We start from the raw sequence: 60,948 nt of genomic DNA on the forward strand, positions 1-60,948 counted from the left end.
CAGAATGTAATTTTTAAAATCTGTTAAATTGAGGTAAATGCGTGTAAATAAAAAAAAAATCAGAAAACATTTATTAAAATGTGTCATGAGTCCTATAAAAACAACAAAAGGTGTAATTTCTGATTGAATATACTGAGTAATGCTTGTTTATTGGTACTCTGTTGTCAGCTGGGAGTGGGTGATGTAAATACAACAAATACAAAATACAAAAATACAACCTCATGATAATTCAAGACATTTTTATAATACATGATATACATGTGAGATTCATCAACATAATTTTTATTTTTTCTAAGGTTTGATACGTTGGAACAGACAAAAGTCAGGCCAGACTAAACACATACCATGATAAACTATGAGTACATTGATTTATATTTAATGTTTTACACATTACAGAGCATTAACAAAAATAAACATCTACAGAAAATTCCAATAAACGGGTCTAATTTTACTCTCTTTGTTATGAATCTTGCAACTGGTCAGTGCTCTTTAAGTACTGACAATATCTACAGTAAGCTCAGAAAAGCATAATGTGATGTAAGTTATCACAATAACAATAAAATATCATCATATTGCCCACCCCCACTGGGGGCAACTAAAAACTAACAGATATGAGGCAAGATAGCTAATCAGTCAATCTGACCTCTTTAGGCTTATACTGCATACAGTGCATACAGTGAAAAAAAAGAAATTAAATTGCTAATTTTTATTCTGCAAAGCATCGGTTAAAATCTCTTGATGGTGACAGGCCTAGTCGCTAGCCGAGTAGAGTTGCATGAGAGCTGGAATAGGAAGAGATGGTTGCATGGTATGCTACTGGAACGCTATTGTTATAGAGCCAGGTCTTTGTCTTAGTCCTAGAGAATGAATCATGTAATTTGTTTCACTTTTGAAGTAGAAACAGCCCCAGTATGATTCAGACGACCAGTCACTTGGCCTTTGAAGAAAGATTCTTTGAAGAATGTGGGTTGACCAGCTCAGGATGAAATTAGGTGACCCCAAAGAAGCATTGATTTCAGGCCAAGCATTTCAAAATTCAACCATGCCCACACAGCAATCCTAAAAACAATAATTAGAGAATTTCAGAGGGTTTAGTATGAGGCTGCAGTGGTACAGTCACAACGCGCGCTGCCTCTGTACACACAAAACTGAAATCCCTAAATGGCGCGCTAAAGAAAAGAGATTAAACGAGAGATACCTGCAAGTTCTACTACCTTTATTTTCAGTTTTCTGCTCTTTGAACCAAAAGCACCAGTCTACAATTTGTGATGTCATGGAAATGTTCCACTTGCAAGTTGCGTTTTACTGAATACTGTGATAGAAAGAACTACTTTTTGGAGAACTGCTATAAAAGGATTTTAAAAGGTTTCTCAGATGGGCTCTTGTGAAACACACTGAATAATTCTGAAATCGCCCTGTGTGCAGTGTAAGTAGGCAGAGATGTGCATCAGCAGTAGAGTGAGAGAGATCCAGACAAGTGCACATGTGCAGACGCACATAGGCAGGCCGGCAGACAGCTTCAGACATCCAAAACCACAGAAGAAGAGCAGGATAGGTGTGTTTTTGTGGGGTTCTGCTTAAACGTGTCCCCACCCATCATACCCACAGCCTGTGCCAGTCTCGATTGAACCAAAGCCTGAGAGATCTCTGCGTGTTAGCCTCCCAGCTGTGTGTCTGAGCACATTTAACGCAATGTCACCTCAAATTTACGCAGTTTCTCCTTTAATCTAAATGCCGTTAATCAGTAAAGACTTGTTTGGTGTCCGAAGTTTGCTTCTTTAGTTTTACACTGTACCTACGAGACTAATGTAGCTAAGTAATGGAAGCTTATGTTGAGCAAACCATGTTTAGCAGTGTGCACACTGCAGGCATAAATCATGATGCACCTGCCTCAAGCCATGATGAGCTGTTCAGTCTCAAGTAGCCTTGCTTATATGTTTTTTAACACTATATGACTTATTACTATATCAGTCAATGACATTTGTGTCCAAGTCTAAAATAATTTAATAAATACATCACACAAATCACGTTATTATACGATACCTCATTTATGGGAATACATTTTCAGGTACATGCATGTACCATACATGTCTTGTGGTGCGACCGTCCAACCATATACACAGATTAAGTGAACTATATAAAATTGTGTGTGGGATAATTTTGTTTGAAACATTTAAAATAAAAAATCAACTAACTGCAAAATGTTTTCCGAAAATTCTAGTTTCTGTAAATGTTACGTGGCACAACCAATATCCAAGGACTTTTATTCTGGCATGCTTTTAAGAAATAGTGAGCAGGTATTGCATCATAAAGAGAACCCTAGGCGACCTTTATTGTGCTAAGCCAGCAGTCCTCTCAAAGATATGGAAAATCATTTTTGAGTTATGGTTAGGCTGGTTTAGTTTAACAAGTCAGACAGTGTGACCCCTGGAAAACCATGAAACTGTGTTATTATAATAATGCTAATTTATTTGAAAAATTACATATATATAACCTTGAGATCAAGGACAAAGGTTTATGCAGAGGTCAAAGTCCAAAGACTAGTTTATACACATTTTGATAGTCATTAATAACATTAAATAAAAAAGTTACGGGGGGGTCCCGGCCTTCAAGCTCCTGACAGAAGCTGCCAAGAAATCCCATTTCTTCTTTTTACCCCTACCCCTTGTTTTCGAGTGTCACCCTAACCCTTTGGAACTTACAAGGGGTTACAAGGGGTAGTGGTTGAAATCTTGCCCTACAAAATGAGACCCTCTAATAAACAACAACAACAACAACAAAAAAATGTTGCTTCATTAACAGGCTACTAACGGTGCTCTGTGGGCAACCGGGCCCATCTTAGCAGAGAAGGGTAAAGATCAGCTCCTCACTGCTGGGCTTTAGTTACATTTAGGCCATCCTATGCTTTCAAATAGGGGGTATAAGACAATTATTTATTATCGCCCACTGCTGATTCTTTGGTGATATGAAGCTGAAGTCAGATATTCACCAGCTTCTTGTTCGAATTTTCCTGTTCCACCTTAAATAGTGCAGCAGTTACATTCTGGCGCTTCAGGCGTCAGAACTGCTGGACTATTTAAGGTGAAAGGGGAAAGCTAGCTAGCTAGCTACCGAGACATTAGCATGCTATTAGCGATTTTTTATGCTTGTTATGAAGAAAATGACCATAATACACTGAAACGACATTAAACTAAAATAATACAGTGGTTATTGTGATTTTTTAACAGAGAAAATTCTCACATTTGTGGGTTTCTCTGGTCGCTCATGCAGCCATCTTGCCGGTTTTTCTTTTTTTCTCATAACACTCTGTTTGGAGTCTCTGAAAAACCTCCGTTTGGAGGGCGATGTAGCCCCAACACTTCGCCCTACCCCTCTATCTCAACAAAAATTGGGACACCTCAACCCTAGACGTGAACGCGCAAAACAGAGGGCTAAGGGCTAAGTGGTAGGGGCAAGGGGTGAAATGGGACTGGGCCTTAGAGTTTTTCCCCCCTCAGCCCTCCCCTCATACTACCACCACATGTCAAAGGCATGGTCCAAACTCACAAAAACAGTACTAGCCATTTTTTTCCGTACAGTGTCAGAAACCACACAGTGTGTGGAAATTTAGTGTGTGGCAGTTTGCACAGTGCTAATTAGTCAGGTATAAGCGTCCATTACTTATTAGCTTGTTAACCTAATCGATCCAGTACAAAACCCAAGAAGTGAACTTGACACACCAAACATGTCTTGGCTAATTGACTAAGAAGGGAAAAATAGTGTAAATTTGACTTTTTTTTTGCCAAATTATCATTTTTACAACTTCTCTTCAACTGCAGTGTTGACTGAAAGACAGTTTTCCAGCGCTTTGTCAATTGTTAAAAGCATTTGCAGGAGTTAGTAGGAATCAGGCTTCTGGAGCGAAGGCTCAGACTGAGAATCGATGGTGGGGTCTTGTGGTTAGAGGTTAGCGTTTGAGACATGGGTGTGGTTGTGAGTAGGGGTGTGTATGTGTGTGGGATGTTAGTGAGCATACATGATTTTCCAAAGCACTTTCTCTTTGCCGATAGCGTGTAACAGTCGGCTGAGTGAAACCACCATTTCCTGATTTCTGACACATGTTCAGTGTCAGACAATTCAGCTATTTCTGTACCAATGATGTTTTTTACCTCTAGACATACTGACATACCATACTCACATCTACATGAGCTCTGAAGGTATGCAGATATACAGAGAGTCAGAAAAAAGCTTTAATCAGGCCTGTAGAAGTCAAGATGGAACCCTTATGATGGCAAACAGTGTTTGTGTGTGTGAGACAAGTGAATGAGAAAATCCCACTTCATGGTCTAACAGACATATTAAGTGGAGGTTTATCCATTTAAAAATATCTGCATAATTACATTGTTAAGATGTAAACAAAGTCATTCAAAATGGTTTGATGTCAAATGTGAGAGACTTACCAAGGCAGAACTATTAAGAGCAATAGTGATAGGAACCAGATGTCCGAAGAGTTTAATGTCTCTAAAAGTTCCCTCACAGAATGTTATCGAACACTGATATCCTGATAACCTGAGTCACTGTTTTATGATAGTGTTAAGATCAGCTTTTGGTCTAAAACACCCTTTATAAAATCCACTTGTGGAGAAGAGATACATTATATGGCCAAAAGTATGTTGATACCCCTCCTAATGATTGAGGTCAGGTGTTTCATCTGTATTCGTTGCTAACAAATGTACAATATCAAGCACATAGTAATGTAGTCTCCACAGATAAACACTGGCAGTAGAACAGGTCATACTGAAGAGCTCAGTGACTTTAAACATGACACTGTCATTAGATGCCACCTTTGTCCGCCCTGCTAGATCTGCCCCAGCCAACTACAAGTGCTATAATTGTAAAATGGAAAACTCTAGGAGCAGCAACAGCTCAGCCACGGGGCTACCAAGTGTTAAAGCACATAGTGCATAAAATGGCTTATCCTCTGTTGCATTACTCACTGCAGAGTTCCTCTGGAAGCAACATTAGCACAAGAACTGTGCATTAAGAGCTTCATAAAATAGGCCTCTATGGTCGAAGATCACTATGTGCAATGTCAAACATCAGCTGGAGAGGTGTAAAGCTCAATTCTAGCAAGACTGAGCTGCTATCCATCGCTGGAACTACAGGCCCTCACCAACATCTTGCCATCTTATTCGAGAACTACATCCCTTTCGAGAAAACCTTGGTCGTTCTATCTGAAGATGCAAGAAGCTATGGTGTGATTCTGGATGACTAGTTATTGTTCTTAGCTCATACTGCAGTTTCTTGTAGGTTCATGCAGGTTTCTCCTCTACAACATCCAGAGGATTTAACCCCATGTCTGTTGGGAGGCCAGCCAGGTGCTGTTCAGGCTTGTCATTGCAGGGCTTGACTACTGCAACTCTTGGCTGGTCTTCCTATGCGGACCATTAGGCACTTGCAGCTGATCCAGAATGTCAATCTTCATAAGTTCAATCAAGTCTCCCTTCACTGACTTCCTGTAGCTACACACATCAGATTTAAAACCTTGATGTTTGCCTACAAAGCCAAAAATGGACCGGCCTATCCCTAACCTATGGCAACAGGCAGAACGTGACCTGCACCTCAAACCCTTCGAGCTTTAAGTACAGCTTGGCTTGACCCACCATTCTTCAGGATGCATGGAAGACAAGCATTAAGACTCTTCTCTCTCCTGACGCCCAGGTGGTGGAACGAGCTCCCATTGGCTGACTCTTTGTGAAGCACTGAAGTGAGCATTAATCTAAGTTCTTATTGAAATGCATTGTATTGCACTTATGCTATGTTTAATTCTGTATCTTTCTAGGTATCAGTACTGGCTTTTGTTTCTGGCAATGTCTTAACTAAAGGATAGTTTGGACTCTAACCTATTTGTGCTAACTAGGATACATTCTCTGAGTGGACCTCTGGAAAAGAGTGTCTGCTGAATGCTGTAAATGTGTAAATCATGTTGCCTCTGGACTCTGGAGCAGTGCAAACGTGTTCTCTGGAGTGATGATTCATGGTTCACTATCTGACAGTCTGATGTTTGAATCTGGGTTTAGCGGATGCCAGATGAATGCTGCCTACCAGACTGCACAGTGCCAATAATAATATTAGGTGGAGGCAGGATAACGATCTGGGCCTGTTTATCAGGGTTTGGGCTAGTCTCCTCAGTCCCAGTGAAGGGTAACATCAATGCTACAGCATAGAAAAACATTGGACAATTAAAAGCTTCCAAATTTGTTTCCCCAAACTGTGCCAGCATGACTGTGCCCCTGTGCACAAAGCAAGGTCCATTAAGACATGGTTTGATGATGTTGGTGTGGAGGAAGTCCAGTTGCCTGCTGAGAGCTCTGACCTCAACCCTATTAAACACTTTTGGGATGAATTGGAACAACAATTGTGAGCCAGGCCTTCTTGTTCTTCTCGCCTGACGTAACAAACGCTCTTTTGACTGAATGGGCACAAATTCCCAGAAACACACTCCAAATTCTTGTGGAAAGCCTTCCCAGAAGAGTGTGGGGTCTCCATATTACCGCCAGTGTTTTTGGAATGGGATGTCTAGCAAGCTCGTATAGGTGTGATGGTCAATTGTCCACACGCTTTTGGCCATATATTGCACTTGCAAGGTGTTTTAAGGCCACATAGTCACTGGAGACAACATATATTTTTAGATTTATTACTATTTCATCACAATCATCATTACATATAAACACTTAGAAGACACATGTAGGTTTTGTGGTCATTTTGGATAGTAGGTTAAATAGCTATATATTGTGTTATAAACACTGAGACCCCAGGTTCCTGTTGCCACCACTGTAAAGAAATCTAAGTCAGTTAGTTTCATCACAATGGACCATTTCACATCAAACTATAGGTGGGCAATATTACAATATTGTAACGTTATTGTGACAAATTGTATGATAAACAATATACTTTTCAATGCATATTGTGGATATAATCAGTGCTTAAACAACACTGAACACCTGCATGTTTAATTACAAAAAGGTGAATTATTTCTGCTTAACTGGAGACAGTACAGCAAATTTTATATTAAAATCATTAAAAATGTCTTTTAACATCATGATTATTTAACATCTTAACATTTGTGCTATATCACCTACATTAAATCACTCTGAATGACTGTATTTACTTGTGCAGAGGTTTGTGAAAATCTGAGACAGCGTTGAAAGGATCTAGGATGCTGTTAGAAGGAAAGGCTGAAGCCCTTGCTGATATTTTTCTACACAAATGTTTCTAGCACACTAAAAATGGAGAGAATACAAAATGTTTTAACTTCTGAATATTTGAAACAGCTAAAAATAGGCCTTTAAACTGTGAGGAATAGCACTCGCTGTAATATTAAAGTATGCTGGAGTTTAGAGAAAAAGCAGTTCATTTAAGTGTTTGTCCAGATATTTGGAGGCCACTGTAATTAATTAATAGTAAATTAATATAAAATTTAAAAATGACTCATAAAACTTCCTCTCTCAGGACTGTTGACATGCTTTTTTAACTACATGATGCGCGTCTCACTTCATATGTTAGTAGTGCCACCTAGTGGAAAGAGGACTAAATTACTGTTTAGTCTCATATCAGTGCTGCTGTGTAGTATTTTCGTCATGAAAAGTGCAAACACTTCTCAAGCGACTAAAACTAGCTCTAATTCAGAATTTCTCCATCGCATCCAAAGTATCAAAGTCCTACCCAAGTGTTTTCAGAAAAAAATTATATTTTAATTTCTCCTACTTACCAATATCCATCATGCTACATATTACACAAACACAAACTGAACTCTGTTTAAATAAAACTCAAATAATAAGTTAACAATACATATACAAAAGATTCTGTTATTTGGTGAATCAAAGTGAATTTAAATCAACATAATAGAGAAAGTAAAGGAACACTCCATCCAAAATTAAAAACTCAATCATCTAACGTTACGTCTGGTAGAAACACGCTTAATAGCATCCTACAGCAGGGCCACAGGCTCTGGAGTGAGATTTTAACTATCACTATATTGCCAAAATTTGTGAGGTCAGACACTGATGTTGGACGAGAAGGCCTGGCTTGCAATCTCTACTCTAATTCATCCCAAAGGTGTTCTATTGGGTTGAGGTCAGGACTCTGTGCAGGCCAGTCAAGTTCTTCCACACCAAACTCGCTCATCCATGTCTTTATGGACCTTGCTTTGTGCACTGGTGTGCAGTCATGTTGGAACAGGAAGGGGCCGTCCCCAAACTGTTCCCACAAAGTTGGGGGCATGAAATTGTCCAAAATCTCTTAGTCTGCTGAAGCATTAAGAGTTCCTTTCACTGGAACTAAGAGGCCGAGCCCAACTCCTGAAAAACAACCCCACACCGTAATCCCCCCTCCACCAAACGTTACAGCTGGCACAATGCAGTCAAACAAGTACCGTCTCCTGGCAACCGCCAAACCCAGACGGTTAAGTGTGATTGGTCACTCCAGAGAACACGTCTTCACTGCTCTAGAATCCAGTGGCGGCGCTTTACACCACTGCATTCGATGCTTTGCACTGCACTTGGTGATGTAAGGCTTGGATGCGGCTGCTCAGCCATGGAAACCAATTCCCTGAAGCTCTCAAGGCTGTTCTTGAGCTGATCTGAAGGCCACATGAAGTTTGGAGGTCTGTAGCGATTGACTCTGCAGAAACTTGGCAACCTCTGCGCACTATGCGCCTCAGCATCCGCTGACCCCGCTCTGTCATTTTATGTGGCCGACCACTCCGTGGCTGAGTTGCTGTCGTTCCCAATCGCTTTCACTTTGTTATAATACCACTGACAGTTGACTGTGGAATATTTAGTAGTGAGGAAATTTCACGACTGGACTTGTTGCACAGGTGGCATCCTATCACGGTACCACACTGGAATTCACTGAGCTCCTGAGAGGGACCCATTCTTTCACAAATGCTTGTAGAAGCAGTCTGCAGTCCTAGGTGCTTGGTTTTATACACCTGTGGCCATGGAAGTGATTGGAACACCTGAATTCAATGATTTGGATGAGCGAGTGAATACTTTTGGCAATATTGTATATGTCTCAGCCCATGTTGTGTTTTGGATGCTGGTGTGCTGGTCAACCAGCTTGGGTGTTACACCAGCACCAGACAAGCATAAACCAGTATGTAATGTGTGCTGGTCTGTCCTGTTTTTTCAGCAGGGATGATTTACACAAATGACAGAAATAACTCGTCAGATGAGGAGGACAACAAGCTGAAATCTACAGTTAACAACCTGGCCGTCTTGATACCTTATCAGAGAAGAGGTGAGGGGAAGAGCATTACCACTCAGTGATGTCTTTCAGGATGGTCAAACGCTAGAGGGCGCTGCCGAGCGAGTCAAAAATGAATGGGTAAAGCATTTGAGCAACATCATAGTTTATAAGCACTTAAACATTTTTATATAGAATAATGCGCTCATTTTCTGAACAAAGAACTACACAATACATTTTAAAACCGCTGTTAAATATTTTCAATACTTTTAAACTCCAGTTATAAAGACTTTATGACCGGCGAGCTTTTGGCTAACAGCTCACTGTAGCATTAGATCACATCTGCACTCTCTCACTTCCAGCACTGACTGACACAGTTCTTCCTGTCCTAACACATAAACACAGCTATGGGCTATAAATAAATATGTTTATCATTTGTCATACACTTTTATTATACATATTTATATACACAGCTATGGGCTAGCCCCGCCTTCACAATAAGAGTCCTTGTCAAATTAACTCAGAATATATGCTGTAGAACACATAAACCTAAAACGTACGTTTCTCTAACATGCTATAATGTAGTATATTTTTAGAAAAATGTTTATTATTTGTTATAATTTTTATTATAAATGTTTATATATGCAGCATTTATTCTAGGTATAATTCAACAAGGACTCTTATTGTGAAAGCAAGGCTAGCCCGTAGCTGCGTATATAAACATTTCTCAAACATGCTACAATGTAGTATATTTTTAGAAAAATGTTTATTATTTGTTATACCTTTTTATTATAAATGTTTATATACGCAGCTACGGGCCAGCCCTGCCTTCACAATAAGAGTCCTTGTTGAATATACCTAAAATAAATGCTGCAGAACACGTTAACCCAATACATACAGTTCTCAGACACTGTACAATATATTACATTTTTAAATTATATTTATAATTTGTTATTCGTTTTTATTATAAATGTTTATATACGCAGCATTTATTCTAGGTATAATTCAACAAGGACTCTTATTGTGAAAGCAGGGCTAGCCCGTAGCTGCGTATATAAACATTTCTCAAACATGCTATAACGTATTACATTTTTAAATTATGTTTATTATTTGTTATACGTTTTATTATAAATATTTATATACACAGCTACGGGCCAGCCCTGCCTTCACAATAAGAGTCCTTGTTGAATATACCTAGAATAAATGCTGCAGAACACATTAACCCAACACATACATTTCTCAAACAGGGTACAATATATTACATTTTTACATTTTTAAATTATGTTTATTATTTGTTATACGTTTTTATTATAAATATTTATATACACAGCTATGGGCTAGCCCCACCTTCACAATAAGAGTCCTTGTAGAATAAACCTAAAATAAGTGCTGCAGAACACATTAACCCAAAACGTACATTTCTCAAACAGGGTACAATCTATTAGATATTTAAACTATATTTATTATTTGTAATACGTTTTCATCATAAATATTTAAACGTTATAAAATAATATATTTTAGAAATTGTGCCTTATCACTTTATTTTGAATTCTGACTTCGTTTGTTTGTGGATCGTTTTGTGCGCAGCCTCGTTTTCCCCTCCTCTGCGCTCATATCCTCCTCGGCGATGACGCGCGTGAACGCTCCCCGCATCCTGCTCGCTACGCCACCGTCAGCGGGAAGGTGAGGAAATAAGATCCCGCAGTAACGTTACAGCGAACGGGCAGGCTATTTCGGATGAGCGCTACGTGGGAATAAAGAACAGAAAGTAAGAACTGTTCGCTTGTGTGGAAACGAGTGCTCTGATAGCTGAATCTGCTGCTGGAACCGAGCTGGCAAGTTCAGGTTTCATTCAGCGATTAAATGAGACGTGGCTTCAGCTGCTGAGCTCGCTGACTCCTTATCTTGTTAGGATTCTTGTCAGGAACTGGCTCTCCTCCTCTTAGCCGTTCGGCTGGGGGTATTTTTAATAATATTGCTTTATGACCGTCTTTTTTCACCCTAAATGCACAGCGCAGCTGGTTTAGCGGTGTGTCATATGGAGTGAGTGAGCTGCGGGGTGTGATGTGACTGTATTGTCTTTGGAAAACCAGCTGTAGCTTTAGAGGCTTTGCTGGTCTGTTACAAAGTGTCTTTCCTCTGTGAACACATCCAATTTACCACTGTATGCGGTTGTTTTTGATGGTCAAATTAGCCGAAGCAGCCTAAAAAGAAAACGTAGGGCTTTGTTTCTTTGTCCATTTGCTGTTTACAGAAGCCCCGGAGTGACCTGAAACGGCTCTCTATCTAATGGTGCTGGATGTTGGCTCTCCTCAGCAGAACACTGGCTTTGGTGAATCATGTATAGGACAGCAGTGCAGTGGTCAACCAAGCCAACAGCTGTTAGCCTTTTGGCAGCCTTCTACAGCCATGAAGGGCAATTTCACCAATTTTTCAAAATTTCTGAAGAATTCGGCCTGTAAGATGTAAAAATATTCAGTCACTCATTTGGTGTGGTTTGATGTGAAATGGCTTATCATAGAGAAACCCACAGACTCTGATTTCTTTACAGTGGTGATGGTAAGAACCAGAGGTCACGATGTCTATGCTGCAAATATGGGCATTTTATTTACTATCCAAACCACCAGTGAACCTACATGTGTCTTCTGAGCTCTTCTATGTAATGTTCATAATGATAAAGTCGTCACAAATCTGAAAATAATACGTTTTCTTTAGGGACTATTTTGCCTTACAACACCCTGCGTGTACCCCTCCACCATGAATAGATTAAAAATAAATGGATTCAAATACATTTTAAGCCCAAACTGTCACAAAACTATCATAAAACAATGTGTCAGACGTCAGGCAGCATATATCCAACCATGTTATGTAAGAACTTTCTGTGGGTTAGCGTTTATTGGTGGATGTCTGGTTCCTATCACCACCACTGTGAACAGTTCTGACTCTGCAGGTTTCTCTAGAATGGAGAATTTCACACCAAACCACTCTGAATGACTTTGTTTATATCTGATCCATTTAATTATGATGAATTTTTGAGAAATTGGTGGCGTTCTCCTTTAAGACAAAGATAACTTGCCTTGACATTCAAGATTATTTTTATACAGAGCACCGTTTCTCTCCTCCGGTCCACCTGTACTGCACTGTTTTGTGTTTTTCCAGCTCTAATACACCTGATTCAGCTCAAGGACTTTATCTGGTGATGTGACTCAGACCAAGAACATAGAAAACTGCAGTGCAGGTGGACAAGACTCACAGGCTACCTCGTATCAAAATAGTAATCCAGAAAGTTTAGTGTGTCAAAAATCATATTATTCATCAAACCTGGATAAAAAGTACCTGGATTCTGTACTACCTGCAGTCAAAATCTGCACTGAACTCTCCAGTGGCTCCCTTCTCCCTACTATGTAGGTCTTGAAGGCCAATGCAATGACTTTTGCACAAAACCTTACATAGTATATCAACAAAGGGGTCATTTGTGATTCAGCCTCATATGAACAATTGTTCGATTGATATTTAGTGTACCATTTTGGGTAAAAAAAGGCAAAACTTTGTATTTTTTATCCTGTGTATGTATACAGAGCAGTGAGCCATTTAAGATTCAGCCTGGGCCCAATTCAATCCCATAATCCCAGCACTACAGAGGGGCGTGGTCAGTGGCTGTTAGAGGATTTGAGAAGATTGCGGATTGTTAATAACAGAACGTTGCTGCTGTTGGAAGAAAACCTTGTATCTCCATTTTTGTCGTGTTTCAGTTTTTGAATAATTTGAAAATACCTGTTGTCCTTTACATTGTGTGTAAATTTCATGAAGAATGGGCCAAAAGAAATGACCCAAAATGACTTGTGTCTGGTTCCATTGACTTACATTAAAAGTAAAGTAGGTTTTTTCCTTCTCCTGTAAAGTTACCATTTTGGAGATACAAGGTTTTCTTCCAACAACAGTGATATGCTTACATACATGCATGTCACAAACTTATACTTACTTAAAATGTATTAAATTGCATACATTTTTGTACATGACGAGCCAAAATACAAGATATTCGCTGCATATCTGTCATCAGAAGTTCAAAGTTAAAGGTGGTAGGGATGACAAACTGGGATAAGTGTGGATAATTGTCTATATACATGTATATACATAAGGCGCTGATGAGTAGATTAAGCCCACCTGAGATCTGACCACAAGCTTCAGTAGAAGGAATAAAACTAAAAAAAATATAGTATAAGGCCTTATAATGGTCAATGACACAAATTTGCTTAAATTTGAACTGAGACCTAGAAGTAGTGCAGAATATTGAATAATTCCTGATTCTTTTATCTGTCATAATTTTTCAGAATTCTGGAAAGTTTCTGTTGTTTATTTGCAGAGTTAAATGAAAACAATCCTAGATTTTCAAAGTTGTCTCAGACTTTTAGACCCCACTGTATGTATATAGACTATAATTTGACAAACGTTTTTATATTTTTAATATGACAGTTATTTTCAAAATTTCGGCAAAAGTCAGTGATTGAGATTCGTCCAGTGTGGTTTAATGTGAAATGTTGCATTGTAGAGGAACTGACTGACTCAGATTTTATTACAGTGGTGGTGATAGGAACCAGGAGTCAACACAAATATAGCCATTTTATTTACTATTCAAAATTATAAAATAAAATAGAAATAATATTAAATCAGAAAAAAAAAATTTCTTTTTTGGAGCTATGTTACCTTACAGTCCCTGTGTGTACCTCTTGGCCATGAATGTATGCAGAAAAATGCATTTTATATCAATGGCTTGTCATAAAACAATGTATCAGGCAGCATATTAATAACCATTTTATGTAATAACTTTCTGTAAGGGAGCTTTTAGAGGCATCTGGTTCATATCACAACCACTGTGATCAATTCTGACTTGGTGAGTTTCTCTAGAACAAAGCATTTCATATCAAACCACTCTAATGATTTTGTACATCTTAGTGATTTAATTTTGCAGAAATCTAGACAAATTGGTGGAATTTCCCTTTGATGTGAGATTGTGTATAGATTTTCTGAGCAGACTCAGCTGTTTGATTGATTTATTGTTATGTTCATGCAATACTTTGTCCTGTTTTTTTCCTCCTCCAGTTATTTCAGTGTTTGCTGAATGCAACCACTAAATTTTGAAAAGTATGTGTGTTTCATTACTGTGTGATTTGCCCATAATGTACCCTGTAAGAGAATGAAATGCTTTTGTCTTGTTTACAGGACTGCGTAGGGGATATAAAGAGTATGGATGGCTATGGGTAGGTGGCACTTCATTCAAATCTTCATAATACCAAGTATGATTTCTTCAGTTTCTTCATTTTACAAAGATTTATGTTTTCTTGATGCGCTTTCATATGTTCCAGCTTCTCCAGCGATATGTTCAGTGGGCGGCCGGTTCTGGGCGAGGACCGCTCGGTCATGGCCCGCATGCAGAAGAAGTTCTGGAAGACCAAGCAGGTTCTGATCAAAGCCACAGGGGAAGAAAGAGGACGAGTATGTGGTGGCGTCTGACGCAGACCTGGACGCTAAGCTGGAGGTAAGAAGAAGAAAGAGCTAACATACAGACATGATACAGCTTTGGTCAGCCCTTGGTCATCTGCTCTTCTGTGGCGCTCCAGCCCTAACCTGACACATCTGATCCAGTTTATTAAGGCCTTCAGGGCCATTTCGAGGGTGGTAGATCTCCAAGACCAGGATTAGGCACCCCTACTCTTGGTTAATAGGTCCTAGACATATCTGTGAAAAGTTAAGGGACACTTTTCAGAATTTTTAAAATCCAAATTACATAGATTTTTTTGCCATAATATTATACATTAAATGCCCAAAAATACATAAATGTTCCTGCTAGTATGCAGACGGAGGCGTCCAGTGGGGCACACAGCCTATATAATCCCCATAGAAAAGTATTGACCAATAGATTGGGACATTATGGAGCAGCACATGAGCCTAAGGTCACCGTGCCTAATGCCATGTATCAGCTAGTTGGGTGTAAAGCCCCCAGCATTGGACTGTTAAGCAGTGGAACTGCATAATATAGAGTGATGGAGCTCCATTCAGTCCCTTTGGGATGAGTTGCAGTGATCCAGAACTAATCATCCAGCATCAGTACCTGACCTCACTTATACTCTTATGGCTAAATGTGATCAAATCCTCACAGCAATGTTCACACATGTAGTGTACATGCGTCCTCGATAAATAGAGGGTTTTATTGGAGCAAAGGGCGGACAATTACTCCCCATTAATACCCTGATTTCAGGATTGGATGACATATACACTGTTAGTAATAAAGGTTCTGTTCAGGTACATTTTTCATTTATCAAGGTACAAACAGTGTGAATGTTCCCTCAAAGGTACAACAGTGGTTTTAAGGTGTAATTGTGAACCTTAAATACATTTTTCCAGGTGAAAAGTACGTGTTTGTACCTTTTAATAACTGAATATTTTAAAACAGAACAGTAAAATAAAAGCCTGGAGACGAGACGGGGTGTGTGGAGTCAGTACAACCTAGAAAATATCATTTCAGTGGATTATGGTACAGTTATGTTCCCTGACTACAGGTACTGAGATGTACCGTTAAGGATGTACTCTTAAGCGACGTTTCATATCTTTATTTCTAAGAGTGTAGTGTATTTGATTATAGTTTGTGTGTAGTTTTCAACATTTGGCTTCAATGTCATTCTTGGTGTAAAAGTAGGTTTTTCCTAAATGATGGTTTGACATCGTTAGAAGCTTTTGCCTCAAAGGTGATATAAACACCTGAAAGCTTTAAGTGCCGACTGCACAACACGGTTGATTTTTTCATAGTACTGTTGTGTAGATATTAACACAACTAGGCCTGTCACCGTTATAACGTAATCGTCAGATTGCATTGCAGCTATTTAAGAACAACAAAATTAACTCAAATTTGGTGCGGTTTCATAAGTTGGGTTGAGAAAAATTCATGTAAATATAGGAAAACACATGACATGTTTTCTGAAAACAGCAAAGCCTTGAAGTTCTGACTGATGCTAGAACACGTTTAGAGAGCAGCAGGGAGTAATGTTTGTTTAATTGAGCTCGAGCTGTTTCTGTTGTCATTTGGGAGCTGCTCATTTTTAACAGCCAGGAACCAAGATGGCCAGTTTTGGGTTGTGCATAAGTTGCATGCTATGAACAAAAAAGACGACTACATTGAAAGTGCCAATATTTTATATAGCGGGCACTGTGTGCGCGGTAATAAGGCCCGGCTCTGTATATTATTCATTGATGGTGTTGCTGTGTTTCATTGATGCGTGTTTGCGATAGGTTGTGTTTAGCAAGATGCATGTTTTATTTGTTTGTGAGGGAGTTGCAGAAGATGCAATAGGAAAAGGCACAGTAGAAGCAAAGCGGGGTGAGAGAGGAGGGAGAGGGAAAGGCTTGTCTTTGGGCTGATTCTCCTGCGTTGTTGCTCCAGTTAGCCTCCCTATGTTTCATATAACAGTCATTCAATCTGAAAAGCCCAGTGGCTATGAGCAAGAGCCTGTCTGACTGCCTCTCTCTGTGTCTCTCTGTCTCTCTGTCTCTCTTTCGGTCTGTCTCACCCTCACCTCTCTCTCTCTCTCGTGCTGGTTATATCTGTGGATGTGATTGATAATGAGGATGACTCAAGGCGATCTTGTCTGGCTCTGTTTTGGGGCATCTGCTGCTCTGTACTGTCTGATAGCAGAGCGTTCGGTTCTGCCTCTGCTTTTGATTGTTTAGGAGAACAAAGAATGTCTTTGTTTCTTATTGATGATTTTCTCCTCTCTCCATTTTTCCTCATGCTGGTGTTTTCTCCGTGGACGAGCTGTGTAGTGCTTTAATGGACAAAAGGACGTGAAATGATGTGGGAAGGCCGCTCCCAAATGAATGAATGTGTTCTGTGTGAGAGAGAGAGAGAGAGAGAGAGAGAGCGAGGGAGTGAGAGAATGTTGTGATGTGGCTAGGGATGCAGTTTTGTAGGAATTGTAGGCCGGTGCAGATATGTGAGGGTGGAAACCTAGCTAGCAGGAGAAAATGGACATTGGGGGAGAAAATTGGGAAAAAATGCCAAAAAAAAAGAAATTAGGACCACATCTATCCGAATTAGCATTACTGATTAATATAATATTTATTCCTGTTGGGTTAAAATGCAGCAGAATGAATTAACTGTAGACAATTTTGCACAGTAGCCCTACTTCTTCTAAACGCTCTGGTCTAAACTGGCCATTATCTTATGAGTGTGGAAGGGGAAGCTATTTTCAGGCAAGGACGTTACCAGGCCTGTCACAGTTATTCAGTTAAAGAAAAGTTTGCATGATGATGATAATGCATATTTTCATTTTGCTAGCTACTGCTCTCTCTTACACTAAGAAACAGAACCTGATGAAACTCATTTTTTTTTTAAAATGAAAGCATTTTTTAGCTGCACCATGTTTTCTATACTGTACTGAGTATATATGTGTATATTTATTTGGTCAATGAGCATTTAAGCACTAATATTAGCATAAATACAAATAACGTTAAAACGTTAATATTATTATTATTTATTTCATTAAGTCTGAGTGTAAAATGTGCTTAAGCTTGATGTTTATCTGCACTTTTCTGCTACGCTTACTATGTGCTACAGTTGCGCTGTGCTATCTACCCTCAAGGTACATCCTGGTTTACAGATCATTTGGCAATTTCTCTAATGAATGAGCACACAGCATGACTCAGGTCTGTGTGATGTTAAACGGTAACTGGCCACTGAACCTCAACTGTAGCCTTGATGTCACTAAACTGGTGTCATTTCTGAAGATGGAGGAACGTGTTTTAAAAGTAAAGTCAGTCATTTTCTTCCAGCTAATCAAACAAGAACAGAGCTGGCATTTTTCCAGCAGTGTGCAGGAGGAGCTCTTCACTAGTAACACAAGCAAAAGGAAATAAAAATAGAACACCCTTCCTCGAAGCACCGTCATCCGTCTGTTTAAACCTGGAGAACACTATAAAACACAAAACATGGTTGGAGTCAGCTGGGAGGAGCCCTGAAAGCTAAAACCAAGTTTGCCTCTTTAGTTTTGTGGCTGTGAGGCTAATGGAAATTAGCACTGTGCAACCTTAATGCTTAAATCATCACACACCTGTTATGTAATCTTAAACTGACTTTGTATGTGGTTTCTGACACTGTATGACAAACTGTTATCCAGAAAACTCTGAGTACTGTGATTTTATCCATTTTATACTTCATCCAAGTTTTCAGAAATGCTAGAATTGTTAGAATTGAGATTTTCATTTGAACTGCATCAGAATTGTGTGTCCTCTTAATCACAGTGCTCTATTCTAGCAGCAGTGATGGTTGTAGGCTTAGCTGAAGCATCTGTGTGTGTGTGGCCTGAAGAGAAAGTTAATCAGTAACGTGTACACACTGCTCACCTGCGGAAGGTCACGCCAACGTCAACACACCCTGAAGCACCTTCTAAAAACTGTTTAATGAAAAATCATATTTTCCCGAATGTAGTCAATCACCAAAGACATTTTGTGTTTAAATGTTGCTTTTTTGTGTCGAAACTTTTGCTATTTTATCTATAAAAATGGGAATACGTATGTGAGTGATTCAGTAGCCGTCCATTCAAATGTGCCTTATTTTTGGTTTCTCAAACTGACAGTTAATATCATTACTTTTACCGAGTACAGTCATACGCCGCTGGTCTAATATTTTGCTGATTTATCTAAATAAAAGTACCTTTTGGATTCAAAGTCATTTTGTTTTAAATGACCCTGTACTCTAATTATACTTATTTTATTATAATAAATGATTGAACACTCCATTCTGTCATTTACAAAACAGTCTGAAACTTTAGCAATTGTTTCGGTAGTGACAATTCAGCTAATCTCGAGGATAACTTGAAAACGCTAGCCAGTAGATGATTAGCAAGCACAGCGTTGAACATGACAGTTCACTTAATTGCAGAAAATATGTTTCGGTAGTGACAATTCTTGATGTTACAAAAAAAAGAAAAAACCCACTTCGCTATAGACAGTACCATATAAATGATGATTTTATAAATGTTTAGCTTTTTGTGTTTTGGTGTTTGAATGTTGCTTTTTTGTGTTGAAACTTTTGCTATTTTATCTGTAAAAATGGGAAAATATATGGATAAATGTCTGTCTGGCCTCACGATGGCTGGTACTGCTGTGCTTCATACATTTGTTTTGTCCATAGACAAATGTTATAGATGACAGTACGTCCTACAGTGTCAGAAACCAAGTCTATTTTAGACCACTTAGCAACTCAGCACAGTTCAAAGTAGGGATGGGATGATAAGCAATTTTGAAAAATAGATACATCAGGATAAAGTTGTCTTTAAAAAAAAGTGGTTAAACTCAAATTGCTGAACGTGATAAAGAAGCAGGTATCGAGTAAGATGTATCATTATTGTTGATTGTGACGGCGCTAATTCAGAAGCCCAGTTGAATGTTTTTTAACATACCTGTACATTTTTCAAACCTACTGACAACCAGAACAGCCAATCTGATCTTTTTCAGTAGCTAATTTTCAGGTTTTCAGTGTCAGCATTTAAGAAAAGAGAAATAAAGTTGTTTTTAAAAAAAGTAATTTTAGTTTTCATGTGGGCCGCTATGCTTTGTAGTTATACACAGGTGGGCCTTGGGGTGAAAAAGTTTAAGGACCCCTGTTTTAAGCCATATTTTATTGTTTCTATCTTCTTTTTTGCTGGATGTTTAACGTAACACTCAAAATTAGTTTCATACAAACCTGTTTAATAATTTATACTGTACTGCCTGCGACTGAATGACTGTTTCTGATGGCCTTTTCTCCATGTAGCAGTGCACCAGTATGACAGTCACTCACAGGACAACTCACTGCTCTGTGTGTAAATGAAGTAAAACCAGGACTGGAGTTTCAGATCACGGATCAGAGCACAGAATGCTCATGTATACAAAATGAAACAAAAACAATGTACTGTACAACCATTTCATGGCTGTTATTAATAATTAGCGATAACTCTAAGTGGTCCCAACCCTAGTTTTAGGAGACTGTATGATGACTCAGGCATGCAGTCTGCAGCATTTCTAATAGGTGGGATATAATCTTCCATAACTTGTTAGCTACATTAGCTTTGTAGCTCCAGTACAAAACTAAAGAAGCTAACTTTCTACACGAAACATGTCTTAAGATAAATAAGATAAGTTAAGATAAGATAATCCTTTATTTCTCCCACAACAGGGAAATTCTCAGCAAAGGGAGAGCAAGATGCTCAAAAAAAAGAGTAACAAGAAGAGAATTAATAAGCAAGTAAATTAACCTTCTTAATTATTAGACAAGGTTTACTTTTAAGTTTGTTACTTCTTACTATATAGACAATATATATATCCTTCACAAAAATGTACAATATAAACAATTATAAATGAAAAAGATGTAGTCGATCTTGGCTGATCAGCTACATTTGAGGTCAGCAAATTAGATTTTTTTGCTTAAGTGTTGCGTTATTAATAAATTAAAGGTGAATTTAATCTGTATTTTAGTTTTCACTTTTTCTCCACGCAAACTCTGCCCATGCTGAATGTAGTACAGGATGTTCTCTAGCTTTGAGTAGGTAGATATTTGTACTTCGAAGAAAGATGGTCTATTTTTGCTCACTCTTTTTCGTTATTCTGCCTCGTTACTAGAGAAGTGCTCCTACTGTGTGGCGCAGAAGGCCTGTAAACAACTTAAATGAGAGCAACACAACCTTCATGACTCATTTATACAAGTTCCTCTACTCAGGGTTGAATTTCATCTCTTGGTAGGGCGCAGACACACACACACACACACACACGCGCACACCTGCATGTACCTTAAGCACAGTGGACTTAAAATGATTTGTCTCCATAACAACAAGACGAGCAAGGCTATTTTTTGTCTTCGAATGTGCCTGGCCCTTTTTTGGAGAAGGGTAGAGGAGAAGAGAGCGAGAGAGAATGAGAACACTGACTGAGGCTTAGTGAGTTGGCATTCATGAGTTGTCTGAGTATGTCCGACGTGGATGGAGGGAATATTCAAATAGTAGAAGAAAGAAATTAAAAACGTCTCTTTCGTTTTTCATGCACTGGCAACATTATGGACGTTTGTCACCAGTGCCTGACTGATGCTTCACTTGGCTGAATCTTTCGGCCAATGTTAAGGTTCCACTGGCAGAAATGTCTCTTGAAATGTTTATATAAGAACCACATTCAGGAATGTGATGCTGTTTTGAACAAAACCAACCAGACTGTTTTCCGTGAAGTCTTCAGCAGAGAGAGTTCAGCGTTTTGAGTTATTTGCCATTATGTTTCTCCTGTTCTAAAAAGCCCATATCCTACATTTTTGCGTTTCGTTTAGTGTGCTGAGGTCTACTTATGATGTTTTTGTGGTTTTATGTACCAAAAAATGGTCATAAATCATTTAACGTACCATTTTGCAACTTCTCTTTATGTCTTAGAATTAAACAGGCTGTTTTTGCCTCTGCTTCCTTAAGACTGATATATGTGAATTATTTCTGCCCCTGTATTGTGCCTAATTCTAAAAGCAGACCACATTGAAACGCTTTTTGTAACTTCAGTCTGAGTGAGCAGGGCAAAACTGTTATAGACTGAATAGGTGGATATGTGAAAATATGTTTGTTTGTTTTTTTTTTCATCGCCTCATGAAAGATCAGGTGTGAGCGGGAGATACTGTGTGTGTGTGTGTGTGTGTGTGTGTGTGTGTGTGTGTGTGTGTGTGAGTGTGAGATTCTTAATTTCTATCCGTTTGTTTTCTCTACAGTTCTTCCGTTCAATACAGACTACATGCACAGAGCTGCTGAAAGTGATAGAAAAATACCAGCAAAGAATCACATGTGAGTAGAAACATGCACCCACACACACACACACACACACACACACACAGACAGACACGCTGTCTATCTTCAGATTGCTCAGCTCCTGTATAGTGTTGTGAAGTCAATGTGAACTATTCAGTAGCCATCCATTCAAATGTGCCTTATTTTGGTTTCTCAAACTGAATGTTAATATTATTACTTTTACCAAGTACAGTCATACACTCCTGGTCAAATATTAAAAATGTATACTAAAATGAACAGAAAAATACCTTATTTAATTGTGTTCTCTGTAGAGTATTAACTTATTTTCACTTATTTTCACAACAGGACGTGTAATTTGATTGAGCGTGTTACAGTATTACTCATTCTAATAGTAGAAGCCTTGGCAGTAACTGTAGTGTTGACCGCTCTGCTCTCTGACCTGCAGACCTGTCTCAGGAGGAGAATGAGTTGGGCCTGTTCCTACGTTTCCAGGCCGAACACGACAAAACCAAAGCAGGAAGCATGATGGAGGCCACCAGCAAAGCCCTCTGCAGCTCTGCCAAGCAGAGGTACACAAACGCACACCCCAACACACACGTGTGATAATCTCACTCCTTCACTCGTTTGATTTCACACAATCTCACACACATTGCCTGGCTCACACACTTGTGCATCGGTCTACTTAAAGCAATAGTTCAGCCAAAAATCACATTTACCCAGTATTGCTTAACCCAAAAGTAGTTCATGAACGCATTTACTTGTACTTGGGTAATCAGATAATGTGAAAATTCCAGGTCTGCATAGGTCTTTGCAGCCCAGTAAACTCACAGAAGAAGATGAATGTGATGTAAAATTCAAGTTTCTTGTGGCAGCTTTTTTAAAAACCTAGTCACTTTACTAGCAAATCTGGATATAGATCATATATGTCATATATAGAGCAATATTTAGATTCTTCATTTCATCATTGAGCATTGCTCAAAGTATTATGTGTTCATTTTGCTGGTGCCATGTTAAACCCTGGTTGTTTCAGGGACAGCACTACCCTCGGTTTGCACACATGCGCAGACTAAAGAAAACACAAGAAAACGCAGGTCTATAAAAGGAATATCTTGAAATCTGATAATGGCCTTAATCTGATCTAAGAAACCGGACTATGCCGTTTACATGATCACTTGAATAATCAGATAATGATCGTATTATTCGTCTGCATGTAAACGCACTTAGGCTTTGGTGTCTGAAGTTTGCATCGGAGCTACAAAAGTAATGTAGCTAACGGTTCATGGAAGCTTTTAACCCAGCAATTAGCATCGTCCAAACTGAATGCTTAAGTCATTACATGCTTGCCTTAAACTGCGTCACATTGTTAAAAAACTGATTGACTAAATTTCGGGTGAGGGAAAATCGTGTAAGTTTCAACTTACGGTTGAACATTCGCAGACTGATTCCTGTGCTTGAAAATATATATATATATATATACCACAAGCTTAATAAATAAAGTAAGTAATAAATAAGTCATTAAAGTTATTATACATACTTATATATGAAAGATACAAGCTTGTGCAGACACAGATGCAGGTTGGGTCCAGTTTCCCAAAAGCATCTTAGTGTTAAGATCTTCTTAGCTAGGAGAGAGAGTGTTCAGTGTGATGCTCGCTCTACCATGTAAGAACCATCTTTCTGAAGAGATGCTTTGTACAGGCTGGCTCTGTGTCCCCCGCTGCATCGGATGGAGCAGGAGGTGGAGACGTTTAGGCGGCGGGCTATAGCGGACACGCTGCTGACGGTGGGCCGCATGGAGAAGGCCCGCACTGAGTACCGCGGAGCACTGCTCTGGATGAAGGACGTCTCCCAGGAGCTCGATCCTGACACCTACAAACAACTGGAGAAATTCCGCAAGGTCAGAATTTGAGAGAGAGAGAGAGAGAGAGAGAGAGACAGAGAGAGAGAGAGAGACAGAGAGAGAGACAGACCATAAGGGTAGAAAGAGAGTGAGATTCAGTATTTGATAGGATTGGGCATGGTCATTTGAATAAACAGATATCCGAACTCGTTTTAGCAATAATTTATTTAGGAAAAGTTTTCAGCATTTCTACATAATTCAGTGGCTGAGATTTAAACAAAGTCATTCAGAGTGGTTTGATGTGAAATTATTCATGGTAGAAAAACACTTTTCTTGTCTACAACACCAAAAATATAGCCATTTAATTTACTACCCAAAACCACCAGTGAACCTACACGTTTATGTGTAATATCAGTGATGGTAAAATAGTAGCAATACAGTTTTCTTTAGGTACTATTTTGCCCTACAACACCATGATTGGTTTAAACTAAATGGATTACAATACGTTTTGGGCCAAAACTTGATCACAAAACTATCATAAAACAGTATCTCAGGCCTCAGACAGCACATTCACAACCTCAAGGCAGCTTTCAGAGGAATTGTTGTCTGGTTCCTGTCACCACCACTGTGAACAGTTGGAGCATTTCACATCAGACCACCTTGAATAATTTTGTGTACATCTTAGCCATTGAATTATGCAGACATTTTGATCAGTGGTATTCTCTTTTAATCTGGTGCATTTGTACTGGTATAAATATGTGAAATATACCTGTAATATCAGAGCAAGTGATGTAGAATCTCATAATCGTATAAGCAGCTGATATCAAACAGAGGAAATGTTGCAGACAAAAAGATTGCAAATTTCTGCACTCAAAGTTGTGAGAGTTATCATTCTGTAGAAAAGGTACAGATTGATCTGAAATCAGTTATATATTATTTACCATATATAAACTACTTGTTTCTCATATGTCATTTAAAAGACAAAATGTTTATTTTCTTCTAATTTTTACTTAAATTTTGACTCTTGCCCGCCTCTAAGTGCATTCTGATTTTTTTAGGGCTGCAGCCATTAATAACTTGTTTTATCTGTCACAACTTCCACCTATCATGAAGTGAAAATGCTCAGCTAGTTAAGAGACCCTCCTTTATAACATGTTTGGCCTAGAAATGTAAGGAGATGTAAGGAAAATGAATTGTATCTGGATATTCAATTAGCAAAAATGATTTGATCGTTAGTATTTGAGCGTAAAGGAGTGTGATTAGGAGGGAGAGTGAGAGAGATTGCGTATTACAGAGTGAGATAAGGAGTATAAAAGTGAGAGAGAGGAAATAAAGGGAGAGCAGTAGGCATGGTTACTGCTGGTGTCGAGTGTCGTTGGCTTCAGTGGTGTTTACAGGCTGTGGGGGGTTGGAGGGGTTTTGGCCGCTCTCCGATTTCCTCTCTGGTCTGCAGGTGTAGAAAAGAAACAGTATCTCAGACCTGGAGACACCCAGACATTCAGGAGTACAGACACATGAGTGCTTTGTCTGGCTGTAACCAGGCTGACCCACAATATACTACGTATTAGAGTTGTGTCAGTGTGAGAGCGAAAGTAAATTCACCCTGAAATTTTTACAAGTAATTTATAGATGTTGATTACAGTTATTTAAAAGACAATGTAAAGCTTTCTCACAGCTGTGCATAGGCTTACAATTGTGAAAATAGTGAAAATACTGCATATAAACTAGATTTACAGTTGTGTGCAGAAGTTTGAACACCACAGGTCAGATAACATGTTAATTTTTTAAAATACCTTCTAAAGGGGAACAAACTTAAACGCATGAAAAAAAACTGAAAGAAGTAGCATTACTGAGTCAGGAAAAAAGAAAAAGGGCTAAAATATGGTGTCTGTGTGTCCTGCTGCGAGTCATCCTGTAAAGCCTGAAATAATAATTTAAACATCAGAGGTGTCGGGTCGGATTTCATTGAAGTTTTTCGGACGACGTAATACATCTTTATGTATTAACATCACATGCACAGACTCAAAAAAAAAGTTCCGGCTCGACGTTCAGGTCTCAAATGCAAAATCAACATTATACTGATGCAGATATGATAACAGTAGTAGATAATTCACTCACATCCTCAGAAGACACAGCCTTCACCAAGTTCTGACTGAGTTCTCTTTGAATACTCTTTCAACTAAAGATCTGCAAGGTCTGCACTGCCGCTGATTCCCGCAGGACCCACCACAATATCTTACAGCACGGGACTAATTTTCAGTGTTGTGTGCGGAAGTGGGCGGGAAGTGGGCCGAAGCACGCATGAAGAGAAATACTGCAAATGAATGAATAGCCTAAATGAAGTAGAACGAGCACTAAATCACATATATGTAAACAATATAAAATGATAACAGTAAAACAATTAAAATGAAGTTATTTTAAAGAGTTGCGAAGCAACTGATCATGTAAACAATGCGCAAATTCTCGTTGTTTGCAAAGGCAGCGGAGCCTCCAGTCCGACGCCCACAGCTGCCGCACCCAGCAAAACAACACAAATATCCGCCCTGTGTTTTAATTCCTGCTGTGTGTTTACTGGGAATAAATGGCTTTTGGTGATGGTACTTCACAGTGAGCCTGATGACCATGACTGCTGTGATTTTCAGCAGAGGATAATGTAGCTGTGAATAAACTGTCAGATAATGCCTTGATGGAACTGCGTGGGTGGAAGTGGGCCAAAATGTTTCGGTTGCGGGCGGGAGCGGGACAGATGATTCCTTTTTCTGCGGTAGCGGACGGGAGTGGGATGAAATCTTGTGGGATCAGGACTGAAGAAAAAACAGTCCAGCGCAGATCTCACCTTTCAGTGCACTTGCAATCATCAGATTCATTCGCTCAGGGAAGGGGTCTGAAGCACAACTCATGTAACACAATGTTCCTCCACGTGTTGCATACAGTTACACATTACCACCAGAGAGATCTCCAAATCCCAAAAACGTACGTAGTATAGATTTAACAAAATTAAGCGTAAAATGTGTCCCACGCAAAAGTTATGACACATTTTATATCTTATGTTTCATTTTTTCCAATATGTTAAATTCAGCAAATAAATAGAAATGTGCAGAAATTTGTTCTCTGTAGACAATGTGTTAACTTACCTTCACTTAGAATAAAATAAACAAAAACACATAATGGATCAGGGGCCCCCAGACTTTTGCATATAACTACATAAGAAGTAGGGGAGGGCAATTTATTAATATTTATCATAACAAAATACTTAGCATGTTGTTCTGAGCATATTATGGATATCGTCAGTACATTAACCCACTGCTTGTTTCATTACAGCATAATTAGGCCTATTTAGTTGGATTTTATGCAGTGCGGGGTGTGAAACTTTGAATAAAAATGATTATACTCTCTAAAAAGTAAATATTGGGATGCACACTTGTTTTATATAACAATAAACAGATATAAGTCATATATGGAGAAATGCTAATTTCTGAGCATTTTAAAAGTATCATGCATTTGTTCCGATGTTTACAGAGACTAATATTGTGCTTACTTGGTAAAAAAAGTAAAGAAAATAACAAAAATGTCTAATGTGCATCCAGGCCTAACATAAGAATAACATGTTATAAAGCTTTATGTGAACTGATAAATAAGAAAATTAAGATCTACAAAGAAAGAAAATATATAAAAAGTTTTATGCAGTTTGCTACAATTTTAAATGAAGGTATTTGAGAACTGAGTCATTTGTGACCATTCACAGTTGACAACTGACAAACATATCAGTAAGTAAAGCACTGTTTAATGTCTTTCTGCAGCCCCACTAGTGGACATTGTGTTGGCAAAATGGAAATTGACTCAGATATTTTGAATTAATATGATCAAATAAAATGCTTTTCTCCTTAACTCTGTTATCAGACTAACTTGGACGCTGTTGGCTCTCAACAGGGGTGGAAAGGGGTGGGGTGAGAACCTCCTGCTGTGAAAACAAATCACACTTCTCCACAAAAACTAGATAAATTGGAGCTGCAGCTTTCCTCTTATGAGAAAAGAAGAATAAATAATTTAAAAGCATTTTAAAATAATAAAAACACTTTTGAGGTTTCAAATTTAAAATTTGAACACTTATAAATGTTCATCTGCTTCCTCACCTACGATGACGAAAATTACACTTTTCCATCAAAATATATCGACATAATAATGCATTTTATGGCTACTATGAAAAGGGGTTTAGTAAAACTACTAGAGCCTGTTTAAATGGTGACCATATAACTGAAATCGGTTATCTAAATTTTTAGCTTTGTAACCCATTAAATTATAAATGATCTTATATGTTCCTACAATTCCTCTCTTAACTATATAACTTATAACATATTAGGTTCATATTTAGCGAATGTTTCATAGTACTCTGTTCTGTAAGTACTTAGGTACTGCTCTTATTAAGCCATATCATAGCGATAGTCTTTAAATTGCTTAATGAGCCCTTCATTGCTATTTTATTCAGCAGTAAAGGGTGAATAAAGCATTTTCCTGATCAATTTTTGTATTTTATACACACTTGTACAGTATATTATACACTATACTCTGTTTAAAGCTTAATAAAGGTTATAATGAGCACCTAAAATGTTAATAATATATCTTAATAATATGCAAACAAAAGTGCTCTGGAGAAAGATAATTATAAGCTGCTGGCCTAATAGGATAATCACAAAGGCATTATAATGTGTTACTAATAATTTTGTGTACAAATAATTTTAAAGTGTTACTATGTTGTAAATGTTAATGTTAATACAGGTGTTATAATTGCATCATAACTCATACTGCATCATTTAACATCATTTTTTGTAAACATATGTACAAGTTTGAAAATTCTTTTTTTTAAGTATGAAGCACCTCCGTATATTATAAAGCTGTGCCATAAAGTGGTGCATAGAACTACATTTCATACATCAAGAAGTATTTAACCTAATTTTGAGGAGTATTATAACTCATTCAGTCTTAAAGTTACAAAATAAGCCTGCAGTTTAAGGAGTTAAAATTGGAATCAGTGACAGTTTTCATATCGTTTGGGTCCTCTAACAACAGGCTTATGAAAGGCTGCTCTAAAAATTCCACAGCCACATAAATCAATTTTGATTTGACTTCATATTTATGAGGACGGTGAGGAGATATTTTTGCTAACTTTGCAGTTGTGTGGTTTACAAGGGTTGTGGAAATTAGATAATGGCCAGGACCCATTTTTGTTTCATTATGTGTTGCAGTGGAGGGTTTTGATGCCTGTCTGTGTCTGTGTGTGTTTGTGTATAGGTGCAGGCGCAGGTGAGAGGGACGAAGGTGCATTTCGATAAGCTGAAGAATGACGTGTGTCAGAAGGTGGACATGCTGGGGGCCAGTCGCTGCAACATGCTCTCTCACTCCCTCTGCACTTATCAGGTACCTGCACCATTTGATGACCATTCATTCCCTCTTTCTCTTTACTTCCCGTTTTCTTTCCATCTGTCTCTATTTCTCTGCCCTTGCTCTCTGCTGTCCATCTGTCTGTCTCACTCTTTCTCTCCATCTGTCATTTTCTATGAGTGTTATTCATAGCCCTTTCTCACAGTAGGTGGGTGTGCTTTGTGCCAATTGTAATCTGTTCTCTCTCTCTCTCTCTCTCTCTCTCTCTCTCTGTGTGTGTGTGTGTGTGTGTGTGTTTGTTTCTCTTAGACCACTCTGCTACAGTTCTGGGAGAAAACGGCACACATCATGTCTGGCATCCACGAGGCCTTCAAGGGATACGTGCCCTATCAGTTCACGACCCTGAAGGTGTGTGACGAGTGTAATAGAGAGAGAGTGAGATACTGACACTCAGTGAGATACTGAATGCAGTATACTGTGTTATGTGGGTCATTCTGCCATTGCAGTGACAAACGGGGCACGAACTGTGCTGCTGGAGTTTTTAAACACTGTGTCCACTCACTGTCCACTCTATTAGACACTCCTACCTTGTAGATGTAAAGTCAGAGACGATAGCTCATCTGCTGCTGCACAGTCTATGTTGGTCATCCTCTAGTCCTTCATCAGTGGTCACAGGACGCTGCCCACAGGACGCTGTTGGCTGGATATTTTTGGTTGGTGGACTATTCTCAGTCCAGCAGTGACACTGAGGTGTTTAAAAACTCCAGCAGCACTGCTGTGTCTGATCCACTCAGACCAGCACAACACACACTAACACACCACCACCACGTCAGTGTTAATGCAGTGCTGAGAATGATCCACCACTCAAATAGTAAATCCAAGTGCACCTATATAGTAAGTGGAGCTGATAAAATGGACAATGAGCATAGAAACAAGGAGGTGGTCATAATGTTAAGCCTGATCGGTGTATGCACCAATACATGTCTTTGTATGCATGTCATTCATATCTGTGACTGCTGATTGGCCGGATTTATTCAAAACATAAGCTCTAATGCTGATTGCTGGCTGTATCGGATGTGTTTGACTTGGAGGTTAGAACCAAGTACTTATAGCAAAATGTGTGGCAGCGGAGCTTAAACAAAAATGCTCGAAAACAAAATAGGAAATACTTTGTAAGAGCAGATTTAGTAAGCATGGAAAGAGGTACTCACATGGCTAACAGTCAGCAAAACACATGCTTTACATTACCGTGCACAGAACAACACACAGCATCTAAAATCTAAAAAGTTTTATTTTTAATGAAGGTGCACATGCTACCACCACCAGTCAGCAACTTCCAGCACTAATATTCACCATCTCTCCATTACTGCATTAACTAAAACCCAGAACCAGACCGCTAAAAAAAACCTCTAAAAAACATATAATAATAATAATATATTATAATAATATAATAATAGTTCACTGTGTTGTCAGCATGCATTAAAACAAACATCAATTTTGATAAATGTAGCACATTTGGCACATTTGGTGTCAGTTAACTCCTTACAAACTAAAAGATAAGAGGTGAGATATGACTTGGCTAGTTACATTTGCTAAGGTCAAAAAGACAATTAGTCCTATAAACTACCTTTTTAGTGTAAATGTCAAAACCTGTCCGACTATGTTTTTTAGAGGTCTGGTTCTGGGTTTTAGTTAGTGCAGTAATGGAGAGATGGTGAATATTAGTGCTGGAAGTTGCTGACTGGTGGTGGTAGCATGTGCACCTTCATTAAAAATAAAGCTTTTTAGATTTTGGATGCTGTGTGTTGTTCTGTGCACGGTAATGTAAAGCATGTGTTTTGCTGATGCGAGTACCTCTTTCCATGCTTACTAAATCTGGTGTCCTCATTAGTCAGGAGGGAACTCAGCTGTGTCATGTTGCTGTACTCATTTTATGGATTTTAACTACACCCTTAAGGCCCACGACCACCTGTACCCCCAGGGCACATGAGCAGGTTAAAGCCCCCAGGGTATGTTGATGGGTAATGCAGGTGTAAAACACTCTGTGATACTGAACATCAGTTGGAAGTTGTAACAGTTGTAACAAATTTTTTACCACTTTTCTCTCTCAAAGATTATTAGCGGTCGAGCTTTCAGTGCATAGTAATGATTTGTAGCTGAATTTAACAGAAATATTAAAAGAAATTATATTATGTGGACTGGACTTATTTTTTCTTCCTGTGGGATATCCGTACAAGAAGTCATTAAATTTATTTTCTTTTTTTAAAATGACATGTTATGTTTTTGTAACACCACTGACCAAAAGTCTTGTGAAAACATTTATTATTAAATAAAATTAGGTATTATAAATAATTTTAACATAGGACAGACAACAATTTGAATGCATTTTTACTATTTAAATTGAAAAACAAGCATTGTTTCACATAAAAAATAATACTTCAGCATCTGTGAAGTCACTGCTGTGACGAGCCTGTTTTCCTTGCGTACGATAACCAAAATCACTGAAATCAACCTGCTGTTGTTTATTCTTACTTTTAGCTCTTTTTCATGGCTTCAAAGTTGTGGGACACCATTTGTCACTACAGTGGTAGAATAACCCATGTCATCGTTGTCAGAATAAAACCTTTTCCTTCAAGGACAAAACAATCTTGACTTTTAATGGAGGTTTATACAGAAATTATTTATTCCAAGTAATTTTGGATCATTTCTGTCGCTCCGTTCATCATTAAATTTTGATAAATAGTAAAGAGCAGGCAGTTTCAAATTATGTCAAAAAATAAAAAACTACAAAAACGGAGATGCAAGATTTTGTCTCGGTAGTGAAGATTGCTGTGTAATACACTATGCATAGCAGTGCAGTGGTATTGTTTGTCTGTGGTCTTTATACTCTAACAGACTCTTTATGGTTTTAGGAGCTGAGAGACCCACTGGAGAACCTTTCAGAAATCCAGTCAGAGGACAAAAAGGAGAAAGAAAAACAGACTAAAGCAGACAAGTGAGCATATGAACATTTACCCTCCTGTCACCAGAGCTCTCACTGTTTCTCCTCACTCACAACTCTTTCAGAAACCCATACACCACATGGGGCTTCTCTTTCACCCTCGTCATTCTTATCCCCTCATTTCTGAATTCCTCTGTTCTCTCATTTCCTTGCTTTTCTCTCAGAGCTGGCCTGTTCAAGCGAGAGGCCTCTTTGAAGGCTGTGCTCACTGACCTGTGAGTGGAACTGCGTGTGTGTGTTAGGACTGAGCAAAATGGCCAATAATCGTACTACAATATCTGTGTTATTCGATGTTGATAGTTATTTATATTGTCACTGATGGAACAAAACCTTTATCTCCAACATAAAGAAACATTCATAACTTTTAATGCATGCCAGTGCAACAAGATTTTATTGCAATTAATATATTTCTATTTGTCTATTTCTATTAGTCCATTTATCTTGAATTATTCACACAATGTAAATACAACAGGTGATTTCAAATAATGTGATTATTATTATTATTAGTATTATTTATTTTTCTTTTTTTAAGTGTTTGTCCTTACAGTGACTAATTATAATACGTAAATAATATATGCGCTGTTAACTGTTTATTAGGAGCTAGTCATCACTAGCTAGTAAGCTAGCTATTTGGGAGAGTTAGCTTAGTAGCCAGCTAACTCTCCTTACCATCCTGCTAGTTTGTGCCGTGAAAGGATAAACTTCCTTCCTGTCTATCAAATACACTGATCAGGCATAACATTAAGACCACCTCCTTGTTTCTACGCTCATTGTCCATTTTATCAGCTCCACTTACTATATAGGTGCACTTTGTAGTTCTACAATTACAGACTGTAGTCCATCTGTTTCTCTGCATACTTTGTTAGCCCCCTTTTACCCTGTTCTTCAGTGGTCAGGACCCCCATGGACCCTCACAGAGCAGGTACTATTTGGGTGGTGGATCATTCTCAGCACTGCAGTAACACTGACGTGGTGGAGGTGTGTTAGTGTGTGTTGTGCTTGTACGAGTAGATCAGACACAGCAGTGCTGCTGGAGTTTTTAAACACTGTGTCCACTCACTGTCCACTCAATTAGACACTCCTACTTTGTCAGTCCACCTTGTAGATGTAAAGTCAGAGACGAAAGCTCATCTGCTGCACAGTCTCTGTTGGTCATCCTCTAGTCCTTCATCAGTGGTCACAGGACACTGTTGGCTGGATATTTTTGGTTGGTGGACTGTTCTCAGTCCAGCAGTGACACTGAGGTGTTTAAAAACTCCAGCAGCACTGCAGTGCCTGATCCACTCAGACCAGCGCAACACACACTAACACACCACCACCACATCAGTGTTACTGCAGTGCTGAAAATGATCCACCACCCAAATAGTACCTGCTCTGTGAGGGTCCATAGGGGTCCTGACCACTGAAGAACAGGGTAAAAGAGGGCTAACAAAGTATGCAGAGAAACAGATGGACTACAGTCTGTAACTGTAGAACTACAAAGTGCACCTATATAGTAAGTGGAGCTGATAAAATGGATAATGAGCATAGAAACAAGGAGGTGGTCTTAATGTTATGCCTGATCGCTGTATGTAGCCACCTGGTGCATGCAAGCAGCAAGGCCTTTGCTGCTAATGCTAGATTAAGGAGCGGAACAGCATAATCATTTTATAAGTACCTAAAGCACTCAAAATGATTTGATCTTGATGATTATCCTTGTCGTTTTATCGCCCAGGACTAGTGCCTGTGTTCTTTTGTGTGTGTCTTCTAGACTCTGTGCTTAGAACCCAGAGTGTCTCTACATTCTAAGAATGTGGAAAACTGATATATATTCAAGGAGCTGCTGGTAGAACTGTGTGTATGTGTAGGTGCTAGCCTCTGATGCACAGGAAAGCCTAGACTTAATGGTCATTCTGCCTCAGGAGACCGAAAGGGAAGTGAGTCAGTAGATTAGCTTCTGTTGCGTGGTAATATGCAGGCTGTACAGTAGTAGATCCTTCCAGTCACCTACACAGCACCAATAAAGAAACATGCGGACACCAACTTAATATGTGTGTCTCGCGCCTTAATGTAGAGCATGTCTTTGTTGTTGGTGTGGAGGTGTGGAAGCCATGTCCCAGGTTTTAGAATGAGATGTTGTAGAGTCATTGTGACTTGCTTATTCAGAATCACCATCCATTCATCCATCCATCCATTCATCCATCCATCCATCCATCCAAACATCCAAAATCCCTGTCTGTTTTTTGCGAACTATAGATTAAGGTGGATGTTTCTTGTCTTTCAGTCTTGTGTCCCTGGAGGATGACAAGTCTGGGGAATCAGCCTCTGAAGCTGGTATGTACCAGTCAGAATGCTACTTTGCTACTAATGATGCTTTGAAAGCTCTCACAAAGGCTGATGATTGACAAAATGTGCTTTTCCTGCAGTTTCTGCTCCAGACGTTGATGGTCAGAACAGAGACTCGGACAGCTCTTTATGTGCCAGCTTGGACTCGGGTAAGAGTGCAGTGTAACCTAGACAGTAAGTGGTGAGCTTCTGTATGTGTGTGGATAAATACAGTATCAGAGCTGTAGAGGTCCTCCAGCCACTCAGCCTGCATCTGCTTAGTAATAATACTTCAGCAGGGAACTTCTCAAGGAATTTCTCAAGTTTGGTAAAAAAATCTAATTTACATCATTTTCGGTTACGCTTTATTATCCTTTTTCTTTATCCCTTTATTCGTGTAATTTACTTGCTTATATGGTTTCTGATGCTGTATGGTATACTCTTATCTAAAAAATTGCTCCTACTGCTGTTTATAGCTATGTGAAGTACTTTTGTCCATTTTTATAGATAAAATTTGTCCTGATCCATTTTTTTCCTTGGGTATATTGAGTATCACCCACTATGAACAGCTGCCAATTAGTAGTACAGTAAAAATTAACTTTTAGTATGTGCATAATACAATATTTGGGACTTAAGTGTTTTGTTTTTTGACACACAATTTTTATAAAGTTTATAGTGTGTTCAATGCTTGACCTGAATTCACTTGATGTTTGATATGTGCCTAGTGGTATACACTCTGAACTCATATCTTATTTTTGTGGACTATTTATATAAAATAACAGTTTTTACTACAATTTATTGCCCAAATGCAAGCAGTAGCCTGATCTTTTCTTTCAATTTTGAATGCACTGTGTCTGCTAACACTGGTTTAATACCAGAGGCAGGGCAGGCGGTTAAGCATAAGCTTCCACAGTAATTTTGTTTTCAACACTTATAAAGTAAACACATGACGAACAGTAATGTATTTGGTACATGCCTATGGTGGCTTGAAGTAAGTGACAGAGGGTGGACCTTAAACTTAATAGCTGCATGCGTGTGTTTTACTCGTCGCATTGAGATGAAACCTGGCAGACATTGAGATATTTTTGTCAACATCTGACAGTGCGCCTCACTGCTGCAGGCAGATAATGCTTGTTTTAATGCTTGTTTTTGTCACTTCCACGACAATGACGTAAGTAGAATTAAAAAAAGCAAGCACAAAAGATCGGAATTGGTACCCTGATACCCAAACCATTAAAATATGACTGTCAGCTCAGATCCCTTATAAAAGTATGTCGAAGTGTCTGAAACCACATAAGCAAATTTGTGTAAGATGACTTGACAACTTTGGTTTGAAGCAAGTGATTTGATATTATGCTGAACTATTCCCTTAATGTTAAGTAATATGATTAATGAACATATTAGCAGCATTATCTATATTATTTTACCATATCTGTGCAGCCTCACTTGAACCCTCAGGCATTGTGAGTGGAGTCAGTCCAGATGATGACCTCTTACTCATGACCCCTGACCCTGCCCCGACCCTGACCCCTGCAGTACCTATACTGCAGCCCCAGAGCTGCCCAGAGGCTGCACTGCCCCCTGCTATCCAGTGGGACTCCAGTTTCCACCAGGGGCAGAATCCTGAGGCCTTTCCCAGCATGCCACTACCTGAGAAGGGTATAAATCCAGACCTGACTGCCTCTTCTGGCCTCAACTGTCCTACAGCCTCATTCACACCTGTCCGAAATGTGCCTTATGCTGACCTTTGCTAATCTTTAATCCCTTTGCTCTGCCTTAATCCCAGGATTAAGTCATGTCCACTTGTCTCTGTGCTGGAACATGGAATGCAGCTCTTCTTAAAGTGATAGGTTATTAAAAATTCCCTTAATAGGCCTCTGAAGTCGTTTTGTAGTTGGTGACACGCCCATTTAAGTTACCAACAAGTGGTAAAAATATTCCAAGGTCGATGTTTTGTCCTATATTTTTTCTTCAAATGTCACTGGATCTTCTGAATTATGCGGTCATTCAAATACAAATATCGCTATCTGCAGGCTAATATTGCTGCACATTCAAGTCAGTAAGACTTAAATGCGCAAACATGCCGGAATATCCCACGCAACCCAACAAGCTTTTCCAGTGTGGTAGTTAAGTTGCTTTAGCAGTAGTTGCCTACAGTTTGAGTAGCTGGTGTTGGTATATAATAGAGCTGAATACAATGTTTAACAATTTGCAGGAATGTAGCATGGATTTAGCAATATTCCTATTTCGGTACCCTAACAACCATTTTTGTTTACTAGCGCTTACATTACAGTTCCTAATATGGGCATGATGCCGACTTCAGAGGTCTATGTAGTCAACCAGCCAAACCATAGTATCTGAAGTTTGCTTCTTTAGTTGTGCACTGGAGCAGTGAGTCCATTGACAAGAACAGGTAACGGAAACTTTGAATATAACTTAGCGTCATACAAACTGCACGCTTAAATCATCACACACCTCAAGGTGTGTCAGGTTGTTAACTAATTACAAATACTGTTATAATGTACTAATGCTTAAAAGTATTTTGCATATGTTACATAATTTGAGCCTTTTTATGTATATAACTGTGTGTGTATGTAAAAGTAAGCCTATTTGAGGTTACTTAATGGTTTTTCTTACACTTTCATTACTTTTTTGCTATATTAGCTTCAAAAAACTAAAGTGCAAAACTAAAGAAGCCTACTTTGGACACCAAACCTGCTGATTGACTGCATCTGTGGTAAGGGAAAAACTGCCTAAACTCACTTTAAGGTGTTCTGAAACGCACACGCTGCTCTTTCCTTCTCACTTTCTGACCCCCCTCAACATAGGCTGGCTGGAGAGTTCAGATCTGGGCCCGCTGCCTTGCTTATTATGTCTCGCTGCCACTGACTTAAAGTGGAATCTGGTTGTCATAACACTGTGCAAATACTTTTTATATGCTTTCTGAAATTATCTGTTCTTTCCGACCTGTTTCAGAGGACTCTGGAACATTTTTTTTCCACTTCTCCATCCTCTGTTCCACTCCAAATGACAGTCTCTACATTTCTCCACCAATTTTCCCCTGTTTATTTCATTTATTTGAATCCTCTATTCTCTCTATTCAGTGCAGTTCAGTTTAGTTAAATAAGGTTTATTGGTTCTATTAAATCACAGTATTGCAAAAACATCTCTGAAAAAACTGAAAATAATCAAAGAACTCTGTCTCTAGTTGGCAGGGACCTGCTGTCTGGTCTTACCCTGCAGTCTGGCACTGAGGATGAGGATGGAGAGAGGGGTGATCTGTCGTTTCTGCAGGACCTGCTGAGCCCCGGAGCCTCCAGTGGTGGCGATGACTTCAGCAAGGCGTGGCAGGATGCTTTCGGCTGTTTCGAGCCCCCTGCAGCCGCTCCCTCTACCACACACAACCCTGCGCCAAGCAACCCCACAGCCCCTCACTCCCCGTCTCATTCCACGAGCCCCACTGGCTTCCTGCCTTCACAGCTCCTCGACCACAGCCTCAGCACCACAGGTCAGAATCCCCTACATGGTTTTCTTCCTCTGTTGCACTGCTACCTGCTGGTGGGAGGAATGTACTGCAGTGTTCTGAGTGCCATAGTAGGATCCTTGGATTCTACTTCATTTTTCAATTCCAGTTAAATCTTCCCCATGTTTCCAATTTTAAAATATGATTGCATGATTTAATAGCATAAATGAACAGAAATACAGCAAAGTGCAGTTTTCAGGACTATGTAAACAAGTGTAAACACTGCACTGATATCTATCTGATTCAGAATAGTCGTTGGAGTACTGCTCAGCCCTAAACTGGACTAATAGTATTGCCTTAAACAATTTTTTTATTTGGATTGGCTGTTACCTATATGTAATTAGCTAAACTAGCATGCTGCAATAAAACCAGCCAATATGTGAAAAAATAATTAAATAAATAATTAATAATTAATGTCAAAATGGAAAATTGATGTGTGAATTCCGTAAAATTCATAAAAACAGAATCCAGAGGGCTTTTCCATGGTTATGGACTCCTACAAACTGTTTCACACTCTTTGTTGATCAGGATGGGTGACTCCACCTATGTTTCAAGCTCCTCCCCTTCTGCCCCCTCCCACTGGCGGTCAGATCCCAGCTGCCCAGAACAGCCCCAGAACGTCAGCTAGTGGTACGCATCCCTGTAATCAGAGCAAATGCTTTTTAATTCACAAATTCATACAAAGAAATAACATTATTACTTAATAGCTTATTTTTTCAATTTTCTTGTTTTTCATTGTTGTATCTTTCTTTGGCTGTGTCTCCTGCTGTAGCTCCGAAAGGTGGCACCAGGGACATGTCTGCTTGGTTTAATCTGTTTGCTGATCTGGACCCACTCTCCAATCCAGATGCTATTGGACGAACTGATGAGGAACTCCTTAATGCCTGAGGTGTGTATGTGTGGCCCTGTTCACACCTGGCATTAACGTCTGCAGGCCAGTCAAAATTATTACACAATTGCCTGATTGCAAATATGAGAGCTGACTGCAGTTATTTTCCACAGTTGTTAGCTTTCGCAATTGTATATTTATTTCGCAACAGAATGTGAATTGGGTGTGTTTTCATCTGTTGGGTTGAGGAGAAAAACAAGAAAGAAAGCAGAAAACACATCTAATTTGGTGTCTAAAACTGATGCTATTACATTTTTACTCAAACCTTCTTCAGAGGTCAGTGGTCAGGATATGTACATGACACATAAGGTTTGTAGGGTCTAAGGACCACCTTAATTGGCTGCGTCATCACAGCAGAGACGAAATCCTCTTTCTTAGTCTCCTTTCAGGTTTGTTTAGAAGTTGTATTAGTCTAAATGTTTATTGACATAGTTTACTGACATAGTAAATGTGCACAGAACCCTTTCTCCAGTCACGAAATCCGATCAGAGGTGGTCACTGGAGACACTTTCCTGACACAAGGGAATTCCATATGTATATATCGATGTCCATTTGTGGTCAGCTCACTCAAGAAAGATGTTACTATCATATACTTGTGTGTTTTATAGTTGTTACCACTATGATGACCTTTTGAAACCCCACCTGATCTTCAGCATAGACTGTTCTTGATTTCTTGTTTTGATAGCGTCAGCCTTGCCCCATTTTCACACTAGCTGAGTGATGGACGAATCATAACAAAGATATAATGGGTGGTCTGTCTTTGAAATGCTATTTACCTTCGCAGTATCACTGCTAATAAGGTCTGTCCAATCTGTGATGTTGATTTTCAAGTGTTTTGCAGTTGTATTGAAATCAGATGTGCAGGAATTAAGTTCTGTTTTAATTTTTTTTGTTTTTCTAGAGCAGTGGTTCTCAAACTGGTCATCAGGGACCCCCAGATTTGCTCCAACCTAACTTGCAACATGTAATAATGGTGCAAAATCCTACACTGACTGGGGTTTCCCTGAAAATACGTTTGAGAACCACTGGCAAAGAGGACTGCTCAGTGTAGAGTATAAGGTATAAAAAGCCTATCTACACCTGATTTGTATGTGTATGTCTGAGTAATGTATACTTAAACATGCAAGTAATGACCACCAGAGGGTGCACTAGCCCTTTTTAGCCCTCAGTGGTCAAACATAAATTGTTTTGACAATTAACAAGGATGCTGTAGTTCCAAAAACTGGCCAGGTGTTGCTTAAAGAGTGAAATATTTATGAAAAACTTTACATTAATAACATTGTTTTGGTGACCATGGGAGTCCCACCTGCTGAGCTGGTCCACTCTGACATCATATGATGCAGGTTATATGCTTATCTACTGCAGCAATAGCCTCTCATTGTAATGGCAGCATATTTAACACCTTTTTATTTAAAACCTTATTTCATAGAGTGGTATTTGCAAACTTCTGCCTATGGAACAGCATTTATGACACCACACAGACCATCTCAGTCGAGGGACCACACCAGTTCATTTGTAGCAAACAAACAGATTTGTTAAAGGGCCCATATAATTTTCAGGTCTTATAAAAACGATCACTCCCCAGTCCATACGGTCCTTATATGCAGAAATAGCCTGTTTGAATGTATTGTTTTTGTGATGTGACAGAAGCCAAGACACTTGCATTTACCCGCCTACAGCAGTTTAACCCTGCCCATTCACACTGTACTTATAAATAGAGGTGCAACACAGGACAGCCAATCACAGCAGAGGTCTTTTACATATGTCATATGCATGTGTTACTTAAATGTATAGTAAAATAAACAGCCTATTTCATTATAAAGGTTAAATTCTTTAGCATAACGTAATGATTCTGTTTAGAGACTATTTTGCACACAGTATAATGTGTGTACCTCTCTTCAGTGGATTTTCAGAGCTACATTTTAAAAACCTTAGCACACTTAAAACTGCGTCTCATGTAACCATTTCATATAAAAACTTTCTATGAGGCATTAAACTCTTCAGACATCTGGTTCCTATCACCACCGTGAGCAATTCTTCATTTCGTTTCTCTGGAATGGGGCCCTTTAAAACACTCTGAGCCATGTTATTCCCCTTTAAGGGTAAAGAGGGACTGAAAAATGGTCATTTTGTCCACTCTGTCCACTCACTGTCCACTCTATTAGACACTCCTACCTTGTCAGTCCACCTTGTGGATGTAAAGTCAGAGACGATAGCTCATCTACTGCTGCACAGTTTGTGTTGGTCATCCTCTAGTCCTTCATCAGTGGTCACAGGAAGCTGTTGGCTGGATATTTTTGGTTAGTAGACTATTCTCAGTCCAGCAGTGACACTGAGGTGTTTAAAAACTCCAGCAGCACTGCTGTGTCTGATCCACTCGTACCAGCACAACACACATTAACACACCACCACCACGTCAGTATCACTGCAGTGCTGAGAATGATCCACCACCCAAATAGTACCTGCTCTGTGAGGGTCCATGGGGGTCCTGAGCACTGAAGAACAAGGTTAAAGGGGGTGTAACAAAGTATGCAGAGAAACAGATGGACTACAGTCTGTAACTGTAGAACTACAAAGTGCTCCTATATAGTAAGTGGAGCTGATAAAATGGACAATGAGCATAGAAACAAGGAGGTGGTCATAATGTTATGCCTGATCGGTGTATAAATAAATTCGACTGTTTTTGGTACATAAAACCAAAAACGTTATAAATGGACCTCAGGGGGAAAACGTAAATACAAAGAAAAATGTAATATATGGGCCCTTTTAAAAGAAGAAAGAATACAAAAAATCCCAAGGCAAGAGCTCACAGGCATTCTTAGAGGGCAAAATATGAAGGGTCATCAGGCAGTAGGCAGTGTTGTTCCCTGAGATAAACATCTCATAAAATGTCTGACACTAAACAAGCACTACTGCAAATTATTTGCTAAGCTTTTGTGAATGATTGGACAGAAATATATTAGCATTCCAGCAAATCAGGGCATATTGAATATCCTTCTTTTAGGGCATTAAGCCTTATAAAGTCAAGTGGCTTGTGACCAAGAACCATGCTTCTAATCTGTTCTGCACTTACTTTATAAAGGATTCCATCAGGACTCACCACGTCATCACTGTACATGAAGAAAAGCAAGAGCTGGACGTCCCCTCTACCAAAAATGAGTCCCACCGAGCCAAGGATACGTCCGGATCCACATTCCTATATTCTAGATCTGGAATATTTCTTCATTGTGAGGGGGTAGCTCTCTCTGTTTCTGTGTGTGTGAGTGTTTGTGCTATTCTACTGTTCTTTTCTTTAGGGAAACGTGGGTTTAAAAAGGGTTTAAAAAAAAAAAACTGCACTAAACACATATCGATCACATATTGTTGAAATACGACAGCCTGTTACGGTTGAAGCTGTCCGAAGAGCACATGTGGAGGGAAATGAAGTTAGACGTTAGTGTGTCACTAATTTTCTCCCTTATAAGGGACCTACAGTGTCTTCTACACTGTATAGCTACACTCTTCAATCTCTGAGTTTGTAAATAGCCACTATCTGTCTGTATTATGTACTGGAAACCTTGAATGTCCAGAAACAGGTTTGAAGAATCAGAAGTGTGTATTTTAACTATGGATATTCTAAACCAAGAGTACATTCATTAAAGATATTTATTTTTAGGGACCCTAAGACCCTCAGGCTATTTTCATTAGAGTGTATTTTCCTGGCCTGGCCTGTGCGTCATGATCTGTTGGTCAGTTTTTAGATGTGTGGTATAGATTTAGATGTAACTACAGAGTAGACACACTCTGCCCTAATGATATGGATAGATAACCTGCAAAAGAGTTAAGCGCTAGCTGACTTTCTCAGTGGTGTGTTAAAGGAATAATTCGGTCCATAATGCTCATGTTGCTAACAGTGAATGGAAGTAAATGATGACTGATTAGTTACCTAATTTACATTGTGTTAATTGGTGTCTGCTGACTTCCATGTATTGTTAGCAATGTTAGCAGGCATGGTTGAGCTGTTTCTTTAACACTTGAATTTGGTGTTGATAATAGATATGAGGTGCAACTCGTATAAGTTTTGCTGTATTTTCAGAGGATTGTTAAGTTTGATCTCTGGAGATGCCATAGCAAACAGAAGGCCTAACTGGCTTCACTTTCTTGAATGGCCCTGAATGGCCCTACTTCTCCTCTTCACTCAGTGTGATGCTAGCCAATGTTTATATAACAGAATTTGTCGGTAGTGTGTCCTCCAGGTGTGCGTCATGAAGTTGTGTGTCATTCTGTAGTTGGCGTCATGCCCATATTAGGAGCTTTCTCTGGCAAAAGTGAATGGGATTTTCAAATATCGCTATGTACTACAGTACAAGGTTCCAAGCTCAGTACTTTTCCCGTTTTCCCATTCATTTTTGCCATCGAGAAATCCAGAATGACACACATCAGTGGTCCATGACGTTTCAGTAACGCTTCACATGTCTCTGAGGAAATATATATATAGATATATATATATATATATATATATATATATATATATATATATATATATATATATATATATATATATATCAATCAATCAATCGCTGTTGTCAGAAGCAAACCTTATATCTCCAAAATGGTAACTTTACAGGAGAAGGAAAAAACATACTTTGCTTTTAATGTAAGTCAATGGAACCAGACTTTTTTCCAAGTCATTTTGGGCCATTTCTTTTGGTCCATTCATCATAAAATTTGCATACTTTGTAAAGGGCAACAGGCACTCAAAAACTGAAAAACGACAAAAATGGACATACAAGGTTTGCTTCTGACAACAGCAACATTATATATGTCCCCCTGTACCCCTGTGTGGATATATGGATAACATACTGGCATTGTGTTGTTTTTGCAAGGCCTTTTAGAAGAAAGCTGATGGTTCCTCTGTGAACAAAGTCCATTTCTTCTCTGAAACAGCTCTGCCCATCTAAAAACTGACCAACTGAAAAAATGACCAACTGAACAATAGCACAAAATCAAAGGAAAATAATGTGAAAATTGAATAAAATATTCCTTGAAAGCCATAATCAGGGATTCTGGAACGAGTCCTGGGTGAGCCCCCACAGCCAAGGATGTAAAGAACATCAGTCATCATTTCAAGGCTTTGAATGCTTTAATTAAAATGGTTTATACTTTCATGCAAAAACCATCTTTCATTTTGCCTCATATTACTGGGCAAATAAGGCATCAAGAAGGTGCTTTTCTTGTGTATTTACTGGGTCTATGTGATGTTAATGATCCCTGATTGTGGCTTAAACCCCTAATATTAATTAGATACATAGAAAACAGCTATATAAGTACTGAGTACTAAGAGTATTAGTTTTGAGTTTATACAACTTGTATGCTGTGCCATCAGTCTACCCAAAAAAAATTGTGTGCGTGTGTTTGCGTGTGTGTATATATGATTATTATCAAATAATGCTTAGTTACTCTACTCAGAAATACAGCTTAGTGAAGAGTCATAAAGGTCTATTTCTGGAAATAAGCTTCATATTCTATTAAACTGGCTTCTTTATTATGGTGTGCTGTAAACACTATTTACACTAATACGTGATCCATCAAATCTAATCACCAGCCCGAGGTTCTTAATGCACATAGACTTTGCTATTATTGTGATGTTTAGGAGAAATTTCTCCAATAGATCTAGATTGTTCTAGATCGTTGTAGATGACGGCTTCAGGACGTTCCTCGTCCGTTCTGGAGCGATAGACTGGACGTTCCTCTGCTGGATTTATGCAAACTGATAAACGTCAGCTTTACACACACCATTCCTGCCTGAATGCACATGAATGCTCCTTTTTGAAATGACAGAATGACCGTTTCCTTTGCATTAAGTGTGTTAACGTTACTGTAAAAGCCTTTTTTTTACTTCTCCATAAATAAATACAAAGAATGTACACCGCACCATTCATGGCTGCTTTCAACCCATTTATTTTATGCAACTATGCCTTTCTTTCAATTAAATTAACAATGTGATCTATCATTTCACGGGCGGATAACTGGACATATGAGATCTTTACAGTGACCGTGCCGATGTGATGACTGACCAGGCAGTAAATAAAACTCCTTTTATTTCACCAGATCTGTGTGCTTGGGTTTTATTTACACGTCTTTTTTAGAACGTGTTCTCCACCAGACAAATCCCCATGTGTCGGAAGGCTTTAGTACATTGCTTAAAAAAAAAACCTTGAATTTACAGTCAATTAAAACAGGACAGTTCAAACACAGCAACTATTGTACACTAAGCGCTAGTGAAATGATTTGGCTCCTCTGTATGTAATAACAGCCATTTGTCTAATTTGGACGTTTCTCTATTTAAAGGTTTTAAGGCAATGCGCACGTGTCCTTCTCACACTTGCCCGCTCTTCTCTCTGTCCACCCCGTCGCTTTTTAAAGGAAGTAATGTAAGCTTCACAGTATGATTCATGGAGTAATTTACAGTATAAAGATGCTACAGTTCCTATCAGTACACAGTTAGACGGACACAGATTAGGCAGAGACGTGGACTGAAGTGCAATTTCATTATGATTTTCCCACTGAAACTCCTTTTCAGTCTGGATCTTGGCTTAATCCATGTCCTGGGAACCAGCACTCATGCTTTCATCCTCTACCTTTCCTTCTCTCCTCTGTCCTACCTTCACACCCTACAGGCCAATGTTTGAAGGCAGCATCATCTTTGTAATCGAATCCACATTCAGTTGCTTCTGTAGGCTTGATGAACTGAATCAGGTGTTACATTAGGAGTCTGTAAATAAACACTGGGCCTGGTAAAGAATTGCAGCTGAATATTTTGGAAAAACATCACTGGTTTAAACTAGATGTCAATGAAGAAATGCTTTGGTGCTTCATGATGCATCTGAGGTGCAGACTTAACTGCATCAACGACCGATAGAACTGATTATAATAGATATGAATAATATTAAATAAACATGTTCTCATTATTTTAACAAAAATAAAAAAAAAGTAAAAAAAAAAACACTGTGTATGATCTTTACTGACTATATGCCACTACTGTATTAATAGTGTCTCTAGTCACATTTGAGGATTTTTAATGTATTTTTTTCATTATTTTTTAACCCAGATTTTCTCCCCTATTAACTCGTAGACACTTCCCACCCACTAACTCGGCCTCCCCTAATCCTATGATACTACCAAGCTGGGAGAGTGAAGGCTAGTACATGCTTTTCTTAGACCCCCACTTACGGGCGGCTGTGGCATCGCCTGGAATTGAACTCACAATAGGACAAATTAAGTGTTTTTAAAGTTAATTTTAAATCAATACCAAAAGAGTCAAATTGAATCGTGACAGAATTTGAGCTTTCATGACACACTGAATCATTTCCTGACGAATCAGAATCATCTTACTGTGTTATTATTGTTGCTGGTAAATTCAAGTAATTGTAAGATTCTTTTGAAACTTAAAATCACTTCTTGCTTCCATACTTTGGCCTGTAGGGTATATGTGAAATCTCCAGTGTTGGGGGCATCACGATATGGTAATGTGTTTACATTTTCCTGTAATAAAGTAATGTAACATGTTCCAGTTCAAATTCTTACAGGTACTGACTTAACAGGGATGTCTCGCATTACTCAAACGTTGTTATGAGAACAAATTACATGCACAAAATTTGTTTTTTCTGTAACTGTCCTGCCTGTGTGACTCTGTGAATATGAGCAGTGCTGTAAATTAGCCATAATCTGTTATAGCATCTACTGCTAACATGAAACTGGTGGATAAAGATCTCTATGCTGCAGAAAAGAGAAACAGATCTGACTGTATTTCCAATCAGAAACAGCTCTGTACACTTCCCATTATATTCACTGTAGCATGGTCTTGGGTAATTTGTTGTTTAGCATTTATGTGTGGGGTTATTCTGCTAAGGACTCTTATTGTGGAGGGCGGGGCTGGTTCCGCAGGGGAGTATATGTGTGTGTGTGAGCAGAAAGAGTAAGAGAGGTGAAAGATGGGAGCTGCTGAGAGAACTCTGCTTATGTATGGTGTAGCTGTGGCCAACAACAGCTGGAGAATAAATCACCATGACTTGTGAAAGCTGTTTCTCATTAATAGCGGCGAACGCTACATCATCCAGAGTTTAATTCCAGCTGTTTTTCAACTGTTTCTACCGGCCAGTTTCTCAAACAGCATTAGCCGTTCATCTAGCGATGGCAGAAACGAAGGTTTCTGAAGCAGCAAAGATTTTCTTTACATTGTATTGGAAAAGGATTCATTACTCAAAGCTTTTAAAATATGGGGGCATATCAGTTCAAAATGAAAATGTAATGTGTAAAATATCAACATATTTGAATGTTTGCATTTAAATTTCCCTCTCATATATCCAATGTTGAGCTCAAAATTTAATATTGCAATTTATCTGACATTTGGTGCACCAGTACTGAAATTTCAGTTACACAAAGATTTAGATGCTTCATGAGTAGCTTTATTTAATATGTATTTCAGAAGTGCATTTATGCTTAATGTGATCATGCAATAGTTGTGTCAAAATGATAGATAAAATTTAATTTGAATTTCCTTATCAAAGAGAACACCAAGCTAGAAAAGGGGTAAGAATTCATATATAAATGGGGAAAAAGTGCCTCTCCTGGTTGCAATTACACATTCTCACCTACTGCACTCATTCTGTGTCAAAATGCCTTTGAAAATGCATTCGACACGATTGCATTTTCATTTTCATTGTCTTCCCAACTTGTCAATCATCCCGTCAGGGTGGGGCTAAGAGCATGCTTTTATTGCCTAATCACATTAGGTATAAATATACAGTTCTGTAAATCACTCTTATCAGAAGAAAATCTTGTATCTCCAAAATGGTAACTTTACAGGAGAGGGAAAAAACCTACTTGACTTTTAATGTAAGTCAATGGAACCAGAATTATTTCCAAGTCATTTTGGGTCGTTTCTTTTAGTCAGTTCTTCACGAAATTTACACACAATGTAAAGGGCAACAGGTATTTTCGAATTACGTCAAAACTGAAAAACGACAAAAATGGGGATACGAGGTTTTCTTCCTACAATAGCAAAATACATTTTAATTCAATTAAAGCTACTCACAAAGCATCTAGATCTACATGTAAATGAAAGTTCACTTTAATTGGCAAATTAAAATTTAAATTTTGATACTGATATGCTTCCATATTAAAACCAGTGCACATTAATGACACCTGGTGGTAAAAAGCATGAACAGCAGCTGTATACAGGGATACTGTCATGTCTTTCTTCCTAAACTCATTCCTCTGGTACAGCTGGGTTTTAAAGAGTAATGTAAAGTATTACATTTTGAGAGAAGTAATTAGTAACTTTGTAATGGATTACTTGGGTCAACACTGGAAATCTCCCAGGCTATTCTGACCTCTAGCGTTTGAACATAGCACCTTCATATCACAACAGACTCTCGTTCTCTGTTCCAACCCACAGCGACAACAGTATAAATAACATAGCACCAAATCCCCTGTCTGACCAGCGGTTTACATGAAGCGCACGTAGATTAGGGGAAAGGGATCGGGTTCTATACACTCGGGGGTAAAACAGGGACAGGGATAGGTAAGGTCAGGATGGAAGAGGGTCGGGTTTGCTACAGACGGTTTATGGGCGTCAGGCACGTTTTGTTAGTCCGTCCCATTCATTAGCTACATTGTTCATTGTTCTTTGTTACTATACACAATGCACACACCAGCTCAGCTAAGAGTAGGCACAGCCGTGTCCCATGATCTCCATGCCGACAGTCTAAAAAGTCACTTACACTCACGTTAAAGGAGGCATATTTACATAAAGAAACGTGGCTCTCGAAAGGCTTCGATGGTACAATGCGATAAAACATTGTGAATGTCAAAAGCAGTGCAATGCCAAACGCTCTCTACTTATATACATACACATCTCGAGATCTCTTTTCTTAAGAATACACACACATATTCCAGCTTAATTTCTATGCTGTGCTGCATCTGTAGCATATGGCCCATTCTCTGTGCTTAGATGACTCAAAACACGCTTCTAATCGAAACCAAGGGGGTGATAAAACACCTTCCCATTGGTTTGTATTATAACTGTGTTTTAAGTTCTTCTCAACGAGAAAATAACTGTTCAAATCAGTCATACGCTACAGATGTGGCAGACAGATGTCGCGCTAAACATTCTGCTATAGGACTCCTTTAATCCCATTAGTATCAGCACATCTCTTGTTCTCACATTCAAGTTTCCGGTAAACGATTTGGATCATCTGGATGAATAAATCGAGCCCTGACTGCAATCACAGCTTCGAGATGTTCGATTAAAATGAGGAAAGAGCCTGTTTTCGGGATGATGCAGTCACTGTATGTCCACCTTGAGATAATGAGGTTTTTTTGATTGGTTGAGATGTAGAAGCAGTTCCTGCGTTCGGCCTCCAGGGGGAGTCTAACCCTCTGGCTCCTCCAGGTGTCGCGGGAGGCAAGGCGACTGGCGGCCGCGGGACAGGACAGGTCCGAGAGAGGGCGACAGGCTGCGCACCCCGACCCCGCCCATGGGGACCAGGGAGGGCGAGAGGCTGCGGTAGCCCACCGGCCCGCGGAAGCTCAGCTCCTGGGTGGGCAGCAGGGGCTTCAGGATACTCACCAGGCAGAAGGCAGAGCCGCTCTTGGGGATGAAGTTCACCTTGTTCCTGTCGGGACACAGATACGGAGGGATCTCCTGCAGAGGCCTCGGCCTGAAGAAGGAGAGATATGAGGAGAGTGAAAAAGGTACCCCAGCCAGGACATGTTTGGGGTCTTTAGATTGCACTGGAGGTACAAGGCTGGTGTAGCTATCACATAAATAAACCTTATATCCTCCAATTAGTGCTGCATTCCTGAACCACCTCAAACTGAGTGAAGTTGCTAAGGAAGCCTAAACAGGCCTGTTTGTGTGAACTCTGACTCTAGTTCTGACTCTGACTCTGTATTCTTTACTGTTATCTGTAAAAGCTTTACTCACTGATTCTCCTCGAAGACTTTGACTCTCTCACAGCCCTCTGGAGGTTCTCGCTTGAACATGTAGCTGTTGTTGGGTTTGGGGGAGGAGGCGTATTTAGGCAGGGGGGAGTAGGGCCCAAGGTCTACAGGTAGAGAAGAAGTGCTTGGTCACAAATTGCCACCTTTGTGAACATGTAGTAGTTATAGTATCTTTTTCTTGAGTACAACAAGACACAGACACACTGTGACAGCTTGCACAGCTTCTATTCATATCTGAATAATCTGGAATATGTGCATATCAGTATTCTGTCTCCTGTGTACCCTGCATCTCATTTATCCACCTCAGACTCACAAACTGCATACATGAAAATGTGTAAAACTGTAGATATCATAGCTCTTTATTTCATAACTTATATTACCGTACAAAAACTGTACATTGGAAGTGCAATAGTTGTGTATATTATTGTGTATATTGTGTATATGTTTATATATTTAGTCTAATATGTGTTTCTACACATATATATATATATATACATATATATATATATTTTTTTTTATATATATATATTTTTCTTTGTATTAAAGTCCTACAAGGGGGCTACACACATAAGATATTCACTCACCTTCGCACCTGTGTAAATGTGATGTGACAAAAAAAATGATCTGATTTGATCTGAAAGTGATTTGGTAATGTAGCATCAGAATGGGAACTTTACAGCAGGAAAAATGTTCACTTTTAATGGAAGTTAATGGAACAAGAATTTGAAGTATTTTATTGGTCCAATCACCATGAAAATTTAAAACATTATAAAGAGCAGCTATTTCCAAATAAAGAGCAGGTATTTCCAAATTCTGTAAAAGCCCAACAACACAAAAACAGATAGAAAATTGTTTTCCAACAGCTCCGATATTCTTGCAGATTCTAGCCTCGTTAATCAATCAGTGTTTCCGCTAGATTTTTTTTCCAGACTGGACAGTTGACCCTTTGAAGCTATCAGAGCTGTCGTGCATACATGGTGTCATCAAACGTGCATGGGACTGGAGTACTGTCATCACACACAAATCTTTAAAAAAAAACATCTCGCTCTGCTGTTTGAAGTGTGTGTGAGTGTGTGTGTGTGTGTATGTCTGAGTGTGTGTGTGTGTGTGTGTGTGTGTGTGTGTGTCACCTCTCTCTCTGCTCTCGCTGAGTGTGTCGTCGTTGGGTAGTGGGCTGTTCCCCACCGTGTCGTTCAGGATGCTGAGGTATGAGGGTGACACCGAATCTGCCCGGCTGCTGCTGTTGCTACGGTTACCGCCCAGGCCCCCGCCTGAGGGTGTCTGGGTGTCGATACTGCGGGTGCTGCTGCTGCGCTGGGGGATGGGCGGGGGGGCACGGTGCCCATCAGGAACGTCCTGTGGCTAAACACACACAAACATACACACTTGTGACCATCATTTGCATGGACACTGCGCTGTACATGCTAGGGACGGGCATTCTGATCAACACTGTTATTAAACGGATATTCCGTGTCTATTTTTTGCCATCATTTTGGTCATAATGATGCACAATGATATGTATATTCATTACAATGACATAAGACTAATTCCCCCACAGTAAATATAAAATTAAGTATTCAGACCATAGAAATTTACAAAGAGATATTAATGAACTAAATATGTACAAAATCATCATTTACTTTGTATTGGGAAGTGGGGATACCAAACCCTAACCCCTAAATTTCAGCTTGGGAAAATTATACTTACATTTTTTGTATTTTTTTCAATGTTTTTAAAGATCTTTTTGATTTCTTTTAAAGTGAAGTTAAGGATTTAAATCTATAATGAGTTTAATTCCTAAATAAAAAACTAAATTAAAAAATACTGTCCTGTGTTCATGTCATTACCGAAACACGTTTTAGGAGGAGCCTTATTTTAGCCACACCCCTGCATTTTAGAGCAGGAAGTGAGACTGCATCCCTGCTTCTCATGACCACATGGTGAGCAGCTAGACCCCACTGTTTTGAAGTAAATGTCTCAAACACTAAAAAGTGTCACTACCGAAACGTATTATCCACAATTAAGTAAACTTTTTTGTGTTTTATTGAAAAATACTATGACTTTATGTGTGTACAATTGTTCAAGGCTGTGTTTGCTAGTCATGTACTGCTAGAGTTTTGAGTTCTCTTCAAATTTAGCTAAAATTGTCACCTCCTAAACATTTCGCTGTTGTTGGAAGAAAACCTTGTATTTTTCAGTTTTTGACATAATTTGAAAACACCTGTTGCCTTTACATTGTGTGTAAATGACCAGAAGAAACGGCCAAAATGACTTTGAAAAAACTCTGGTTCCATTGACATTAAAAGTAAAGCAGGTTTTTTCCTTCTCCTGTAAAGTTACCATTTTGGAGATACGAGTTTTTCTTCCGACAACAGCGATCTGCTAGTTTTGGAACTGTTTATTTTAACAAAGTAAATATTCAGACCTTAGATATTAACAAATATACATTAATGAACTAAATATGTACAAAATCATCATTTACTTTGTATTAGAAAGTGGCGATACCAAACCTTAACCCCTAAATTTCAGCTTGTGAAAATTATACTTAATTTTTTGGGCTTTTTTTTAATGTTTCTAAAGATCTTTTTGATTTATTTTTAAAGTGAATCTATAATGAGTTTAATTTCTACATTTTCTGGCTTGTAGATCAGTGGCTGGACAAGTCTGGCCTGCAAGAATTCCTAATGCGTGTATGATGTATTGTATTCTGGCAAATGTAGTGAAAAGCAATGAAATAAAAATGCAAGAAAAATGCAAATTCATATTTTAAAATGCTGAGGCTGAGGGATAAAATACTGTGCTACAGAATTAACACATTAAACTCTAAATAGGTTTGCCTATGAAACAGAATACAAATGCTATCATGTAAAATATTACTAACATGCAAGGCTTTCGCCAAGCTGTGGATTATTTTCTCTTTGGGCATTTAGGGCGAGTCACATGTTGAATGCATGGAATGCATGGAATTCTTTAAATCCTTTGCCAAAAAAAGCAAATAATTCTGCCTTTTAATCAACTTTTTCTGTTAATCGTTTCTTTTTTTTCAGTGCTGTAGCTGCATTTATTATGGTATGTTAAGATTATGATCTAACAAAGACAAAAAAGGAGATCTGTATTTTGTCTGAGCCATAAACGACTTTTTCAGCAACAAAACAAATGCAGAGGAGTATAATTCACAGTTCAGTTGTCTTAAGGCATAGCTGATTGGGACAGAAATGCATTTCGGTAATTTATTAGTCTAACAATACAATACCTAATATGTTAAAAAATATTCAGAATTAATAAATAAAATATCAACATTTCCATCCTCCACATATTGGTACTATTAAACAACGTGAAAAATTGTGATATTTTTCTGTTTTTGTCTGTTTCATGGCAGCAACTGAATCACTCAGGGTTTTGACAGAATTCTCTATTTTGTGTTGCTCTTATGTTTTCTTTTAATGTCTCTCACTGCAATACCCACAATGCATTACACAAATACATAATGCAGCCTTTCAGAATCACTGCAGTGCTCATCCACATATGACCATGTGGGGCAGTTGTGGGCTGGAGGTTAGGGAACCAGCCTTGTAACCGGACGGTTGCTGATTCAAACCCCTAACAGGACATGACTGAAGTGCCCTTGAGCAAGGCACCTAACCCCCCAGGTGCTCCCCAGGCACTGTGGATAGGGCTGCCCACCACTCTGGGCAAGTGTGCTTACTGCCCCCTAGTCTGTGTGTGTATGTGGGTGCTTCACTGCACTGATGGGTTAAATGCAGAGGTGAATTTAATCACTGTGGGACTAATAAAGGGTAACTTACTTATTATTAACTTACTTGGACTGAGTATTGTAATTCGGTACTTTTACAGTCTTGACTGAATTAATTCAAAACTATCAAAGATCAAAACATTCCATGTTATTCAATACCAAATTTTGTTTGTTCCAAAATCTGTTGTGGTCAGTAAATACAGCTACTTTCAGCATCGTTCACTCATTAAGCCACACCCACTTTCAGTACGTACTCTAAAAGATGGTATCAGTAAAAAGTATTGTTCAAGAACAGGAATCAAAGTCAAGTATCTGAACTGGAATCTCAATCAAACTTTAATGGATTCCCAGCCAAAACTGTAACTACACTCAGTCTGATGAATAAACGGCTACAAAGCCACATTATCTGAATGCAATGCCTACTATATGTCAGATAAGAGGGCTTTGAGACTCACAATGATGACTTCATCTCGCTCTGTGGTGTCTCGTATGATGATGCGCTCAATCTCCTGGTTGAGACCCTCGATGCTGTTGCGGAAGCGAGGGGGCGTGGACTTGGAGATGGGGATGGGGATCAGGATGGTTTTAGGCATCTGAGACTGAAAGAGGGACAGAGATGACAGAGGAGAAGAGACAAAAGGGGGACAAAGTTGAGAGGTAATACAACCACATTAACTCTGACTGTCTTACAGCCAAGAGGCTATGCTAAATCAAAATAGCAGCATTGGGCAACAAAAATATGGACAAATTCAGTCGTACTCATACCTCTGTTTTAAGCTATGCAATGGCCTTTTATATGTCAGCATGACTCTGTTCAATATGGTATTAACATCCATCTTGAGTGATCTGATCATAAGTGGACAGCGAGACGTGTAGCCGCTCACACCTGGCATTTCTATGTGTCTCAAATGCGTCTCCAGTGATTGGATTTCGTGACTGGAGGAAGGGTACCGTCCACATTTACTACATCAGCCTCTCGCTGTGTTTGTCTGTTCATGTAAATGAAAGGGCTTACGAACGTTTAGACCACATGAATTGCTAACATGACTTGTAAACAAACAGTACAGGAGACGAAAGACGAACCTACGCAGCTGCTTTAGTCTCTTCTGTGACGACGCCCTTCGCCACTGACCAAGATGCATCGGGATGCTTTAGCGTTCACACTGTAAGGCCCAGTCCCATTTCTTCTTTTTACCCCTACCCCTTGTTTTCGAGTGTCAACCTAACCCCTTGGAACGGAGTTACAAAGGGTAGTGGTTGAAATCTTGCCCAACGAAATGGGACCCTCAAATTTAAAAAATAATAATAATTAAAAAAAAACCTTGCTTCATCAACAGCTACTAGCGCTGCTCTGTAGGCGACCTGGCCCGTCTGCAGTGACAGCAGAGGAGGGTAAAGTTCAGCTCCTCACTGCTGGGCTTTAGTTTATTTAGGGCATCATATGATCTTCAAAGAGGGACAATTATTTATTATCACCCACCCCTGATTCTTCAGTAATATGAAGCTGAAGTCAGATATTCACCAGCTTCTTGTTCGAATCTTCCCCTTCTGCCTTACATAGTGCAGCAGTTACATTCTGGCGCTTCAGGCGTCAGAACTGCTGGACTATTTAAGGTGGATCGGGAAAGTTAGCTAGCTAGCTACAGAGACATTAGCATGCTATTAGTGATTTTTAATGCTTGTTATGAAGAAAACGACCATAATACACTGAAACGACGTTAAACTAAGATAATACAGTGGTTATCATAATTTTTTAACAGAGAAAATTCTCACATTGGTGTATTTTTTTGGTCGCTCGCGCAGCCATCTTGCCGGTTTTTCTTTTTTTCTCATAACACTCAGTTTAGAGTCTCTGAAAGACCTCTGTTTGGAGAGCCATGTGGCCCTAACACTTTGCCCTACCCCTCTATCTCAACAAAAATTGGGACACCCTACCCCTAGACGTGAACGCGCACAACAGAGGGCTAAGGGTTAAGTGGTAGGGGCGAGGGCTGAAATGGGATTTTAGAAAAGTGTTAAGTGGTCATATGCGTCCCTGAACACCTCTGAAGGTGGTTTGAGTAAGTGAGGGGATCACAATGTGTCTCCACACTGTTAGAAATAAAGGTTCTGTTCAGGTACTTTTTTCGTTTATCAAGGTACAAACAATGTAAATGTTCCCTCAAAGGTACAGCAGTGGTTTTAAGGTCCAACTGTGCACCTTAAATAAGCTTTTCCAGGTGAAAAGTTCGTATTTGTACCTTTTCATAACCGAATGTTTTAAAAACAGAACAATAAAATAAAAGCCTGGAGGCGAGACGGGGTGTGTGGAGTCAGTACAGCTTAGAACTTATAATTTCAGTGTATTATGGTACAATTATATTCCTTGACTAAAGGTACTGAGATGTACCCTTGAGGGAACCACCCCAGTGACAAGAGGGGTACTGCCCCAGAGACAGTTTAGTACCTTTTTTCTGAGAGTGTATGACACACTGTACCCTGTTCACACCTGTATTTTTGAGTCTATTTGAGATTACTTAACAATTCAAGCTTCCACTGCTCAGCCACACTAGCCTTGCAGGTGCAAAACTAAAAAAAACAAACATGTTTTGGCTAATCCACTACATATAGTGAAGGAGGTCTGTGTGTAAATTATTGTCTCTTTAATCTGAATATAAGTCCCTTATATACTCATCTTCACTCTCTGCCTCTCTGTCCTTTCTCCTAAGTGTTCCTCTCTATTGGTTTGTTTGTTTTCCCCTCCCTGTCCACCCTGCCCTTCAAGGAGAGCATGATGATCTGTTTTTAATCTTTGACATTGAGACATATTATTTCCAAGGCAAATCGAAAACCTCCTGCTGCAAATCAGAGCAGGAGCCCTTGCAGACTGCATTAAACCAAAACGTCAGGCTATCTCTGTGCCACGCTATTTTGGGATTTAAAAGAAGGTCTGCACAGAAGTCACAGTCGTTGACGTTGAGAACAAAAGCAAGTTGTCATTTTATATTAACTCATTAAGGCGAAATGCAAAACAGCGACTCTTTCTGCCGTCTAATCTGGTCTTCTCCATTAATAACAGGACGTCTTAATGCAGTTGTGTTTATTTGACGTAAGGATGAGTGATGTGGCAATAATATCACAATACTTCAAGACATTTTCTCAACACTTCTTTTTCCTGAGGTTTTATGAGCTGAAACAGTCATAAAACAACAGTAGTGTTACATTAAAAAAAAATAATCAAAAACTATGAATACAATGACTATTATTCAAGTTTCAACTGCACTAAATCCTAAATGAAACAGGACTAATTATGCTCTATTTATAATGAAACTGCAAATTCCAACCTGTCAATACAGAACGTAAATTGAATGTAAATATAATTTATTATGTGCCTATGTAATAACTATGTAATTACGCAGTTACATTTGTATAGCATAGCAAAATGACTTTAGGGTGAAAAAAATTGACTTATTATTTATGATACATTATTAATTAGTGAGCATCCCTGTATTCTTTTGTGCAGCTCCAAACAACACATTCTTAAGAACTGTATTCAGAACATGCCCGGTCCACATAACTGACTATGCTGACCGTGCATGTATGATTTATGAGCCCTATTCTGCTTATTAGTTTACAGCACACAATGCTTAATGAATCAAACGTAAGGCACACATACACACACAGCCGTTCTCTCTGCGGGACTGGTGGTGTGACGAATGTGTTGATCGTCAGGCCTATTATAAACCAGGCCAATGTCCCGTGGGGACGTCCCCCTGTCCCCACCTCTGTTTGAGCAGCTCAAGGAGTCTTATAACTAGGACAACTGCGTGGGAAATTGGGGCGCTCTACAACTCTCCAGACGTCCGGCCTACTTCAGTCAGCCAGGTTGGAAAAGGCCAGGTTACGGGGTACTGATAAAGCCTCAGTACCCCCATACGCACACAGGGCTAAATGATTGGATGGTGGTCATGGGTGCTTACCTGTGATTGGATAATAGCATGGTTGCCATTGAAAGGCGATTTGCGCTCTTTGTCCCGCCGGTGGCGACTGCTGCGTTTGCTGCGCTGGAGCTGCTGCCGCAGTTTTGCAATCTGAGGATAGCGAACAAGCATGGATGATGAAGTGCAGGAGATGGAAAAATGGAGCAGCAGAATGAAGGTCAAAAACATTTTTCAGCAGTCTTTCTCTACTGGAAGCTAAGCTCAGAGTAAAGAACATAATATGTGCAGCTGAATGGCTGGAGATATTGTCCAAAATGTTATCACGATAAATTTGACCATTTTATTAAAAATCAATAATAATTAAAACCTATTACATGCATTTCCTCAAGCTTGATTTAAAGTGAGAATAGTATTTTGGACTATTGTGATAAAACATGATATTTATTATCAGTATAACATTAAATACAACATAAATTTGGCCTTGGCTTTTATATACAACATTTACCAAGAAACACCTTTAAAACTGCTTTGACCGCAAAAAAGCAAAACAAAAATTAGTTTATAAAAATTAATAAAGCTGTTGGAGAAGATAACCTCTGAACCTTGAGTCTAAGCAATTTTTCTTTATGGGAAAATTAGCATTTTCAAAAATGTCTGCTGTCGCACCCTGTGATAAACAAAATCCCTCCAAACACGATACGAGGCTGTTTATTAGTCAAAATATGAATAATGCTACATACATGCCACAAGCAAGTTCATGCTCCTGCATACTGAAATGACACTGCATGAGAGTGAGTCTACATTTAAAATACAACACTATTAGCTATATACCAACACCAGCTACTCAAACTGCAGCCTGTAATGCCAAAGCCACTTAACTACCACACTTGACAAAGCTTCCTGGTTTGCGTGGGGTATTTAGGTGAGGTTATCAGTCTTATGATGTCAGTTCAGTGCACGGTAGTGCCAGCTTGCATGTAGCAACAGACGATGAGGGCAAGCTGAATTGCCCCTGCTTACCTCCTTCAGCTGGTCTGTGCTGCCACAGGATGCTGAGCGCTTATGGGAGCCTCTCCTCCGCTCATCTACCCAGGCCCTGGGGGTCTAGGAGCGAAAGAGAGGAGGGGAGAGTGAAGAAAAGCATAGTTACAGTTTGTAAACATTTATATTCCCTTTATGTTGAACACACACAACAGCATGCATTGAGCTTGACACAAACACAGAATCAGTATAAGGGCATCCCAGCATTGCCTACCTGGGTGGCTTTGTCCCTCATTGAGAGGGTGGAGTGGGCGGAGCTTACGTGCTGCTGCCAGCTCCCTGGTAGGAGTGAGTCCAGGTGAGGGTGTGGCCTCAGATTTTCGCAGGATGCGGGGCTCTAATAGGCTGTGGCTAAGGGAGGAGAGAGAATGAAAAGATGAGTTCTTCACCAATTACAGCTTAATATTTGTATAGTGGGTAGAACCTTAACCTCGTCCTCGTCTGAGAAGGCAAAGCACTTTTTATCATTAATTGATATTGATATACCACATAATATGTTAGTTTTATCTAACACCACATTTTAATATCTCCTTTAACCATTGAACGTAGTGTTTTTATGAGCCTATATTCCTGTGTTGGCACTTGGCACTATCGGTTAAATTCACTAAACTAACTTAGCTATGCTACATTTTCAAGCTCAAGGATACAGTAAAAAAAGGGTCTGTTACTTTGTCACAGCAAATGCACTGAAGTGTTTGTTTATAATATTTCCTGTAGATTTTTATTGTAGAACAATGTAATTTATTAAACAATTAGAAACTATTTTGACTGGATTCTGAGGGAATTACAAGCACATATCAGGGGGAGCAAAATGCATATAGAGTCGTTTACACATAGAGTTTAGGCACCCCTGATCAAAGTACATGTTTTGTTGATTTTCTATGTGAACATGAGCACATAGTGAATGTGTTGGTTATCATAACATTAGCCTTTAAACTCCTTGAGACCACCGATGGTTCCAAAACGCACTTCGTCATATTCTTCATAACTTTCATATTTCATAAGCTACATTCTAAAGGTGGGGGTCATATGAGAGCTGTAACTGTCTTCTTTCCAGTAAAATAGATGGGTGATGTAATTTTAAACGCTTATAATAAAAGAAGCTGAACTCACAATTTTTTTTTCTACTGAAAGTCGACCCATTTTTCCACAAATCTGGGCTATAAACTATAAACAGATGGCGTCTCTTCAGTGATCTGCTCTGTAAAAATTATTTTTATAAAATAATACAAAGAGCGTCTAAGATTTTTGGCTTTCAGCAGTAATTTGTAAGCATATAGCAATATGTGTGATCATAACACACATTTTCTGTTAATTTGAGGGGAACTTTTGCAATAAATAAATAAATAAATAAATAAATAAATAAAAATGTACATTTATTTCATGCAGTTACTGAATAATATACCTTACGATTTGGTCAAGTAAATTCACATGGAAAAACCAAAATATACCCACGAGCGTAAGAGGTTAAAAAAACGATTCATTCAAAACAGGCAGGTTTTTGCGCTTTAACCAGCGCAGCTCAACAGCCTTGTTTTTTAGAACAACCTCATATAAGTGCAATAAATGTGGTTTTAATGTAGGCTGTCACACCACCCTAACATGTTTAAAAGTTCAGTTGTGTTCATGTGTGGGAATCCCAGTATCTTAATATGGTTTGCATGAAATGAATCAATAAATGAACAACATCTTTTCAAGTTATTTTTCCATCACTGGGGGATGTTACCACCGTAACTCAGTTAACCGTCACTGGGCACAGGCCTGCTCAACATCTATCCTCAATATCCAAGGGTTCACCACAACCGTGGCTGCTCTTCAAAGCCATCAGTATTATCTGCAACAGATTAAGCTGTTTCTGCTCTACTTGCAGACTCTCAGGGCACTTCATGCCATTCACCAAGTTCCTCAAGCGCACTTTGTGTATGGAGAATAAAAAGCAGCCTTTGTTTACAGATGGCACATGACAGATGACAAAATCTGAGCTTATACAATATCATGCCGTCCTCAAATAAGAAACTGCAGTACCAACTTTATTTAAACATGCTGCATTTCCATTCAGTCCAAAAGAGTGAAGTCAGCATATACAGACTTTGTAGCATCATCATAAAATGAAACTGCTATTGTTAACATTTTCAGTTTGTCAGCAAATTAAACCATTTTCTTCAGTTTGATTCTACAACGTTACATTATTTTACTCTTTGTGCCTCTTTTTTGCTTCTGCAACTGCTGGTAGGACTGCAGGTGTCAACCCATGTGATTTACTTGTTTAAAACTTGTATAAAACAA

General features: G+C 39.0%; 2 protein-coding genes across 2 annotated transcripts; one reads left to right on the top strand and one right to left on the bottom strand.

Moving 5' to 3' along the window:
• Positions 1-10,862: 10,862 nt before the first annotated feature.
• On the top strand, positions 10,863-42,338 carry ical1 (islet cell autoantigen 1-like). Its single transcript, XM_036569869.1, is given in 17 exon segments — positions 10,863-10,993; positions 14,446-14,483; positions 14,589-14,700; positions 14,702-14,761; positions 21,989-22,061; positions 22,471-22,594; positions 23,724-23,922; positions 29,155-29,280; positions 29,554-29,652; positions 32,157-32,239; positions 34,509-34,558; positions 34,651-34,719; positions 35,990-36,208; positions 37,758-38,057; positions 38,601-38,702; positions 38,845-38,961; positions 42,044-42,338. Coding segments are annotated over 15 exon segments (1,746 nt in total). The 5' UTR covers positions 10,863-10,993; positions 14,446-14,469; the 3' UTR covers position 38,961; positions 42,044-42,338.
• A 7,037-nt stretch (positions 42,339-49,375) lies between these two features.
• fam117ba (family with sequence similarity 117 member Ba) lies at positions 49,376-58,824 on the bottom strand. The gene is made up of 7 exons (XM_036569438.1): positions 58,813-58,824; positions 58,642-58,725; positions 57,661-57,771; positions 54,157-54,300; positions 51,078-51,309; positions 49,931-50,051; positions 49,376-49,664 (listed from the first exon to the last, which is right to left on the bottom strand). The coding sequence occupies exons 1-7, from the start codon at positions 58,822-58,824 to the stop codon at positions 49,376-49,378; spliced, it is 993 nt and encodes a 330-aa protein (XP_036425331.1).
• Positions 58,825-60,948: the final 2,124 nt, after the last annotated feature.

This window comes from Colossoma macropomum, unplaced genomic scaffold (genome assembly GCF_904425465.1).
Source record: "Colossoma macropomum unplaced genomic scaffold, Colossoma_macropomum, whole genome shotgun sequence".
Taxonomy (NCBI): domain Eukaryota; kingdom Metazoa; phylum Chordata; class Actinopteri; order Characiformes; family Serrasalmidae; genus Colossoma; species Colossoma macropomum.

Coding starts and splice junctions, on each gene's coding strand:
- fam117ba (XM_036569438.1), bottom strand. Junction 51,310..54,156: donor AGCGAGATGAAGTCATCATT/GTGAGTCTCAAA, acceptor GTGTGTGTTTAG/CCACAGGACGTTCCTGATGG. Junction 50,052..51,077: donor CAGCGAGAGCAGAGAGAGAG/GTGACACACACA, acceptor CTCTACCTGTAG/ACCTTGGGCCCTACTCCCCC.